The sequence below is a fragment of the Cannabis sativa genome, chromosome 2, assembly GCF_029168945.1.
Source record: "Cannabis sativa cultivar Pink pepper isolate KNU-18-1 chromosome 2, ASM2916894v1, whole genome shotgun sequence".
NCBI classification, from domain to species: domain Eukaryota; kingdom Viridiplantae; phylum Streptophyta; class Magnoliopsida; order Rosales; family Cannabaceae; genus Cannabis; species Cannabis sativa.
The window spans coordinates 70,186,084-70,258,172 of record NC_083602.1 but is presented as its reverse complement, the minus strand read 5'-3'; the positions used below and the strand labels follow the sequence as shown (position 1 = coordinate 70,258,172).

The window sequence follows — 72,089 nt, the reverse complement described above, 5'->3', positions numbered from 1 at the left end:
GCTTGCGGAAGCGTGAACCGGAGCTAGCTGGCGATGATGATTGTACATGTCGTGACGATCTTCGGAAGACAATGCGCGGCTACGATGCCAAATTGTAACACCCTAACTATCTTAGGCGTATTACGTGATTTTTAAACGTATTGTGCAGCTCGTTGCTAATCAACGAGGTTTATGGAAAAACGTGATTTATTAAAATTTTGCTTTTTCATTAAACTTATAAACCATTTTACAAAAAGTCTCGGGATCCCGATTTATAAAAATATTTACAAACGTTCTAACTGTTCAACTTTTACATCAAAATGAAAGTCGTCTAACGACGATTCTGAAAATCTCAGCCCCGTCGTCCCGAGGATCGTACGCTCGGCCTAACCGCCCCGACATGTACAATCTCATAAGCTCGCTCACGGTCCATCGGCAAGAATCGCCTTGCCTTTACCTACACATGAATGTAAGCCGTGAGCTCGACGGACTCGGTAAGAAAAGCATACTAATAACATACATAAAATCGATGCCGTGTCCAACACGATGCGAGTCCCGTGCGCCATGTCCAACATGGTGCGAGCCTTCTACCGCCATGTCCAACATGGTGCCGAGTTTTGAACGTTCGGGGGACGCGTACTATTGACAAGTATCCTCTGATCGGTCGAGCCGGTCATACTCCGCACATTCTTGGTCATACTCCCGGCACCGTACCAGACGGGATAGGTCAATAGCCACGAACCACCAACCAAGTGTCGGCCGATCGGTCGAGCCGGTCATACTCCATTCTTGGTCATACTCCGGCTGTCTGCAGAGCGTGACGAGGTTGGATGGTTCGAAGCCTAAATACATATCTAATGTAATCTAGCGGGCTTCTACATGCACGCTAAACATGTAATCTACATATGCATGTTTGTTATACTAATCTTACGGATTCCGATTTCGAGGTGTCTTGTCAACCCGACCGGAACTGAAGGCCGAACGGATTGCGGCTCTAAACCATAAAAATCACAACGCTATAAGTGACACGCTAAATCACTTCCGGGGGACTAAAACTCGAAACTAAAAGTTTCCTATCGATAAAAAGCATGGCCAATACCCCTAAAAACCCAAAAGCAGGAAAACTAGGGTTAGAAAAATCCCCCAACCTGTGTGACGGCTGAACCCAAGTCGGTTACAGGAGAATACGAACCCCCATCCGAGATTCGGATGCTCAACCGAATTAGGTTCCTCGCAGGCAGCCAACTAAAAATCTCCTAACTTGACCAATTCAAACCCAATTGGTCCCAAACTTTCCAGACCTGTTCTATATGCCCCAAATAACAATTCCAAGGCATCAAACCTACCCAGAAACCACATACACAAAATTCACCATGTGAGCTCCAAGCTTTGAGTTAGAACTCAAACTTGGCTAAAGCTCACTCACAAGCCTCTAAGCTGGCTTAAAATCATCTAATCAAGCATAGGAACATAGCAGAAAACAAAACCTAGATCATGCAACAACTACAGCCACAAATTCACAATAATTCATGTAGAAAATCCAACTTTTGCAATATTAAACCTCTAGCATGCTCAACCTAGTAATCAAGCATCAAAACAACCTCAAAGAACCCTAATCAAACAAGCTTAAACCTTTGAAACTAACCTCAAATCACAGCAGCAAGAATCACATAAAATCCAACATGCATTTCATCCAATTTCATAAAAAAAAACTCAAGAAAACTAAATAGAAGAGCAAGACAAGAATTACCTTGATTAAAGACACACAACAAGCTGAAATCTACAAGAATTTGAAGAGGAAAAATCCCCCTAGGAGCTGCCTCAAATGGCCGAATAGAGAGAGAGAGAGAGTTGAGAGAGTTTCTTTGAGAAAAATGATTTTATTTTCTAAGTTTGGAAAAATGAGTAAAAGCTATAACATTTCATTATATTCAGCCAAATAAACACTTAAGTAATTATTTATTTTCCATTCATAAAGTCATAAAAGACAAAACACTAATGGGGCAAAAAGACCATTTTGCCCCTCCACCATAAAATCACATAAATCATACTAAAGGGGGTATTTTTGGGACATTCTAAATTCCCGGCCATTCCCGACATTCCCAATGTCTAAAACCCGTCCCCAAAATACTAACATACTAAGTTGTGATTTCTACTGAGCCAAACGCCGCGTTCCAAAATACCGGACACCGGAAATGCGAAATATAAAAGCTACTGATAACATACTCATGCATATCTGAATTCCATAAATATCAATACTAAATTATTTAAATAGCTATAAATAATTTCATGATTAAACATAAACAACTGCTAATTTCCAAATTAACTAGGCGGGCTTTACAATTTAGCTACTTGTAATAGATGTTTTAGTGATCTAATATATAGTCACTAAAACAAGAGCTGATCCATTTACTTCTATTTAACTAAGATCGAAGGGAATCATCACTTGACTTCTATACACCAGTAAAAGCTATAGATTCCATATTTATGTTCAGCGCTCCCACTCAGTCATGCTATCATGTTCCCAAAATATACGTATCACCCTGACCCAAAAGTAGGCTTAACTAATAAATCAAAGAACATGAATAACAGTCCTGAGATTGAGCCTAAGCATATTAGGATTTAGATTCTTTTAATCTAAGATCAACTACTGATATTGACTTGGAAAGATATAACGGTAAGTTTATAATATCTTGACCAAGTTCAATATCGGTCCAGTCCAATGCATACTCCATACATTCGAAACTAGTATACTTTACTAATGTCCTGGAAAGAACATAACACTTACTCCAAGTGTAAGTATACTTCATCGCTGATTACCACATCAGTGTAAGTCCAAAACACTGATGAAACATGGACTTAGTCTTTTGAATCATATAATCACAATCACATTCCACTGTGTTGACAATACTGTAATTGTGAATAAATATATGTTCTGGACTTAACTAATTTTGTGCATATATTAAATTCGTATATTAAACCATAAGCATGTAAAATACATGTTAACATAATCACTTCAAAACTCTTAAATTGATAACTATCAGATTGTAATTGGTTTTATTTAGGGCACAAAACCCAACAAACTCCCACTTGCACTAACATAAAACAAGTTGTGCATTACAATCAATCTTTTATCTTGATCTACAGATCAAGTGTAGTATATTTGAAGCCACCCAAACTTCTGGAACCAGGTTCATAAAACATTATGAAACATCCTTAACTATATGCTTTACTCATCAAGGGATACTGAAATCCTTACTGCTTAATAAGTACATCTGAACAAACAGAAGACATATCTCTCAAATTTTAAAATTTGGAACTGAGATAATGCAGTATAGTATTTTCTTCAGTAGAATAACTTTCTGGTAATTTTGAATTTACAAAGTTATGTATATCTTCTCTGATTTGAGCTTGAATTATTATAGATGGGTTTTAACACTCTTCTATAATAACTCCTCCAACCCCAGAGTAACCAATATCTCAAATTCTTAAAGAGTTGGTGTGGATATTAGGATTACTAATGTATAGTTCCTTAATATCTAACATATAGGTCACTTTCATAAATCTTTCTTGATTGTCCCCTAATGTTCCTTATTTGATTACATCTCAGATGGCTCCCACTCAATAGCAGATGTCTGGTTAAAAAAAAACTTTTAACCTCTTATTATTGTTTTGAGGGATATCTCGTTGTGACTTATTGTCTTAGTCTGAAATTATAAGTTTCTTTAAGACTAGGTCAACAACATAGCAGTGAAGTGTAAAATACTTGCTAGAGATTAAGCAATCAAATTAAGATACCATAAAATTGTTATGAGGATTAGAAATCTTGATTCAAGTTATTCGAATAGACTATGCAAGAATTCTTCTATCTTATTCTCATAATTCTAATAAGTTATTTCTATCCACGTGATGGTTAGATTTGTTTTATCAGTGGTGTTCTTAAGTTCCTATCACAAGTGCCAACCAAATGAGAATGGGTAAAGAATTTTAATATTCTCCCACTCTATTAAGGTAGTGTGATACATTATCAAAGAACTTTATTGGTATCATTATCTATTACAATAGATCTAAATTGGAACATATAAACAAGATTAAGGATTTATTCTGATAATAGCTAATTTATTATATTACTTCCATGTTTAAAATTATGTGTCATAAAGAGTGCTGTGGAATAAAGTCCACCCCTAAGTATATAGAGATTATGATCCACCCCTAAAGGTTGTAGAGATCATGATTCTCTAAGTGTTATAGAGATTATGTGGAGTTGAATATAACCCAAAGTTCATTAGATATAAAAGATCGTTGAACTGCATATTATTCTTAACTTTTTCTCCACCCCTATCAGATCAAAAGATCTTTTTATTAAACAAATTCTTAATAATTGTTTTAGAATTAACAATTATTCATAAACATAGAAATAATTTCTAGTGTTTATGTAGTAATAACTCTGTAAAGAGTTTAAATAACTATAGAATTTGTATCAATAATAAAAACACATACACATACAAACATAATGAATATAATAATTGGTAATTGATTTATAAGATAAAGTAATGAAGCTCAACTCATAAATTGCAATTTATTTGTTAAAAAAAACTTTATTATGAATTAAAAAAAAGTTTGCAACATTATTTGAAAAAAAACAGGGAATAAAATCCCAAACTTGAAATCCAAATTGTTTCAAAATTGAAACAATTCATTAAAAATTAAACAAATGAGCTTCTTCTTTATCTTTGACGAACTCCATCCCATTATCCAGCTTCCAAATTCAACTCGCTAAGGCAGTACCTGAGTTTAAGAAGCTTGAGCTGTAAGAAGAAAAATAAACAAGGTTAGTAGTCCAGAATTAATAATCCAAATGGATAATAATTCACTAAAACTCATCAGTTTATACATAGAAATACCTTGTTTCTTTGCAAGAAGCTTAGGACATTGGGGTTTCCAATGGTCTTTTTAATTGCAGTAGAAACACTTTCCTTTTGGTGTATCACCAGAAGTTGCAGGCTTTTTGTTCTTAGCTGTTTTCATATCTTGAGCTCGCTTCTTGGCATTTTTCTACTTCTTCTTATTCTTGGGTTTGGAAGTAGAGGCAACGTGTGCCTCAGGATTATTTGTCCTATTACCATTTCCAGAATTTTGAGGTTTACTCCCTTACTTCTTGGGTCCTCCAATCAAATTTTCATATGTCTGAAGGTCATTGACTAACATGTGAAAGTCTTGTTCCTTCTTGTTCATGACATAATTTGATGTATAGGGCAGAAAATCTGGAGTCAGACTATTCAAGATGAGACTCACTTGAGTAGTCTGATCCATTTCAGCACCATGATTCTGGGCTTCCTGGAAATAACCTGCCATTTGGAGAAGGTGATCACGCACATTCTGATGGGGTTCCATCCGTGCGTTGATGAATTTCTTAGTCGCGTCAAAGCGAGACTAGATAGATGCCATACCGAATAGCTCAGTGCACTGCATCATGATTTCTGCAGCCGTGATAGCGTTAGCAAACCTTATTTTCAAGGTGTCAACCATGCTGGAAAGCATGAAGTATCGAGCTTTGTTGTTAGCATTCTGCCAACGCTCGAACTTCTCTTTAACAGCTTTGGTTGCATTGTCAATTGGCTGTTCAGGAGACGACTCAGTCAACACAAACAGGGCACTTTCACCTATGAGAGCAATATTAATGTTCTCTCTCCATTTAGGGAAGTTAGATCCATTTAGCTTATTTTCAGTCAACAGTGACAACATAGGATTTGACATTGCAATTTAGGATACTACAAAATAATAAATAGGAATCAATTATGGTTTAACACAAAATCTTATTCAGAAATAATTAGCACATAGCAAGTAGGAATGACTAGAGAAAATACTAAAAAAATACAATCCTAAATAATTTCCAAGGTTTTCAACAAACTGATATCAGTGTCCTGTTTAGGCGAGAGTCAAAGCTATCATCCACTGAATAGAGTTGTCAGCTCATCTAAAATAATAAATATTCTAGCAACCTTTTATTCGATCGAAAAGAGAATCTGACGTTGTCCCGTTTAGGCGAGAGTCAAGGTCATTCCTATTTCATGAGCTTCCACCATTGTTTCATACGTTTATAAGTCTTATACAGTCACCACCATTAGGGTGATCAATATTAATATAAAAAACTTACAAATATACTTATCTTTCGAGATTAAACTTGCTAATGAACGTTCCTCCATTAGGGAGGATTACTCACTAAAACAATAGCTATGTAAAACCAACAATGGAGATCGAATATCTTAACAATAATAAAGCTCATTATTTAAAATGTATTTTCTTCTATTATTTATTTATGTTAAATATATATATTTATTTAATTAAATCTTGAATTTAGAATAAAAATCTAATAAAATTTAATTTAATATTTAAAAAATTAAACTTACAAGGTTAAGAAAATAAAATGAATTATTTCTATCTTAGTATTAATTTTCCAACAAATATTAAGAAAATTACTTAATTTAAGTTGTGTTAATTTAAATTAATTTGTAACTCAAATTTAAATTTTCTACAAATATATATATATATATTGTATTTTGAAAAAATTAAAGTATAAAATTATACAATTTTCGAAATACATTAAAAAATAAATTAATCTTTACTAGAAAAAATACTTCAAGCAAGAATACTATCTATCTAGATTTTCTTTAACTAATTAATTCAATTTTTAATAATAATATATTTTAGTTCCTTTATTAATCATTAAATGAAAAAAAATCATTAATTTAAGTTGATTCAAAAATTAATTAAATAAATACTTAATTTACAACTTTAATATATTTTTCAAGATAAATTCAAAATCATCTTGCATAATCAAATGTTATTTCAAAAATAATTATTAATAAAATAAAATATATTTTGATAATTATTCAAATTTAAGTTGTTATAAAAATAACCAACTTAAAATAATTTCTATTTAATTAAATAGCATGAAAATAACAATATTTAAGTATCATTATGAAAATCAACTTAGATATTTAATTTTCAATTTAATTAAATGTATTAAATTCAAGAAATAAATAACTAAGTATAGAGAAGACTTAATTATTAATTTCTAGTTTAATACTAGGAAAAATATCCTTAACTTGAATTGTACCAAAATTAATTATTAAACAATTAATTTCACAATCAATAATATTTTCCTATTTTAATATTAGAAATAATAATTAGTATAGAAATAACTATCTAGAAAATATCTCAAATATTTAACTAAGTATCTTTTCAAGATTTGGAAAATATCTGATTTAAGTTGTTATAGAAAGAATCTAAAATAAGCAACTTAAAATTTTCCAAATAAAATTTAATTAAATATCAAAATTAAGTGGTAACTACCTAACTTAAGAATATTCCATTTTAAGTTTAAAAAACAACTTAAAAAAATATCTTAAGAATCTTCAATAACCAATTCCTAGAATTCCTCAACTTAGTATTAAATTCAAAAGATATTTAAATTTAAGTTGATATAAAAAATCAATTAAAATAACTAATTTATAACTTAAATAGGAATATTTAATGAAATAATTAAAGTAAGTTTCAGAAAGAATCTAGTTAGTTAAAATTCTTTATTTAATTAAATACAAGAAAAATACAAATAATTACCCAGAAATAATATCTTAAACTAAGAGTGTTTTTCTTAAAATTAACATTAAAATATTAAAATGAAAATAAATTTCATATATTTTAAAAGTTAATTATGTTGATAATCAATTTTATTAGGTTAAACTAATTTAATTAACCTAGTACAGTTATTCAAATTAGGCAAATGGGCCTTCACAATTGGGGTAGTTCATGTGAAGGGGAGCTTGGTTCAGTATGTCGTACCCACTTCTATTGGCCCCCATCTCTCACACAAGGCCCAGAAAGAGAAGAATTTAACCTTAAAATAAATAACTGTTATTAATTGAATAGGTCCAAAAAGTAAATGAACCTAAATAAAATCTATCAGGGTGTGATATTTTATTTAGCAACAGCCTATATGCATCTATAATAAAATAAACATATAGGCTCACACAGGCACACAGATTTGGATGGATCCTATCATGTTACTAGGCCATACACAGATGAAAGAAGAATGTAAAATTTACCTGTTACAAATTATTTACTTGACCTATTGACAATTGAACCATGGGTCAACAAGTTAACCATGGCAATTTAGATCAAGTAATAATAGGTTTTAGAAAAACTTACAAACAATCTAAAACACATACTCCTGCAACAAGTTAGATTTGGATAGTTGGATGTAGGATTTATTTAATTTTAAATGATTAATTATATTTCGAAATAAAATTAAATAAAATAATATTAAAAATTAACCTACAATTTTGAAAAATTAGGTTTCAAGTAACCTAAATATCATTTAAAAAATTTGCTAACTTACCTTTTAAACTTCATGTTATTTAATAAATTAAATATTCAATAAAATAGAAAATGATAAATACATATCCTTTTCTGATTTTATAATTTAATTATAAAATAAATAACAAAATTATCTTATTTCCCTTTTTAAAATGCCATGATTATAGTAATCTTATTTTAAATAAGGTCAAATTACTTAAAAAAAATATTTTATAAAAGGAATTTAATATCTGACCTTAGAAAAAAAATAAGATAAAATAATCAAATTTTAAAGAAAATAAGAAAAGAGGTAAGCAAAATTGATTTCTACCTATTTTCAAATTCAAATTACACTAATATCTAAAATTAATTTTGAAAAATCAAATTAATTTATTTCTGATAATTAGATTTGAAATATGAAAATTAAAAATCAAAATACAAAACTACACCAAAAATCGGAAGTTAATTCCATGAAATAGCATGAAAAATCGAAAAAAAAACTAAAAAAAATTGCACGCTTTACGGATGGTATGCACAACATACCACCCGCGCGCGCATGAGGGGTGATCTGCCGAGTTTCCTCGGCGCTGGGAGGCTGCAACCAGCCCTTCCGCGTGCGTGGGAAGGGTGATCACCACCCAGATTTTTCCCGATTTTCAAAAATTCATAACTAATTCAAATAAAATCGAAATCGAGTTCTGTAAAAAGGTAAATTGCTTAATTTTTTCCAAACTATCCAATAAAAATAATTCCAGAAACAGAAAATCAATTATTTTGCCCCAGAATTTCACAAACATCAATCAATCATCACAAAAACAACATGATACCATCCAAATCACAAACAAATCGTTTTAAGTCCAAATTTCTTGCAAGCAAATCAATTACCATGGCTGTGATACCAGTTGTTGGAATTTATTTTACCAGGATCTTAGATCTACTCACAAGTATGTTGATTAACAACCTAAATATGAACTTCTAAAACGATAAAAGGAAAACATATATAAAGTTAAGAAAACCTTACATTGATGGCAGCGGAATAATATGTCGCCTTCCACTAAGATCTCTAACCCTTGATTCCTTTCTATTGCAAAGTATAATCAAGATCTGAGCCCGAATGTCTATCATTTGGATGTGATCCTTCACAGTCTACCAATCTATGATTGAGGTACTGTTTGCTGTGTGTGGGCACTACTCTCTCACTAGGGGATTTGAAATTCTCTCTCTCTTGTGTATTGTGTTGATCGTGTGGTACAAGAGGAAGAGAAGAGGGCAGCTATATATAGAGAAAAGGGAAGCTCAACTTTCCAAAATAAACAGTTTCCTCAATTACTGAGTAATTGATTAACTGCCTTATTTCGTGTGATCCACCACTTTCCTTTAATAGATAGCTGCTAGGTTTATGTTAGTAATTACTTGGCAATTAAAAATGGAAAATAATAATTGGGAAACACAAGCAAGTGGCCGACCAAAGGTGTGATGGGCCTCACTTGAATTTTGCAGTTTCTACAATTTTATTTCTATTTTTTCAAAAATGCCAATTTTCTAATTCTGACCATTTAAATGGCAAAACTAATTATTTAATAACTAAAATAGATTATTAAATAATATTGTCATTTAATATAATTATTAATTAGACATATAGAGTCTCTTAATTAATAAATAAAACCTAAAATCTTTTTTCTTTTCAATTTCATCCCTGCTTAGTGAAAATTCACAAATTAGACATAGTCTAACTTTTAGAATTATAATTGATTAATCGTAAATCAATTATTGAGTCTTCCAAACAGTATGGTCTCAACTAGAATGGGGACCATGGATCTATATTGCTGAGCTTCCAATAAGTTGAACTAAATTTCGAAATTTAAGAGGGAAGAAAGAGAGAGGGAGTGGTCGGCTAGATAGGGAGAGAGAAGGCTCAGGTTTTTCTCTGAATCAGAAGTGTAATTTTCTTGAAGCCTTCACTATCTATTTATAGCATTCCACTAGGATTAGGTTTGAATAATTTGGCATTAAAATAATGAAAATATCAGTTTAAATTCCCTACAAAAGTGGCCGGCCATGCATAGTGGATTTGGGCCTCACTTTTTGCAATTTTGTAGTTTTATCTTTTCTGCATTTGATTTTCTCAAAAACACCAATTTTCTAATTCAACCATTTAAATTCCAGTTCTAACTATTTAATAACTATAAATAATTATTAAATAATATTGTCATTTATCATATTTATTAATTGAACCATACAAAGTATCATAATTAACAAATATGCCCCTAAAACTCTTTCTTTACAATTTCGCCCTTACATAGTGAAAAATTCACAAATAGACATAGTCTAATTTGAGAATTATAATTGATTAATCAAAACCAATTATATGAGTCTTACAAGCAATATTATCTCAACTAGTGCGGGGACCATGGGTCTATATAACCGAGCTTCCAATAAGTAGATCAAGAATTTATTACTAAAATTCACTGACTTATTAATTCTTCGTTGAATCCACGCATAGAACTTAGAATTGCAATCTCAGTATATAGAATGCTCTATATGTTCCACCATATAGACACATCATTAGTTATCCATTGTTATAATCCTAATTTGATCAATGATCCTCTATATGAATGATCTACACTGTAAAGGGATTAGATTACGGTTACACCCTACAATGTATTTAATCCTTAAAACACTTAACCCCGTATAAATGATATTTCAGCTTACATGAAATGAGATCTCCACCATTTATTTTCGTTTGGTCAAGCTCGAAGGAGATCATCTTTTACTTACTATTCGCCAGATAGAAGCTATAGATTCCATGTTTATGTTAGCGACCCCACTCAATTGCACTACCGTGTTCCCAAAATGTACGTATCACCCTGACCTAAAAGTAGGCTTAACTAACAAATCAAAGAACACAAATAACCTCTTGAGATTGAACCTAATCATAACAGGATTAAGATCATTTGATCTAGGATCAACTAGGCGATATTGACTCGAATAGATATTACGGTAAGTTTAATAAATCTAAGTCAAAGTTCAATATCGGTCCCTTCCGATGCATACTCCATGCATCCAACCTGAGCTTTACTTTAACCAATGCTCTGGAAAGAACATAGCATTTCTCCAAATGCAAGTAAACTCTTGTTGTAGATTTTTATATCAGTAAAACCCTATGTCTGATAAATCTAGGAATCTTTATTCACATAGTCATGTTTACTTTCCAATGTGTTGGCAGCACAATAAACAGGATCAAGTATGTGAAAAGGATTTCAGATGAATTTATACATTATGTACATATAATCATGAAAATCATGTGAACCATGCAACATTAAATGTTATTTCTGATCTATATTAATAAGTAAATCTGATTATATTGAAATGAGTTTTATTTAGGGCATAAAACCCAACACAGACTTATATAGAGCATTCTATATGTTCCACGATATAGATATGCTATCTCATTTAACCATTGTTATAATCTGAATGTGATCAAAGATCCTCTACATAGATGATTTACATCGAGATGGGATAAATTTACCGTTTTCACCCCTTAATGTATTTGGCCCCTTAAAACACTTAGCTACCTGTAAATGATATTTTAGTGATCTAATATATAGTCACTGAAACAAGAGCTCATCCTTTTACTTCTATTTAACTAAGCTCGAAGGGAATCATCACTTGACTTCTATACACCAGTAGAAGCCATAGATTCCATATTTATGTTTAGCGCTCCCACACAGTCATGCTATTATGTTCCCAAAATATACGTATCACCCTGACCCAAAAGTAGGCTTAACTAATAAATCAAAGAACATGAATAACAGTCCTGAGATTGAGCCTAAGCATATCAGGATTTAGATTCTTTTAATCTAAGATCAACTACTGATATTGACTTGGAAAGATATAACGGTAAGTTTCTAATATCTTGACCAAGTTCAATATCGGTCCAGTCCAATGAAACTCCATATATTCGAAACTAGTATACTTTACTAATGTCCTGGAAAGAACATAACACTTACTCCAAGTGTAAGTATACTTCATCGCTGATTACCACATCAGTGTAAATCCAAAACACTGATGAAACAGGGACTTAGTCTTTTGAATCATATAATCACAATCACATTCCACTGTGTTGACAATACTGTAATTGTGAATAAATATATGTTCCGGACTTAACTGATTTTGTGCATATATTAAATATGTATATTAAACCATAAGCATGTAAAATACATGTTAACATAATCACTTCAAAACTCTTCAATTGATAACTATCAGATTGTAATGGGTTTTATTTAGGGCACAAAACCCCACATCAAGGTGATGAAAAATTTAAGCCACATTTTAAACTTAAGACAAAACAACTTATTCCCTAGGTACGCTTGAAATTGAAGGTTACGAATACAAGTCCATGCACAGAAGCATGAAGATGACTAGAGGTTTGGTAGTTGATAGTGATTAAAGGTGAAAGGATCAATGGTTTATATTTTTCCAAGGAGAAACTTTTCCATCCGGACAAGAAAGTATGGTGAAAGGGCTGGAATCAGATGTGCAATTGTGGCATCACAAGCTTGGGAAAATCAATGAACAAGGCCTCAAAGAACTGCACAAACAAGGTATAATTGAAAATTTAATTCATGTGCCTTACAATTTTGTGAAGCTTGTGTTTCAGGAAAATAACATAAACTGAAGTTCACTCCTGCTAGGCACACAACAAAGAAGATACTTGAATATGTGTATGATGATCTTTGGGGGGCATACAAAGTGCCCACTCACTCCGCTAAGCAATATTTTCTTTCCATAGTTGGATGATTATAGTGGGTAATGAGTTCCTCGAATAGTATAGATTTCAGAAAACTCAGGTGGAAAACCAAACCGATCTAAAAGTTATGAACCTGAGGATGGACAATGGGTTAGATTTTATTAACTCTTAATTTGAAATGTTGTGTTAAGAGTATGGGATCACTAGGCATAGAACCATAGTGAAGACCCCAAAGCAAAATGGTATTGCTGAAAGGATGAACCGAACCCTGTTGAACAAAGTTAGATGCCTACTATTTAGTTTTAGATTAGAGAAACCATTTTGGGGGGAAGCTTTAGCAACGACAATCTACCTTATTAATAGAATCCCAAACCGAGTTATAGGCTTGAAAACACCTTATGAAATGTGGTACAACAGAACCCCAAACCTAACACATTTAAGAACTTTTGGGTGTACAACATATGTACACCAATCTATTGACAACCTAGAACCTAGACCAGTTAAGGGAACTTTCCTAGGTTATGCCTTACGTACTAAGGGGTATAGAATTTATATTTCTAAGAAGGGTAGACCAAAGGTTTTGATTGCTAAAAATGTTGTTTTTAATGAGATGGAATATCCTCACTTGACATTCGGGAAAGGTAGAGTGTCTCTGTATGATGTAGGAAAAACTAGAAATAAGAACACTACACACATAGAAATGGAATAATACGGAACGAAACATTCAGAAGAAGGTTCACAGCTAGAAGCTAATCTAGAACCAGAAGATAGTGCGTAGACAGAGGCTGATGCTGAGTTGAAAGATAACAAAGACCAAATAGAGGTTCCAAATGTACTCAGACAGACATGTCTAGAAGGTTATCAATTGGCATGCAATAGAACTAGAAGAGACCCTACAAGGTGTGTAGAAACAGCCTATTTTAATAGCATTTGAACTAGCAACAGTACAACAAACTAAAATTGAAGAGCCTAGAAGCTACGAAGAGGCAATTTCAGGTGAAAACAAGTCAAAATGGCTCCAAGAGATGGATGAGGAGATGAATTCGCTTCGAAATAATAAGACTTGGACAGTTGTACCGAAGCCTAAGAGCAAAAAGATTGTGGAGTGCAAATGGATTCTCAAGGTGAAGGAGGGAATCAATGAGAAAGAACCAGTGTGGTTCAAAGCTAGGTTAGTGGCTAAGAGTTTTACTCAAGTGCAAGGAAGAAACTACACTAAAATCTTCTCACTTGTGGTAAAATACATGACGATAAGATTGATGTTGTCCTTGGCAGCTCAAATGGAGTTTGAAGTTGAACAACTTGATGTTAAAACTACTTTTCTGAATGGATTCTTGGATGAAGAAATCTACATGAAGCAACCACTTGCATTTCAGGTGGAAGGGAAATGAGATAAGTTAGTTTGCAAGTTGAACATGTCCTTACATTATTTGATACAGTCCCCAAGACAATGGAACAAAAGATTTGATAGTTATATGTAACAAATTAAGTTCAAACAATGAGCATATGATCACTTTTTATAATTCAAGAATTTGGAACAATCTACAATTGTGTTCTTTTTGCTCTATGTAGATGACATGCTCAAAATGAGAAAAGACCAATCATTGATCAAAAGTATCAAAACCAAGCTCAAGAGAGAGTTTGAGATGAAGGAGCTTGGACCAGTTCAAAATATACTTGGTATTGAAGTTTCAAGGAACATGAAGGAAGGGACAATGAACTTAAAGTAGTTTGGGTACATCAAGAAGTTCAACATGGAAGATGCAAAGAGTACATCCATTCCATTAGGTGGACAGTTTGTCTTGCCAAAGGAACAATGTCCGAACAGTGTGAAAGAGAAAGAGGAAATGAAGGATGTACCCTATGCAATGGTTTTAGGATGCTTAATGTATGTAATGGTGAGCACCAGGACAGACATGGCTCATGCTATAAGCATCCTGAACCAGTTCATGTCAAATCTAGTTCTTGAAAATTGGAAGGCCCTCAAATTGTTATTAAGGTTCTTGAAGGGCACTTGGGATTATGGTCTGACCTATGAGAAAGCAAAAGGATAACTAGAGTTGAAAGGATTCGTGGATGTTGACTATGCTTTGAATAAAGAAATGAGAAAATCAACCACTTCCTACGTTTTCCTGAAAAATTGGAACTGTATATGCTAAAAAGGCCCAGTTAAAGTCTGTGGTTGCCTTTTCCACTACGAAAGCAGAATTTTGGGCCACCACGAAAGCATTGAAGGAAGCTTTATGGCTTTGGGGAATTTTATTTGTATTGAAACAAATAAAAGGTTGAGTGATTGTGTACTTAGATAGCTAGTCTTCCATCAACCTTTTCAAGAATCGATTTTATCATGAAAAGAGAAAACATATAGACATAAGACTCTACTGGATTATAGAGAAGATTAAAGAAGGGCTGTGTAAAGCCCGCTTAGTTAATTTGGAAATTAGCAGTTATTTATGTTAATCAGGAAATTATTTATAGATATTTAAATAATTTATTGTTGATATTTATGGAATTCAGATATGCATAATTATGTCATCAGCAGTTTTTATATTTCGCATTTCCGGTGTCCGGTATTTTGGAACTCGGCGTTTGGCTCAGTAGAAATCACAACTTAGTATGTTAGTATTTTGGGGACGGGTTTTAGACATTGGGAATGTCGGGAATGGCCGGGAATTTAGAATGTCCCAAAAATACCCCTTTAGTATGATTTATGTGATTTTATGGTGGAGGGGCAAAATGGTCTTTTTGCCCCATTTGTGTTTTGTCTTCTAGTGAGTTTATTAATTGAAAATAAATGTTAAATGTTTATTTAAATTATTAATTGTTGGCTGAAATGGTTTTGGGTTAAGTGGCATTACCCTTTTTATTTCTTTCACTTTTCAAACACTTAGTCAAAAAAATAGAAATTTTCAAGAAGCTCTCTCTCTTTTCCTCTCATTTCGGCTGGTGCATGGGATTCAAAGGGCTGGATTTTTGTTCAATTTTCAAGTGGATTCTCACCCTAATCTAAGTATTTTTCCAAGCTAGGTTAGCTCTCTTGTTTTCTTTCTTTAAATTTTGAGAAAAATGATGAAAAAGTTGAGTGAAATGCATGATGATTTTAGTAAGTGTTGCTGCTGTGATTTTGTTGTTTTTCTAAAGTTCAAAGCATGATTATTTGATGATTAATTGAGTTGTTTGAAGCATGAGTAGCTAGGTGGTTCAAGCTTTTAGTTTTTATGTGAAAAAGTATGAATTTTGGAAAGAAAATGTTGTGAATTTATTCTGTGTTGTTGCTGTTGTTCTTGTTAGTTTGCAGAGGTGATTTTGTGCTTAGTTATGCAGAATTAAGTTGGTTTGCATGCTTGTTTAGGTGGTTTGCTCAAGCTTGAGTTTGGAACTCAAAGCTTGAGCTCCAATGGCAAAATTTGTGTATGTGGTTTCTGGGTAGGTTTGATGCCTTGGAATTGTTATTTGGGGCATATAGAACAGGTCTGGAAAGTTTGGGATCAATTGGGGTTAAATTGGTCGAGTTATGAGATTTTATGGTTGCTGCCTGCGAGGAACCGGAATTCCGGTTGAGCATCCGGAATTCCGGATGGGGGTTCAGAATTTCCCAGAACCGGAATTCCGGTTGGGCAACCGGTCTGCCGGTTGGGGATTTTTCAGAACCCTAGTTTTCCTCGTTTTTGGGTTTTTAGGGGTATTGCCATGCTTTTTATCGATAGGGAAACTTTTAGTTTCAAGTTTTAGTCCCCGGGAAGTGATTTAGCGTGTCACTTATAGCGTTGTGATTTTTATGGTTTAGGAGCCAGTAATCCGCCGTTCAGCTTCAGTTCCAGTCAGGTTGACCGGCACACCTGAAATCGGAATCCAGGTAAGATTAGTATAACAGTATGCATATGTAGATTACATGTTTAGCGTGCATGTAGGAAGCCTGTTAGATTACATTAGATATGTATTTAGGCTTCGAACCACCCAACCCTGTCACGTCGGTACAGGCTGGAGTATGACCAGCAGCCGGAGTATGACCGGTTCGACCGATCAGGCTGACACTGGTTGGTGGTTCAGTGCTATTGACCTATCCCGTCGGTACAGGCTGGAGTATGACCAGCAGCCGGAGTATGACCGGTTCGACCGATCAGGAGGATACTTGTCAATAGTACCGTCCCCTGAACGTTCAAAACTCAGTACCATGTTGGACATGGCAGTAGTGCTCAGTACCATGTTGGACATGGCAGTAGCGGGACTCAGTATCGTGTTGGACACGGCAGTCAGTTTTATGTATGTTATTATTATGCTTTTCTTACTGAGTCTGTCGACTCACAGTTTATGTTCATGTGTAGGTAAAGGCAAGGCAGTTGCTGATGGACCGTGAGCGAGCCTATGAGATTGTACATGTCGGGGCGGTTAGGCCTGGAGCGTACGATCCTCGGGACAGCAGGGCTGAGATTTTGTAACTGTCGTTAGACGACTTTCATTTTGATGTAAAAGTTAAACAGTTAAAACGTTTGTAAATATTTTTATAAATCGGGATCCCGAGACTTTTGTAAAATGGTTTATAAGTTAATGAAAAAGCAAAATTTTAATTAATCACGTTTTTCCATAAACCTCGTTGATTAGCAACGAGCTGCACAGTACGTTTAAAAATCACGTAATACGCCTAAGATAGTTAGGGTGTTACAATTTGGTATCAGAGCCGCCAGGTTGTCTTCCGAAGATCGTCACGACATGTACAATCATCATCAGCAGTTAGCTCGGTTCACGGTTCAGTAAGCCTTTATTGCTTTAGTAGTTTATTTTATTCAGTTATGAAAAAGAAAAGCCTGTTAGGAAGCATGTTAGTAGCCTGATAGTAGAATAGGCGCATGTTTCATTTCTAATTTCCAAATTAAGCGGCATTAGTAAGCTCGCCCTGAATACGACCTGATATGCCAACTCTTGGTTTCGCAGGCGGTTCTAACTAGATGGACGCCAGGCGGACTACCAGGAGTCAGGGCAACTCCGTAGGGTCGAATCAGGGACAGGGAGCTCAGTTTCCCCCACCTGCTAGGGGCCGAGGTAGAGGTCCCCGAGGCAGGGCTCGTGGCCGGGGTGATGAGAACCCGCCACAGGCTGCCCAGGCTCCCCCAGCCGATCAGGGAGCCCCGAACTGGGAGTTGCGGTTTGCGGAGATGCAAGCCCGGATCGAAGAACAAGACCTCGAGATTCAGAGGCCGAGACGGCGGGGTGCTCCTGCAGTTCCGGTGCGGTAGTTCCAGTGGCACCGCCCCTCGCCGCCTGTGCCGAGATAGTGGTGGCGGCCCATAGATTGGAACCATTGTATGAGCGGTTCCGGAAGCAAGCACCTCCGGTATTCCTGGGAGGTCCAGATGTATCGAAAGCCGAGCAGTGGCTTACGGTGATCACCAGAATTCTGAACTTTATGGGTGTCACCGGTAACGACAGAGTGGTGTGCGCCACATTTCAGTTCCAGGAGGACGCCCTGGTATGGTGGGACATGGTGTCTCAGATTCACGATGTCACCACCATGACCTGGGAAAGGTTTCAGGAACTCTTCAACGCGAAATACTATAATGAGGCGGTCAGAAGCGCCAAGAGGAAAGAGTTCGTTCACCTGACCCAGCGGGAGAACATGAGCGTCACTGAGTATACTACTCAGTTTGACCGGTTGGCGAGGTTAGCCTCGGGAATTGTGCCGACCGACTTCAGCAGGAAGGAGAAGTATCTGGACGGGTTGAATCCCAAGATCAGGCATGACCTGATGATTACCACTGACGACAGCACCACCTATGCTCAGATGGTGGAGAAGGCACTGCGAGCTGAGGGCGCAGTGGGGTGTATGTCAGAATCAGCCAGTACTCCGGTTAGTGGCGGAGCTCCTACCCCTCCTGCATCAGGCTTTAGCAGGGGGAGTAGTGGTTCGGCCATTGATCAGAGGAAGAGGGCACCCACTGCTTCCGGCGGCTCGAGTCAGAACAAGAGGTCCCGGGGGAACCAGAACAGAGGAAGTCGTCCTGGTGGTAATGAGACCCGATTCTCCTATCCCGAGTGCCCTAGTTGCAAGAGGCATCATCGGGGCGAGTGCAAGGGGCAGGGATGCTTCCATTGTGGCATGCCCGGGCACTTCAAGAGGGAATGTCCCCAGCTCCGGCCAGAGGCACCGAGAGCTCCAGCGATACCCACTCCAGCCAGGGTATTCGCGATCACGCAGGCTGATGCAGATGCCAGCCCATCAGTTGTTACAGGTCAGCTCTTTATTAACAACTCGTTTTATTCAGTGCTGTTTGATTCTGGGGCTACACATTCTTATGTGGCGGCCAGAGTCTTTAGTAAGTTGGGTAGACCCTTTGATAGATATGAATCAGGGTTTGGAACCCTGTTACCTGGCGGAGAATTGGTTATCTCCAATAGGTGGATTAGGTCTATGCCGATCAGGATAGATGGTAGAGAGTTAAGCGCTGATCTGATAGAGATGAGCTTAGTCGAATTTGATATTATTTTAGGAATGGATTTCCTATCTAAATATTCGGCGAGCATTGATTGTAAGAGGAAGATGGTGGTCTTCCAACCGGAAAGTGAAGAACCGTTCGTATTTGTGGGTTCGGTTCAGGGATCTCGGATCCCGGTGATCTCGGCTATGTCAGCGAGAGAATTATTGCACGGTGGGTGCTTAGGGTTTCTGGCCGTGGTGGTGGACACCACTCGGCCAGACACCATTCGGCCAGAGGACATCAGAGTGGTTCGGGAATTTTTGGACGTTTTTCCCGAAGAACTTCCAGGGTTACCACCTCAGCGGGAGATTGACTTCGTGATTGACTTGGCACCAGGGGTGGATCCGGTTTCCAAAGCCCCGTATAGGATGGCTCCAGCTGAACTTAAGGAATTAAAGATTCAGCTCCAAGGGTTGCTTGACATAGGGTTCATTCGGCCCAGTGTGTCACCTTGGGGAGCCCCGGTTTTGTTCGTGAAGAAGAAGGATGGATCTATGAGGATGTGCATCGACTACAGAGAGTTGAACAAGCTGACGGTGAAGAATAAATATCCATTACCTAGGATCGATGACTTGTTCGATCAGCTTCAGGGGAAGACGGTCTTTTCTAAGATTGATCTCCGTTCGGGTTATCATCAGTTGAGAATCCGAGAGGAGGACATTCCGAAGACGGCTTTCCGCACTAGGTATGGACACTACGAGTTCCTGGTTATGTCATTCGGACTAACCAATGCTCCTGCAGCATTCATGGACCTGATGAATAGAGTATTCAAGGATTTCCTCGATATCTGTGTGATTGTGTTTATCGACGACATCCTCGTGTACTCTCAGTCAGAAGAGGAGCATGAGTTACATCTTCAGATGGTACTGCAACGACTTCGAGAACATAGACTCTACGCCAAGTTCAAGAAATGTGAGTTCTGGTTGTCTCAGGTGTCCTTCCTAGGGCACATAGTGAGTAAAGATGGGATCAAGGTGGATCCCGGGAAGATCGAATCCGTCAGGGATTGGCCGAGACCGAAGACAGTGACAGAGATCAGAAGCTTCTTGGGATTAGCTGGGTACTACCGTAGGTTCGTGGAGGGGTTCTCCAAAATTTCAATGCCCCTAACCGAGCTTACAAAGAAGAATCAGCGATTTATCTGGTCAGATAAATGCGAAGCTAGTTTTCAGGAGCTGAAACAGAGATTGATTACTGCTCCGGTACTAGCTTTGCCTTCGGACAAGGAGAAGTTCGTAGTCTACTGTGACGCATCCAAACAGGGTTTGGGGTGCGTATTGATGCAAGCCGATCGGGTTATCGCTTATGCCTCCCGTCAGTTAAAGGATTATGAACAGCGATACCCGACTCATGATTTAGAATTGGCCGCAGTGGTTTTTGCACTGAAGATTTGGCGGCATTACCTTTATGGGGAGAAGTGCGAGATCTATACCGACCATAAAAGTCTCAAGTATTTCTTTACTCAGAAAGATTTGAACATGAGACAAAGGCGTTGGTTGGAATTAGTGAAGGATTATGATTGTGAGATCCTTTACCATCCCGGAAAAGCCAATGTAGTGGCCGATGCCCTGAGCAGAAAGGGTCCCGGGCAGGTAGCTAGCATGGTTCAGATCTCACCTCAGCTAGCAGAGGATATGGTTAGATCCAGCATTGAGTTTGTGGTAGGTCAGCTTCACAACTTAACGCTGCAATCTGATCTGTTAGAAAGAATAAAGGTTGCTCAGACGACAGATCCGGAGTTAGTGAAGATCCGAGATGAGGTATTGGCTGGTCAAGCCAAAGACTTTTCAGTGTCAGATAGTGGGATGCTTTTGTATAAAGCCAGGGTTTGTGTTCCGAACAGTGTGGAACTGAGAAACGAGATCTTTGAGGAGGCTCATTCTACTCCATATTCTCTACATCCCGGCACCACCAAGATGTACCAAGATTTGAAACCGTACTTCTGGTGGAGCGGTATGAAGAAGAATTTGGTAGAATTCGTATCGAGATGCCTCACGTGTCAGCAGATCAAGGCTGAACATCAGAGACCAGCAGGGTTGTTGCAGCCTCTAACCCTACCAGAATGGAAATGGGAGGATATTACGATGGATTTTGTGGTCGGGTTACCTAGGACCACGGGTATGTATGACTCCATCTGGGTAGTGGTGGATCGATTTACGAAATCTGCTCATTTTCTGCCGGTTAGAACGACATTTTCAGTGGATCAGTTGGCAGAGTTATATGTCAGGGAGATAGTGAGACTTCACGGGGTACCGAAATCTATAGTTTCGGACAGGGATCCGAAATTCACCTCCAAATTTTGGCAGAGTTTGCAACGGGCAATGGGTACGAAGCTAAAATTCAGTACAGCATTTCATCCTCAGACAGATGGTCAGTCCGAAAGGACAATTCAGATATTGGAGGATATGCTGAGAGCCTGTGTTATGGACTTTGAGGGTTCATGGAGTAAATATCTACCGTTGATAGAGTTCTCTTACAACAACAGTTACCAGAGTACGATAGGGATGGCACCCTACGAACTGTTGTACGGTAGAAAATGCAGATCCCCTATCCACTGGGATGAGACAGGGGAGAGGAAATACCTAGGTCCAGAGTCAGTTCAACGGACCAATGAGGCAATAGAGAAGATTAAAGCTAGAATGCTTGCCTCCCAGAGCAGACAGAAGAGTTACGCAGATCCGAAACGTAGGGATGTTGAGTTCCGAGTAGGGGACCATGTGTTTTTGCGAGTATCTCCGATGAAGGGGATTAAACGTTTCGGGAAAAGAGGCAAGTTATGCCCTAGATTTACAGGACCTTTCGAGATTCTCGAGAAGATAGGTCAAGTGGCATATCGGTTAGCATTGCCTCCAGCTTTATCAGCAGTGCACAACGTATTTCATGTCTCAATGTTGAGAAAATACGTTTCAGACCCCTCTCATATACTCAGTTATGAGGGCCTTCAGCTTCAGTCAGATATGTCTTATGAGGAACAGCCAGTGCAGATCCTGGATAGAAAGGATAAAGTCCTTCGGAATAAGACCATAGCGTTGGTCAAGGTTCTCTGGAGAAACAGTAAGGTGGAAGAAGCCACTTGGGAGCTAGAATCAGATATGCGAGCTCAATATCCAGAGTTATTCAGGTTAGATTTCGGGGACGAAATCCTTTTAAGGGGGGGATAGTTGTAAAGCCCGCTTAGTTAATTTGGAAATTAGAAGTTATTTATGTTAATCAGGAAATTATTTATAGATATTTAAATAATTTATTGTTGATATTTATGGAATTCAGATATGCATAATTATGTCATCAGCAGTTTTTATATTTCGCATTTCCGGTGTCCGGTATTTTGGAACTCGGCGTTTGGCTCAGTAGAAATCACAACTTAGTATGTTAGTATTTTGGGGACGGGTTTTAGACATTGGGAATGTCGGGAATGGCCGGGAATTTAGAATGTCCCAAAAATACCCCTTTAGTATGATTTATGTGATTTTATGGTGGAGGGGCAAAATGGTCTTTTTGCCCCATTTGTGTTTTGTCTTCTAGTGAGTTTATTAATTGAAAATAAATGTTAAATGTTTATTTAAATTATTAATTGTTGGCTGAAATGGTTTTGGGTTAAGTGGCATTACCCTTTTTATTTCTTTCACTTTTCAAACACTTAGTCAAAAAAATAGAAATTTTCAAGAAGCTCTCTCTCTCTTTTCCTCTCATTTCGGCTGGTGCATGGGATTCAAAGGGCTGCATTTTTGTTCAATTTTCAAGTGGATTCTCACCCTAATCTAAGTATTTTTCCAAGCTAGGTTAGCTCTCTTGTTTTCTTTCTTTAAATTTTGAGAAAAATGATGAAAAAGTTGAGTGAAATGCATGATGATTTTAGTAAGTGTTGCTGCTGTGATTTTGTTGTTTTTCTAAAGTTCAAAGCATGATTATTTGATGATTAATTGAGTTGTTTGAAGCATGAGTAGCTAGGTGGTTCAAGCTTTTAGTTTTTATGTGAAAAAGTATGAATTTTGGAAAGAAAATGTTGTGAATATATTCTGTGTTGTTGTTGTTGTTCTTGTTAGTTTGCAGAGGTGATTTTATGCTTAGTTATGCAGAATTAAGTTGGTTTGCATGCTTGTTTAGGTGGTTTGCTCAAGCTTGAGTTTGGAACTCAAAGCTTGAGCTCCAATGGCAAAATTTGTGTATGTGGTTTCTGGGTAGGTTTGATGCCTTGGAATTGTTATTTGGGGCATATAGAACAGGTCTGGAAAGTTTGGGATCAATTGGGGTTAAATTGGTCGAGTTATGAGATTTTATGGTTGCTGCCTGCGAGGAACCGGAATTCCGGTTGAGCATCCGGAATTCCGGATGGGGGTTCAGAATTTCCCAGAACCGGAATTCCGGTTGGGCAACCGGTCTGCCGGTTGGGGATTTTTCAGAACCCTAGTTTTCCTCGTTTTTGGGTTTTTAGGGGTATTGCCATGCTTTTTATTGATAGGGAAACTTTTAGTTTCAAGTTTTAGTCCCCGGGAAGTGATTTAGCGTGTCACTTATAGCGTTGTGATTTTTATGGTTTAGGAGCGATGTCCGCCGTTCGGCTTCGGTTCCGGTCGGAGTTGACGGCACACTGAAATCGGAATACGGTAAGATTAGTATAACAGTATGCATATGTAGATTACATGTTTAGCGTGCATGTAGGAAGCCTGTTAGATTACATTAGATATGTATTTAGGCTTCGAACCACCCAACCCTGTCACGTCGGTACAGGCTGGAGTATGACCGCCAGCCGGAGTATGACCGGTTCGACCGATCAGTGACCCGGTTGGTGGTTCGGGGCTATTGACCTATCCGTCGGTACAGGCTGGAGTATGACCGCGGCGGAGTATGACCGGTTCGACCGATCAGGAGGATACTTGTCAATAGTACCGTCCCCTGAACGTTCAAAACTCAGTACCATGTTGGACATGGCAGTAGTGCTCAGTACCATGTTGGACATGGCAGTAGCGGGACTCAGTATCGTGTTGGACACGGCAGTCAGTTTTATGTATGTTATTATTATGCTTTTCTTACTGAGTCTGTCGACTCACAGTTTATGTTCATGTGTAGGTAAAGGCAAGGCAGTTGCTGATGGACCGTGAGCGAGCCTATGAGATTGTACATGTCGGGGCGGTTAGGCCTGGAGCGTACGATCCTCGGGACAGCAGGGCTGAGATTTTGTAACTGTCGTTAGACGACTTTCATTTTGATGTAAAAGTTAAACAATTAAAACGTTTGTAAATATTTTTATAAATCGGGATCCCGAGACTTTTGTAAAATGGTTTATAAGTTAATGAAAAAGCAAAATTTTAATTAATCACGTTTTTCCATAAACCTCGTTGATTAGCAACGAGCTGCACAGTACGTTTAAAAATCACGTAATACGCCTAAGATAGTTAGGGTGTTACAGGCTGGTTGATTTGGAGAAGGTCAGAAGAGAAGATAATCCTACTAACGTTGGGACTAAGGTCTTGCAAGTAAACAAATTTAAGCACTACTTGGACTTGATCAATCTCAAAAGTTAGTAAATTAAGATTTATGGAAACACCAACCATGATGGCTGAATTCTTTCTTCATTGCTTTCAATATTTTTTAATTTGAAGAAACTAGGTGGAATTTATTGTATAGTTCCTCCAAATAAAAATATCTCTAAAAGTTATTCTGGTTATGGAAAGTTATGTGTCTTCTAGAAGGGAGTTCTCAGAAGTTTAACTCTTCCTTCTAGAGGAAGTCTCGTGGAATGACATGTGTCTTTCAGAAGGGTATTCCCAGATGCCTATTATGTCCACCTAGAGGGAGTCTTCAGGAAAGCTAGTCTTCCTCTGAAAAGAAATTTCGGATGGCTAGCTATTCCTTCTTAGAAGAGAGTTATGAATAGTCGACTCCAGTTGTGCTTGTCCTATCTGGGAAGTCTCTTCAGTATATGCTTTAGTCTGTCTTCTAGAAGGTGTACATCTCATCCAGAAGCAATTCATCTTAAGCTAGCATGGAGATATTGTTACGTACAAAGAATTTTTTAAGTTTGTTAAATCGTAGCTAACTTAACAACTTATAAAGCACTTGCAACCACACACTTTAGGAACTATATCTTGAACCTATAAATACCATCGACACTTAGCATTTCAGAAGATAGAAGAAGATCAGACGAGTTTTGAGAGGTGATCTTGAGAGAGTCATTAAGAGGTAGAGAGAGAGGTATAGAGAAAAGAGAGAGATTGGATTTTGATTTTGTATGAAGAATCTTCTATAGATGAAGAAGATTCCTTGGTAAGAGTGTGATAGAAAAACATATTTTGAGAGAATCCAACAAAGAATCTATATTGTGCCTTGTTCTTGCTCAATCAATAAAGAGAATTTCGGTGGTACTATAGAATTAGAGTAGAGCCATATATCATATCAATCTATAGGACTTGAACAAGTACATATCTTGGTGTTGATTTTATTATTTTACTGCTTTAATTGTTTTTAGGTTTAATACTCTCTTCATTCCTGTTTTATTTCTAAGTGTTTAGTGTTATTTGTTAATCTTGTCATTACTTATTGTTTATTGATTATGTTTAATTTGATTTATACACTAAATGTAAATTTCTCACATAAACCATCAAATAACAGTATTGGAATATAATTTCCCCAAACATCGAAAGTGGAAACTCGATCTCTTACCGCTATGGAAAAAGTACTAGTAACCTAATGTAATAATTTTATAAGAAATTTTTTAAGTGGTACTACCGAAAGGAGAGCATCAATTAGTGTCCCTTCCTATCTTCAATATATATGTAGATATTCAGTTATTTCTGTAATATTTTTATGTGACGATGTGGACATATAAAAGAAACACCAGTGAAAATGGGAGGACTAAAGAACTACCAATTTTGTATATCACGAGTGATGACCAAACTTTTTGGGTTAATAATGAATGAATGTACACAAGTATATAGTCTCGTACGTGAGGTCTTTCTCCTTCTACTATTGCTACTGCTATGCTCACTGTGATTTGTAAATCTATTAGCTGGACTATCTTGAGAACAAATAGGGTTTTAATTATTTTACCAATTTTTTAATTCTTTCTAGAAAGACTAAAACCATCAAACTCATCATATGGTCCCCCCACATTCTTCATCTTATTACAAATAATTTTAATTTTGGTTTATAATTTTTGTGATGATGATGATCATAATAAAAATGATATCTATCTATGATCTATCTCTAGCTGTGTAATTTGTTTAATTAATTAAAATATTCCTATCAATTGTACTACATATTCAGAATGAGTGGAGGACATTTGTGCACGTTTCATGTTTGGGATTTGATCAAACCAAAACAGTACCTAAAAAGAATAGATAATTAACTTCATTTAATTAGTGTTTGATTAGCTCACGCATTAGGTTTAATTATGATTGTCGCTCTATTTCACGGCAATTAATAAGCTATATACTAGTGCTATGCTACTACTGCTACGCTTTGCCTCCTTCAGATTAATTTTAATTGGACTTATGGATACTTCTTTCTTATTAACAATATATTTTAGGTTCGGTCATATAATAATTCTATCTTACAACTTCTAACAGTACCCCAATAACCTATATATATTCTAATTTGTAATTGACTAGATCGACCTAATTTGTCTAAGTAAACACCAACCCTCTCCAATAGGGTTGTAATATATGTGTATCAATTATATAATGAGAAATGTTAAAAGTATGGTATTTCTAGCACTTATGCTATATTATTATTAGTGTAATTAAGTATTAAATTTCATATAATTTAAAATATTAACTTTTAATAAATATTTTCAATTATTGGTAGGGTGTCACTTTTTTTTTCTTTTTGAAATAGGTATGATGTCACTTCTAGGTGAAGTTAAAAATAATATCCAATAACAATATTTTTGTATAATTTTATGAGCTAGAACATTGGAGTTTAACGAACAGAACAACATTAAACATTAAGGAAAACCCTATAAGAATGTTAGGTCATATAATTAAATATATGGGTTTACATAAAAGTAAAGGACGTGGGATGCTAATTTAATTTTTTTGTGGTTATTATTTGTACATAAATAAATCATCATGAAAAGAATAAGCTATTCTACGTATATTTTTTTTATTCTTAGCTATACATTATGCTTGGATATTTTTATATCATTTAACAAATCTTATACATACTAATAATTTTAGCTGTGCACTACGTACTGGCTTCGTTCTGCGAAAACTGAAAACATATACTTTTTCATTGCAATAATATATATAAAATAAAAATGAAATTTAATTGTAAGCAGGGTCGTTTAAAAAGCAATAATTATTGCTTAAATATAATTATGTGTAGTTGCAAATTTTAAATTGAATAGTGGACCATAAATATCAAGAATCATTAACAATTTTATATGTATAAATGAAACTAAAAGAAGATGGTCAAGTTGTTGGACAGAGGCTCTGGCAGTACTACTTGTGGAATACTTTTTCCCAGTATATTTAACAATAATCATGAAATGTTCATTTTAGGTACTAATGTGTAAGTTTAATTAGTTAACAACACTTTTATTAATTTTCAAATACTTATTGGTACGGTCGATGACTGACAACCATCCATACAAATTTATCCTCACTTTAAATTAATATAATTTCATTTCGTTTCTTGTTTTATATTCAATTCAACTTTCTAATGTTATAAGCTGAAAAAAAAAAACAAAAAATCTAGATAATATTATATATCTATATATATATATTAATTTTAAATATTTATATATATGTGGAACACTTGTTAATGGGTATTACCGATGAATGATTATTAAATAAATTTAACTATAAATATTAATTTTAAAAATATCATGACCATCGAAATTTTGATCTAATAACGAATAATAAAATCACAAATTTAAATTTGTATGCTTAATTTAACTACGTAATTAAAAAAAATATCAAATAATATTATATGTATACCTAACCAAAATTAGTTTAGAGACATCAAAAGATACTCTTTTTATTTCACTATTTCATTCTTGGTGATAAACACAGATGAGGTAGTAATAGTAACCGCATGAGTTTTAAAAAATTGTGTATTTTAATGTCTTTACATTTAAATAATAATCAACTCCACTATACTTATTTTCTTCCAGAGAGAGATCCTCCTCACCAAGCTGCTTATAAAATGCTTAAGTAAATGTACCTTTATTTATTTATTTTGGAACGTTTTGTTGTACCGATCATGTATATATTTTAGTTTTATTTAATTATAAATGATGTAAATTCTTTTTTTTTTATTTAAGCGTTTATATATTACATCAGCATAACTTGGGATTCGAACCCAGGACCTCCAATACACACGCACTCTCTATGGCCACTTGAGCTAGCCGGTAATGATGTAAATTCTTTGAAGATTAGCATTTATACTCCTAAATTTATGATACTATCATATCGTGTCTCTTAAAATATACGACTTATTGATATTTACAAAAATTTAGTTTTTCTGGTTTGTTCCCTCCCACTGTGTAGTTTAAATACTGATGTGTTTATATAAATTAGTAATTTTGTCCCCAAACTTTGATAATCAAATCCTACCCTTCCCCCTCTAAATAAAAATGAGAAAGATTGAACATATTTATTTGATAATTCTTAAAAATTAATTTAGATGTTAAAAAGAAAGAAAAAAATTAATGTTGAATGATTAAATAAATTAAAAAAGAAAGTAAAATTTAAAAGTAATTAAGTAATTTAAAAAATAAATAAATATTATTTTTATTAATAAATCAGTTTAGATATAAAAAATTCAATTTGTATAATAATTCAATTTTATTGTGGTTGAATGGCATTTTATTCAACACATGATGCTTGCTTTGGGTTTTCATCCAACTGTGGTTGACCTTGTTCAACGATGTATTCAGAGTGTCTCTTACTCGTTTCTTATAAATGGCTCAGTTCAAGGGACTGTTCATCCAAGCTGGGGTATTAGACAAGGAGATCCCTTATCCCCTTATCTTTTCATTATATGTGCGGAAGGCCTATCAAGACTTTTCCAACATGAGGAGGCTATTGGTAATTTACAAGGTTTACGGGTTTCACGTTCTGTTCCAAGTGTTTCTCACTTGTTCTTCGCGGACGATAATTTGGTTCTATGCCGTGCTAATCAACGTTTTGCAACTGCCATTAAATTATCCATTGATTTATATTGACGAGCTTCGGGTCAAAAGCTGAATGTGGATAAGTCTGTATTAACTTTCTCCCCAAACACTCTCCCTTCAATCCAAACGAGTCTACAGCAGATTTTGTTAATGCCAATACAACCGTGTCATGAGCGCTATTTGGGTCTACCATCATATTCAGGAAGGGACAAAAAAATCTTGTTTGCTGAGATTAAGGAAAAGCTATGGAAAAATCTTTCGGCTTGGCAAGAACAATTATTTTCTATTAGTGGTAAGGAAGTTCTCTTAAAAGCCGTTGCTCAATCTATTCCGACATATGCAATGAGTTGCTTCCGCCTTTCTAAGTCACTAATTAACCAAATTGAAGTGATGATGAATAAATTCTGGTGGGGTTCAAATTCATCTGGTTCGGGCATTAATTGGAAGACTTGGTCTTTGCTTTGTGCTCCAAAGGTGGAAGGAGGTTTAGGTTTTAAGAGCTTCATTCATTTTAATCAAGCTTTACTAGCGAAGCAGGCTTGGCCCATCTTATCCAATCTTTCTTCTCTCCTAAGTCGCATACTCAAAGCTCGATATTACACCCATTCCTCTTTTTTAGATGCTGGTCATGGCTCATATCCCTCCCTTACTTGGCAAGGGATTCATTGGGGAAAAGATTTGCTTTCAAAAGGTCTAAGATGGAAAGTGGGAGATGGTCACAGCCTCTTGTGTAAAAGTGATCCTTGGCTGCCTGGTGTCACCAATTTTCGTCCATTGGTTGTGGCCAGAATCGATGAACATATTCAGGTTTCTTCTCTAATTATAGCAGAGAGGTATTGGAATATAAACGTGCTGAATTCGTATTTTATTCCTTCTGATGTTGAGCGAATCCTTAGTATCCCATTGACCCTCACACCATTTTCGGACAAACTTATCTGGCACCATGAAAATAATGGCTGCTACACGGTGAAATCGGGATATTTTATGGCTACTAATTTGGAGGAGCAACAACCTAGTATATCCGGTGCACAATCACAGCAATGGTGGAAGAAATTCTGGCGGTTATCTTTACCTTCGAAGGTTCGTATTTTCTTATGGCGTGCGATAAATGATTGTCTTCCGGCTACTGCTGTTCTGCATCACAGGCATATAACTCAGTCCCCAATTTGTCCGCTATGTCAAAGAGATAGTGAATCGATTCTACATGCTTTGTTCTATTGCCACAGGCCTAGGAAAATTTGGAAAGACTCCCCTTTCTCACTTGACAGTATACTCCTTAGCAGTATGTCTTTAAAGGAATGCTTTCTTCATTTTTCTACTCTCTGGTCTAACTCTACTTAAACAATTTATCACAATCTTGTGGTATATTTATGGAATGAAAGGAATAGAGAAAAGCATGGAAATAAAACCAAGCCATACCATATGGTTCTCTATTTTGCTCTGTCATATATTGAGGAGTATCAAATTGCCCAGAAATCGAAGGCTCCTCCTTCCTTGACTTCTCCCTCACGGTCGACTACAACTTCTGATGCCCCGTGGCTCAATCCTCCTTCGGGCAAGCTCAAGTTAAATACAGACGCGGCAGTAGACAAGTCCAACCAACGTACTAGTTGTGGAGCTGTGTTAAGGAACTCTAATGGAGATATTGTGGCTGCTTTTTCAAAGTCAATTCCGGGTGTTTTTCGGCCTGAAATAATGGAAGCTTTGGCTCTAGTAAATGCATTAAAATGGCTGATAGATAATCAATGGACTGCTCACATCTTAGAAACAGACTCTTTTTTAGTGGTTAAAGATTTACACGCATCTATTGCTACTGTTTCTGATTTCCATTGTCTGCTATCAGACATTACACATCTAGTGTCCAATTTTCCAAGAGTGCAGATTTCTCATGTATATAGATCTGCGAATACGGCTGCTCATTTGTTAGCGAAGTATGCTCTTTCGGTGGACTCTGTTTGTTTTTGGTTGGAGGAAATCCCTCCCCCGTTAAATGCTTATTGTATTAATATGGATGATTAATTTAATATAATTGGCATTTTCATCTCAAAAAAAAAAAAAAAATTAAATTTTACTGGAATAAGTTTTAAACTATTTTTTTCTCCAGATATCAAGGTTTGATTAAGTAAATTTATTATTTTTTTATGTTTTAATTTTCTTTTTCATTTTAAAAAATAATTTTATATTTTTATTTATTTTTTATTTTTAAGATATAATTTTGTAAATATAAATAAACTTGATTTTTTTTTCTTCACAAAATCTTAATTTATTTAAAAAAATTTATTGGATTTTAATAACTTTTGTTTAATTATTTAATATATGTGTTTATGAATAAGATAAAATTTGAATATGTTTTTTAAGGTATAATTTATGTTTCTTTAAGTAAATTTATTTTTAATAATTAAAAAAAATCGTTAGTTTTTTTAATAATTTTATTTTTACTTTTTAATTTTTAATTTTTTTTATTTTCGTGGAAAAAAATTATAATTTTGATTTTAATAATTAAAATAGTAAAAAGGTTAATTATTACTGGTAAAATAAGAAAAACATTTTTAACAAATAGTATAATTTATCGGGAGTGATTTGATGGTATCAAAAGTTTAGAGGACAAAAATATTAATTATTCTAATTATTTTAGAACAAAAACTTTTTTAACCCCTAAACTATAATACTTGTAAATTCTTGCTCCCTAAATTATTTTGTTTGGCAAAAGTACCCCCGAATAATAGCACTTGTAAACAATTTAGCCTGTTTCGTCTAAAAAACTAACAACTATAGATGCAAATGTGAAACAAAATTATAATATTCTTTATTAATTAATTAATTTTAATTTTAAAATTAAAAAATAATTTTAATAATAAATAAGCAATAACTAAACAAATTACTTCTACTACCCATTTTAGCAAAAGTACAAAATTTATTATTCTATGTCATCTCGTTGATTCGTTCTTCTTCTTCATCCTTGTACCCATCCATTCTGAGAGGCTCCTTCTTCTTTTCCAAACTAGCAAATTACAATAATAATAACAATAATAATAATAATAACAATAATAATAATAATAATATTATGTTAGAATTATTATTGTGGACTAACATAATCATGAGCTTAATATCATAAACACAATCATTAACTATGTGCCCAATATTTATTTTCTACCATAATGGGATGGTTAATAATTATATGTTATGTTAGAGACACATGAGAGCACCCTTAAAACTATAATTGGCCCATTAAATTATAGTATACCATTATTGAACCACTTAGGCCCAATTAGTGAATAACTCTTTAGGGTTATAAGGGTATGGGATATATATATATATATATATAAATATATGTCTTATGTGAAGAAGTGGTTTTGTGAGTGTGGTTAATGGTAATGAGTGAAAGAGGGGATAGCTCCACATAGTGTTCTCTCTAATATCACTTTAAGTTTGTCCTCACATTGAAGATTCTTGGATGCTCAACATAGCTCACATGGATGGCTTAATGGGAGGTATGTGTGTATTTGTTTGGATGTTCTAAATAAAATATTGATCTTGGTTTTATGATTATGAGCAATGATGATTAATGTTGAATGTCTGTTTGGATAGCTCATAATCTATGTGATAATTTAACAATTGGTATCAAGAGCTAGTATATTTGATTTTAGAACTCCATTTTTTTGAACTAACCCATTTTATTTTCAAATCTGAAATTTTATTATATTTTTGCTTTTTTCGGATTTATATGTTTGATGAAATGTAAATATGAGATTTACAATTTTAAATGGGTTTATATACTTTTTTGGATGGATATTTTGTTTATTTTCCATTGTTGTGGAGGTAAAACCCATTTTTAGATCTATGTTTTATGGGCAATATTTATTTTGTAAAAAATAGATGAAATGGATATTGAAAAATGATAGAGGATCAAAAATGGGACAAAACGCCTCAAACGACGTCGAATTTGGTGGCCGGATGTGGGAGATATGGCCGGGTCACGAACCGGGTCGCGCCGATCCGAGTTTCAGACCCACGGACCCGTGTGTGCGTTTTCGGGTGACAGGGACGACTGAAAAATGACATGTCGTTTTGCCTCTGTCAGGCAAAATGACATGTCGTTCGCCCTATTGGTTCAGCCCAGCCGAGAAAAAAAAATGGCAGGTTGTTTTGACCTTGTGTTGGATGTCGTTTGGGGAAAAGGACATGTCGTTTTATTAAAACGACATGTCGTACGCACAACGACCTAGCCCCTTTTCAGCGCGAATGACTGGTTGTTTTTTGGACCCTCTGGCTTGTCGTTCTTCCACCAAATGACATGTCGTACGATCATTTTTAAAAAAAAATGAAGAAAATGGGCGCGTGGGGGCTCGTGCAGCGGTGGTTTTGGGCCATTTTTCCACTATTTTCATGTTTTTTAATTCTCTATTATTTTTTGGTATACACAATACTGATTGCATGAATTTAATTCATATTTGGTTGATGATTTTAGTATCGTGGCGTAAATTTGATGATTTATTTCAACAATTAGTGCTTATTTTCTTGCCTATCGTAAGATTAAGCATGAAAAATTGTTTTGTAATGAGTGTTAGGCTATTTTTAGCCTATGTTTTGGATCTAATTTATGTGCGTTTTTCGCTGTGTTGGGACGGAATTACGCTTGTTTTCTATGTTTTCAGGTTCTTTGGAATAAAAGAGGTCTCGGGTGCAGAAATTCGATAAAAGACGTGCTGAGCCGAAGAAAACACAATTTCTGAGTAATTGTGCATTTCTGGCCGCGGCTAAACACAACTTGGCCGCGGCTAGATCTCGAAGTGTTTCAAGGTCACAGTCGCTGCGGCGATGAGGAGTCTCGCCGCGGCCATTTAAGAGATACAGAGAGACCTCGAATTTGCTATTATCTCGCCGCGGCGAGAGGAAGTTTAGCCGCGGCGAGATCCCGTACGGACCAGGGGCATTTTCGTCCATCGAACCCTAAATTTTAGCTATAAATAGAAAACTGCGATTGGAAGTCTGGGAGAGCGATCAGAAACCCTAAAATACAGCTGAGAGCGGCAGGAAGAGCACAGAGATTGAAGTGAAGATCCAGAATTCATCCACCAACAGTTCTTTTCTCTATTCCTCGTTAATTTCTTTATGTTGAATATTGCTTTAGGAATGGTTATGGATTTGTTTCTGAACTAAATTTCCCATTTAGGGAGGATGATGATTGTTGTTTAATGTTTTGCCTAGTTAATGTTTAATTACCATTCCTGAATTCTTGTGTGTGAAATTATCTTAATTTGTTCTTAATTTCATGTTTAAGATTGATCACCTTGTGCATGCTCTATGATCTCAATTCAAAATCTGAAAAGTGAGAATTGAGAATGCTAAAATTAAGATAATCGATGTTCTATGTGAAACGAAAGTATTTGCATGACTTATGTGACGAGTATATTATTACTTAATGCTGATTTCATGTTAGTTTAATTAAGGAATTAATTAGATAACATGTGATCAAGAATCTAGAAGATCTGAAAGGAGCTAGGTTATTTCATAATCTGTCATTCACTTCAAGAATAGGATAGTAATTAAGCATTAATGATTTGGGTAAACAACAACAGGATTCTCCTCCCTATTATCTCATCTTGCTCAACTTTCAATTGTGTTATTAAGTTTTCTGAATTACTTGCATATTTTACTGTTTTTAAATCATAATTGCTTTCGATTTGCCGAATAGAATCATAAGTATAATTTAGTGGTATTTAATCCAATTCCCTGTGGGATCGACCTCACCTGTGTGAGATTTACTACTTGATTGCATATACTTGCGTAGCGTTTATAAATTTAAGCAACAAGTTTTTGGCGCCGTTGCCGGGGAATTGTTAAAGATTAATATTACATAAAATTATACTAACTTCTACTTTGGTATATTTTCTCTTGCTGATTTTTCTAACCTTTTTCATGCAATATTTTCTTGATCTATTTCAGGAATCCTAAGTGCATGCGCCGTCAAGGACAAACAGTCATATTACCAGTTGATCCTGAAATCGAGAAAACTTCCAGGAGGAATCGAAAGAACAAGAGGCAAGAAAGAGTTTCAGCAACTGCTGAAACATCAGAAATCATGGCTGCCAATGTGAACAATAATGCTGGAAACAATGGGGTAATAATGGTAATAATGGAGGTGCCGTGGAAGATCAAGCTAATGGCCGTAGCTTGAGAGATTACATTCTCCCTACTCTGACGGGAGTGCAGTCATGTATCAGGCCACCGGCAGTGGATGCAAACAACTTCGAGATTAAACCTGCCATCCTTCAAATGGTGCAGTCTTCAGTTCAGTTTGGTGGCCTCCCTTCTGAAGATCCTAATCTGCATCTCTCTAACTTCATGGAACTTTGTGAAACTTTTAAGGTTAATAGAGTTAGCGATGATGCTATTCGACTGAGATTGTTTCCATTCTCGCTCAGAGAACGAGCCAAGAGTTGGTTGAATTCCTTGCCACCTAATTCTACTGCCACCTGGAATGATCTGGCAACAAAATTCTTGTCAAAGTTCTTTCCTCCAGCCAAGTCTGCAAAGCTGAGAGGAGAAATCAATAATTTCTGCCAACAAGATAATGAATCTCTCCATGAGGCTTGGGAGAGGTTTAAAGATCTGATCAGGAGGTGTCCTCATCATGGTATAGAGAAGTGGATGCTGGTTCACAACTTCTACAACGGGCTGGTTGGTAATACTAGAACTCTAATAGATGCAGCAGCGGGCGGAGCTTTTATGAGAAAGAGTGCTAATGAGGCGTATGATCTATTGGAGGAGATGGCTCTAAACAATCAGCAGTGGCCAACTGAAAGGAGTCAATCTAAGAAGGTAGCTGGTGTGTTAGAAGTTGATGCCATCACAAAGTTAACAGCTCAGGTTGAGGCATTGACAAAAATAATTGCAGGGCAAGCTAAACAAGCCCAAATTGTTTGTGAGTTATGTGGAGGAAGTCATCACTTTTCGGAGTGTCAGTCAGATGTGGATGATTTGCCAATGGATGAAGCTAAAGCCATTGGGAATTTTTCACAGAACAACAACAACAACAATTATGGGTTCAACCAGGGTAACAACCGAAGAAATAGTGGGTTCTATCAGCAAAGAAATCAGAACCAACAGTTTAATCAGCAACAAGCCTCTGGTGGAAGTTCTGGTTTGCAAACAGATTTACTGCTTCAATTTATGACTGAAACTAGATCTTCAATTAAAGACCTGCAGACTCAGATGGGCCAGCTAGCAACTCAGGTAGCAACCTGCCCTCAAGGAAATTTTCCTAGCACAACTGAAGTTAATCCTAAAGAAAACTGCAAAGCAATTACCCTGAGGAGCGGTAAGAAGTATGATGGGCCCGAGTTACCACAACCAGTTGAGGTAGATGAAGAAATAAATGCTCAACCAGTGCAAACACCAACACCAACAGCAGAGAAGGCTACTGACAGCCCAGCACCACCACCACAGTCTCCACCTATTAGTATTGATCATCATGTGAAAATACCCTATCCTCATAGGCTCAGAAAGTCAAGCTTAGACAAGCAGTTCACCAAGTTTCTAGAAGTCTTCAAAAGACTTCACATTAACATTCCTTTTGCTGAAGCTCTAGAGCAGATGCCAAGTTATGTGAAGTTTATGAAGGAAATTTTGTCAAAGAAGAGGAAGATGGAGGATTATGAGACAGTGGCTCTAACTGAAGAGTGTAGCGCTATTCTACAGAAGAAACTCCCTCCAAAACTCAGAGATCCAGGGAGCTTCACTATTCCTTGTACTATTGGAAAAATTGAAGGAATAAATGCACTATGTGATTTGGGAGCCAGCATAAACTTAATGCCTTTGTCAGTGTTTAAAAGACTGCAGCTGGGTGAAGCAAAGCCAACCACGGTAACTCTTCAATTGGCGGATCGATCACTAGCTCATCCCAGAGGAGTCATTGAGGATGTGTTAGTAAAAGTTGACAAGTTCATCTTTCCAGCTGACTTCATTGTTCTGGATATGGAAGAAGACAGCAATGTTCCTATCATCCTGGGGAGACCTTTCTTGGCAACAGGGAAAGCACTAATTGATGTTCAGAAAGGAGAGTTAAAGCTGAGGGTACAAGGAGATGAAGTTGTATTTAATGTGCTCAAAGCAATGACCTACCCTATGGCTAGTGACAACTGTTTTGCAATTGATGTGGTGGACCAGTTGGTGGAGACAAAGACGCATGCTGAAGACCCTCTTAATCTGACTTTGGTACAAGAGGAGGTGGTGGAACAAGACGGTAAGGAAGCTTATGAGTATGCTTTGTGGCTCGAATCTTATGGACCGCTGAATAGAAAATACTATGAAGAGTTAGGAGTCATACCAACAAAGCCTACCCCATCTACTGAAAAACCTCCTCAACTAGAGTTAAAAGTCCTACCAGAGCATCTCAGGTATGAATATTTGGGAGAAAATAAGACACTTCCTGTTATTGTGGCATCTTCCCTATCTTCTGTAGAGACAGACAAGCTACTACGGGTGCTAAGGAAGCATACAAAAGCCATTGGATGGACTTTAGCAGATATTAAAGGGATCAGCCCTTCAACTGTAATGCACAGAATTTTAATGGAGGAAGGAGTGAAGCCAACCATTGATGCACAACGAAGATTAAATCCACCAATGAAGTAGGTTGTCAGAAAAGAAGTCTTAAAGTGGTTAGATGCCGGGATAGCATATCCTATTTCAGATAGTAAATGGGTGAGTCCAGTCCAAGTTGTTCCAAAGAAAGGAGGGATGACGGTGGTGAAGAATGAAAAGAATGAACTCATCCCAACCAGAACTGTCACGGGATGGAGAATTTGCATTGACTACCGGAAACTCAACAAGGCCACAAGAAAAGATCATTTTCCACTCCCATTCATTGATCAGATGTTAGACAAGTTGGCAGGTCAAGAGTACTATTGTTTCCTTGATGGGTACTCAGGGTATCACCAAATAGCTATAGCACCGGAGGATCAAGAGAAAACAACATTCACATGTCCATATGGTACTTTTGCTTTTCGACGAATGCCATTTGGGCTGTGTAATGCTCCAGCAACATTTCAGAGGTGTATGATGGCCATATTTTCAGATTTAATAGAAAAGTACATCGAGGTGTTCATGGATGATTTTTCAGTGTTTGGTTCATCGTTTGACCAATGTTTAAGCAACTTGGAATTGGTTTTAAGAAGGTGTGAAGACTCTAATTTGGTGTTGAACTGGGAAAAGTGCCATTTCATGGTTACAGAAGGAATAGTGCTGGGACACAAAATCTCGAAAGAAGGTATTGAGGTTGACAGAGCCAAAGTATCTACAATTGAGAACTTGCCTCCTCCAGTTTCAGTTAAGGGAGTTCGAAGCTTCTTGGGTCATGCCGGGTTCTATAGAAGATTTATCAAAGACTTCTCCAAAGTTGCCAAACCGCTATCCAATCTTCTCGCTAGTGGAGTACCTTTTGAATTTGGGAAAGATTGTCTTGAAGCATTCCAGATTCTCAAGGATAAGTTAATCTCAGCACCGATCGTGACTACACCAAACTGGGAATTACCTTTTGAAATCATGTGCGATGCAAGTGATTATGCCATTGGAGCAGTTTTGGGACAACGGGTTGACAAGGTATTCAGAACCATTTACTATGCAAGCAAAACCTTGAATGATGCTCAACTGAACTACGCTACTACAGAAAAAGAGATGCTAGCTATAGTGTTTGCATGTGACAAATTTCGACCCTACTTGATTGGCAATAAAGTGATAGTGTATACAAATCATTCAGCAATCAAATACTTGATGACTAAGAAGGATGCTAAACCACGACTGATTCGATGGGTTCTTCTTTTGCAAGAATTTGATCTAGACATAAAAGACAAGAAGGGTACTGAAAACTTGGTGGCAGATCACTCGTCAAGACTAGAGCTGGAAGAAAGTCAGAATACGAAAGAGGTACAAATAAATGAACAATTTCCCGATGAACAACTCTTTAGTGTGAGGGAAAGTCTTATGGTACCATGGTATGCTGATTATGTTAACTACTTAGCTGCCAATATCACTCCTCCTGAGCTATCTCGCCAACAATTAAAGAAATTCTTTTCCGAGGTGAAACATTACTACTGGGAAGAGCCAATCCTCTACAAGCACTATGCAGATCAGATAATAAGAAGGTGTGTGCCTGAAGAGGAGATGTACTCTATTCTTAATCACTGTCATGCTCTACCATGTGGGGGACACTTCAGTGGAACTAGAACAGCTGCCAAGGTGTTGCAAAGCGGATTCTTTTGGCCAACACTTTTCAAAGATGCTAGTACTTTTGTGAAGGCATGTGATCGTTGTCAGCGTACAGGAAACATCTCAAGGAGAAACGAAATGCCTTTGACAGGAATCTTGGAAGTAGAGTTGTTTGATGTATGGGGGATAGACTTTATGGGTCCTTTTCCTTCATCATTTAGTAATCTATACATTTTACTAGCTGTGGATTACGTATCAAAATGGGTAGAAGCTGCAGCAACACCAGGTAATGATGGAAAAACAGTTCTTCGGTTCCTTCAGAAGAATATATTCACACGGTTTGGTACTCCCCGAGCGATCATAAGCGATGAAGGGAGTCATTTCTGCAACAAACAGTTCGAAGCACTTCTTTCAAAATATGGTGTTCGTCATAGAACTGCCCTCCCCTATCATCCGCAAAGTAATGGCCAAGCCGAGATTTCTAACCGGGAAATAAAGATGATTCTGGAGAAAACGGTGCAGAGATCAAGGAAAGATTGGTCAAGAAAGTTGGATGACGCATTGTGGGCCTACAGAACAGCGTTCAAAACGCCAATCGGGATGTCACCATATCGGTTGGTGTTTGGAAAGGCGTGTCATTTACCGGTGGAGTTAGAACACAAAGCTTATTGGGCAATGAAAACTCTGAACATGGACTTAAAAGCTGCTGGGCAGAAAAGACTACTACAGTTGGATGAGTTGGAAGAATTTCGAAACGAAGCTTATGAGAACGCTAAGATTTACAAGGAAAGAACTAAGAGGTGGCATGACCGAAATCTAGTCAGAAAGGAGTTTCAACCTGGTCAACAAGTTCTACTCTTCAACTCAAGACTAAAGTTGTTTCCTGGTAAATTAAAGTCAAGGTGGTCAGGGCCATTTACGGTGATCAAAGTGTTTCCCTATGGAGCAGTGGAACTAAAAGGTGAAGGTCCTAATACTTTCAAAGTGAATGGGCAGCGATTAAAGCTCTACTTGGGAGGTCAATTTGATCAAACCAAGTCCGCCATGATTCTGGCGCCACTGTGAAGATCTCGATCAACGTCTAGCTAAGCGACGATAAAGTTAGCGCTAATTGGGAGGCAACCCAAGTGTTCTTTTGATTTAGTTGAACTCTTTTTAAGTTTACTGTTATTTTTCTTTTTGTCCATTTTTGTTAGTGAAAAAAAAAAAAATTATCAGTGGCCGCGGCCAGATAAGCCTTACAGAGAGAGGCTTAATTTCACGATTTCTAGCCGCGGCGAGGGAACATACCGCCGCGGCCAGATAAGCCTTACAGAGAGGGGTGTATTTTCACGAATTCTCGCCGCGGCGAGGCTACATGTCGCCGCGGCGAGAGTGGTCAGTTTTAGTTTAAAAATCCCAAATCCCTAACATTTCAAAAATCACACCCCATTCAAACCCTCTTCTCTCCACGCCGAAAACACCTTATTTCACCAATTTTTCTTCATCAAATCCCATTCAAAACTCCTTTTCACCAAATCTAACCATAAACTTTCATCATCAATCATCCTAAACCCTTATTTCTCTCATCAAACACTAATTCCCACTCAAAAATCAACCCCAAATCCCTAAAACCTCACTCAAATATTTCAAAATCTTTGTTCATCCTTTTCTTTCTCAAAAGCTTCAAGATTTCAACAATGGAGGATGATTAAAGGAGGAATTGTCATTGAGGTATTGATTCTAAGACTTCCAATCCAATTTTTTATTGAAGAATTTGTGAATTTGTTGGATAGTTTTGGATTATTTGTTGGATATTTGGGATTTTTGCGATATACATTGTTGAAATTGTTAGTGTGAATAGAATTGGGTTAGATTGAAAGGGATTTAAGTCCCGGGAAGTCGATTTTTAAGGGGAAGTGCTGTCGAAATTTTGAAAAATCTTGAGAGTTAGGAAAGAATTTTGGTGAGATGGGTCCAAAGAGGTCAAGAGTCAATGAGGAAGGGGGAGCTTCATCATCCAACCCACCTAGGGGTCGCTCTAATCTTGATAGAGTTAGGTTTACCAACATGGATGCTCAAGAGCGGTTTTTGAAATTGAAAGATAGGGCATTCATTGAAGATAGAGGGATAGACATTGTGAACCTAAGCCAAACTGCCAACATTCCCCCTGCATTTGCATCTATTAGGGATCAAATCCTACATAGGCAGTGGACTAAGTTTGTGGATGTCACTGAGCGTGGTAACCAAACTCTAGCTTTGGAATTTTTAGCCAACTGGCCTGAAAGAGAGGATGGCAAGGTAAGAGTTAGGGGGGTTAGAGTGCCTGCTACTACAGCCGATATTCATGCTCTTTACGACCTCCCCACTTTCACTATAGAGGAGCAACCCTTGAAACGGCAATTTCGAGAAAGAAGTTTGAATTATGTGGATATTGCTGAGACTCTAGGGTATCCTGGCCTGAGGTTCCATGAGCTTGCTGGAGAACCATACCAATTGTACCGATGTGAACTTAACCCAGTGGCCAAGGCTTGGCTTTACTTTGTTAGTGCAAGGATGCTCCCCAACAAGCATTTTTCTGATGCTCAAATAGACAGGATTAAATGGGTTTATGGCATTATGAAAGGGTATAATTTGAATGTGGGGGATATTATTCGAGTGACCTTTGACATAATGGTTGAGGGATCTTCCGGTGGAGGACTTGGGCTGGCTGGAATTATCACTGATCTGTGTGAGAAACATGGGGTACCGCAGTACTCATATGATACCAAAGCACCGCCACAGCGCCCTATTAACTTGGCCACTGTTCTTCGCTTCAAACCTCCTCATCCTCATGGTCAACCGCCAGATCAAAGAGGTCCTCCGGTAAGAGAAGAAGAGGAACGTGAGGACATCGAACCACCACGTCTTGTCGGGCCTCTTGACCCCGCCATGCAGTACACTCACGATCAGCTGAATTATCTGATTCAGCAGAACATGCATATGCAAAATTACATGGCCCAGCGGAGTATCTTTGATGAGCAGCAGGTGGCTCAATTGAACACACTTGTCACAAGGATGAATATCGGTGTGGATGATCCAAATTATTTTCCCATGCCACCCCGCTTCAACCCTTATGACCAGCCACCGCCGCCGAACCCCTTTTAAGGGGCTCAGGTAAGTTTCTCTCACCCTGGTTTATTTTCATACATTGGGGACAATGTGCATTTTAGTTTGGGGGGGGGGGAGACTTAAATTTTTCAGTTTATTTGTTTTAGTTTAGTTTGTTTTAGTTTTTTTTTTTTTTTTAGTCTTGTGTGATAGCTAAATTGAAAGATTGATTGAATTTTTGTTATTCACTTGTGCAATGGATTAAAACATAACTGTGTGCTTGACTTGCAACTGTTTGAATTAAGATGGATGTGTGCTAGGAAGTGATTCATGTAGATTTAAAACATTTGTTATTCTCACATATCACCTCTGTTCTATTTGGTTTGTGGAATGATTGATTGTACATGAAATAGAATTTGTTTGACATACTCTCTTGAAGCGAAATCCTTGATTTTTTCTGTTTGGAAAGTGATTTGGGCAAGTTTTCTTTGGAACGATTGAGCCTTTCAAGCCTACCTAGGAATTTTCACCATAGTATACCCAAAGTTGAGCCTTAGCCTGTTTTTAAAAAAAATTTCACCACTTAACTGAGCTGAATTCGTTATCTTTAACTCTTTACACCCTGAACATACCTTATTATGCCATGAGCCTTGAAGCAAGTTTGGGGGGGGGGGGGAAATAAGTGTTGTAAGTGGAGAAATAAAGTGTAGGGGTGAGAGATTGAGAAAAAAAAGAATAATATTGTGTGTTGTGCTTCCGAAAAAAAAAGAAGAAAAAATGCAAAAATGTCTTCTTGAAGAAAAAAAAAGCTAAGAAAATTATGAGGTACACACATAAGAAAAATTGCAATCTCTTATTTCTGTTCTTGGGATATATGGAAAGAAAGCAAAATAAATGTCTAGGCTTGCTTGGTTAATAGCGCTTATGGTATAATGTAGCCGAAATGACTTCTCACCTACCCATGTACCTAAGCCATGCAATGCTAACTGAAAAAGACCTATTGATTCCGAATAGAAATTTGTCAACATTAGTGGAGAGAGGTATGTCATTCAAACTTATTGATCATGTGTTAGTGGGATGTTGGAAAGTTTAGAACAGTTGTGATATTGATGGCAATTGCGATGTTTTATGTTTGTATGAATTACTTACTTGTACATTGCACATTCAACTTAGTTCTTAGAGTTGGGAAGTTGAAATTCTGGTTATTGATGGGTTGAAGTTGTGCAGGTGGTGGTAACAGTTAAATTGTCGGAAAGTTTAGCTATCATTGTCAGTTTGTTTATAGTTTAGTCTTAGTTTACTCGGGGACGAGTAAAGAGTTAGTTTGGGGGAGTTTGTTAGGCTATTTTTAGCCTATGTTTTGGATCTAATTTATGTGCGTTTTTCGCTGTGTCGGGACGGAATTACACTTGTTTTCTATGTTTTCAGGTTCTTTGGAATAAAAGAGGTCTCGGGTGCAGAAATTCGATAAAAGACGTGTTGAGCCGAAGAAAACACAATTTCTGAGTAATTGTGCATTTCTGGCCACGGCTAAACACAACTTGGCCGCGGCTAGATCTCGAAGTGTTTCAAGGTCACAGTCGCCGCGGCGATGAGGAGTCTCGCCGCGGCCATTTAAGAGATACAGAGAGACCTCTAATTTGCTATTATCTCGCCGCGACGAGAGGAAGTGTAGCCGCGGCAAGATCCTGTACGGAACAGGGGCATTTTCGTCCATCGAACCCTAAATTTTAGTTATAAATAGAAAACTGCGATTGGAAGTCTGGGAGAGCGATCAGAAACCCTAAAATACAGCTGAGAGCGGAAGGAAGAGCACAGAGATTGAAGTGAAGATCCAGAATTCATCCACCAACAGTTCTTTTCTCTATTCCTCGTTAATTTCTTTATGTTGAATATTGCTTTAGGAATGGTTATGGATTTGTTTCTGAACTAAATTTCCCATTTAGGGAGGATGATGATTGTTGTTTAATGTTTTGCCTAGTTAATGTTTAATTACCATTCCTGAATTCTTGTGTGTGAAATTATCTTAATTTGTTCTTAATTTCATGTTTAAGATTGATCACCTTGTGCATGCTCTATGATCTCAATTCAAAATCTGAAAAGTGAGAATTGAGAATGCTAAAATTAAGATAATCGATGTTCTATGTGAAACGAAAGTATTTGCATGACTTATGTGACGAGTAGATTATTACTTAATGCTGATTTCATGTTAGTTTAATTAAGGAATTAATTAGATAACATGTGATCAAGAATCTAGAAGATCTGAAAGGAGCTAGGTTATTTCATAATCTGTCATTCAGTTCAAGAATAGGATAGTAATTAAGCATTAATGATTTGGGTAAACAACAACAGGATTCTCCTCCCTATTATCTCATCTTGCTCAACTTTCAATTGTGTTATTAAGTTTTCTGAATTACTTGCATATTTTACTGTTTTTAAATCATAATTGCTTTCGATTTGCCGAATAGAATCATAAGTATAATTTAGTTGTATTTAATCCAATTCCCTGTGGGATCGACCTCACCTGTGTGAGATTTACTACTTGATTGCGTATACTTGCGTAGCGTTTATAAATTTAAGCAACAATGAGGAACACTTAAATATTAATTTATTGAAGTATTGTATTTTCCTCCAAATAACATTAAGATTTTTATAAGTAATTAATTATCCTATCGATGATGGTTGCTTACTAAAGATGCTTAATATGGTGAAGAAAATTATTAAATATTACAAATCACAATTTATCTATCCTTTCGATAGTGAATTAATGTATTGATTATAATATTTAATAGATTGTTCTTACCTATGTAAGAGTTCCATCTTGTTAATTTGTCTGAAAACTCTAGCATGCATAATGATCATTTGTTATTTTGCGATCATTTATTTATGAGAAGAGAGCACAAATGGCATGATTAAGTTATAACATGCATTTAATGGTTATTGCTCTTGTTTCTCATTAGCTTTAAGCAATCCAAGAACCTCTGCCATGTTGACGCTGAACGGAACTAACAACAAGCAGTGGGTAGAGTCTCTCATGATGAATTTGACTCTTATGAAAGTGGATTTGGCCTTGAGAACTGATGCACCTCCGAAACCTACTGATGATACCACTGAAAAGGATAGAAAGTCCTATGAGGATGGAGAACATTCCAATCGTTGTTGTCTGATGCTTATGAGGTATAACATGGATGAGTCCATTCGTGATAGTATTCCCCAAACTGAGATTGCAAAAGATTATCTCAATGCAATCAAGGAGAAGTACAAGAAATTCTCAAAGAATGAGAAAAATGAATGTCTGACTTTGTTCCATCGGACTAATTGTGCTGATTCAGGTGACATTAGATCGTACATTAACAAACTGATGGATTGTTACCAAAAGCTCAAGGGCATGGGATTGGATCTTGGTGAGAATTACATGGTCTGGTTTGTGATGGAAACCATTCCCTCTCAGTTTGATTCGATCATATCAATCTATAATGCTCAAAAGGAGCAATGGACCGTTGAGGAGATGACTGCATTCTTGCTAAGGATGAGGAGCACTTGAAAAAGGGAAAAGCAAGAAGCATCTCCATGGTAACGAACCCAAGCAATTCTTAGAAGAGAGAGTCCACTTCCAACAACTCTAGTGACCAAAAGTCCACTTAGAGAAGAAAGGCAGTGACAAATCGAAGAAGGCCGAATAGTTGGGAAGGGTACGTATATATGGAAGACGATACTAAAGTTAGAATAGAGTTTTTTTTTTGGGAATGTTAGACTACAGTTAAATACAAAATATTTTTGGAGTTGCAAGATGTTGCTTACTTGCCCTCTATTCGGAGGAACTTGTTTTCAGTATCTATTTTGGATAGACTAGGTTATAGTCTTCTTTTGGAAGTGGAAATATGATTTTGTATCGTGACTCTATATTGGTTGGTAATGGAAGTTTATGTGGAAACTTATATAAGCTTGATTTATATGATGTTGTTTCTGTTACTTCTCCCTCTTGCCTTTCCCTTCTTCTCTTAATGTTGTTGTTGGTTCCAAACGTGTAAGATTAGAATTGATATCTTCCATGCTTTGGCATAAATGTTTGGGCCATATTTCTAGAGATAGAATGGAGAGATTGGTGAAAGATGGTATACTTCAAGATCTCGATTTCTCTGAATTCACTGCCCGTGTTATTGTATAAAAGGAAAATAACTGCTAAGGTTAGAAAAGGGTAAGACTAATAAGTGCACAGATGTATTGGAAGTTATTCACAATGACATTTGTGGGTCCTTTGTTCCACCTGCTATGGGCGGCTATAAATACTTCATTACCTTCATTGATGACTTTTCCCGATATGGTCATATTGAGATCATTAGTGAAAAATCTGAATCTTTAGATGGCTTTAAGATTTTCAAGACGAATGTTGAGCTTCAAAAGGGAAAGAAGATTAAAGTTGTCAATTCTGATAGAGGTGGAGAGTATTATGGGCATTATGATGAAACTGGAAGGAAACCCCGGTCGTTTTCCAGATACTTGCAGAAACGTGTCATTGATGCAAGATATATATAATGCCACGTACACCCCAGTAGAATGGAATTGCTGAAAGAAGAAATCACACACTTCTTGATATGGTACATTGTACGTTAATTCATTCTAGCTTACCAAAGTTTTTATGGGGTGAGACATTAAGGGCCGCTGCTTATATCTTGAATCAAGTGCCTAGCAAGTCGGTTCCAAAGACGCCATACGAGCTGTGGTCAGGCAAGAAATCAAGTTTGCATTATTTTCACGTTTGGGGATGCAAGGCTGAGGTAAGGCCTTATAACCCTAAATCTAAGAAGTTTGATCTGAAGACTATTAGTGGGAGTTTTGTGGGGTACACTATTGGTTCAAGAGGTTCTAGGTTTTATTGTCCCTCTAACACCACCAGGGTGATGGAATCAGACCGAGCTGTCTATTTTGAGGATGAATTTGGTTCAAGTCAAGGGTCAAGTGAAATTGTATTCAGGGAAGAGCGTGTCTATGTCCCTATACCTGTTGCTTCCGCTTCCGCTTCTAATCCTACTAATGATCCTGTGATTGAACAAGTTCCAATAGAAGCTCATGTGGAACCTTAAGTTCCAGTACGAGATGAAATTCTTGATTTGGGGGACGATGAGGTTGTGGTGAGAAGATCACAAAGAGCCTGTAGGCCTGCTATTCCTGATGACTATCTTGTCTATATGCAGGAACATGAGTTTAATGTGCGAGATGATTCTGAGCCAGGCAGTTACCAAGAAGCTGTGAATAGTCCTAAATCTGCATTGTGGGTGGATGCAATGAAAGAAGAATTGAGTTCTATGTCACAAAAAGAAATTAGGGATTTGGTTGAACTACCCAAAGGTTGTAGAACCATCGGGTGCAAATGGGTGTATAAGATCAAACGTGACTCAAATGGGCAAGTAGAGAGGTGCAAGGATCGACTTGTGGCTAAAGGGTATAGCCAGAGAGAGGGCATTGATTTCAAAGTAACTTTTTTGCCTGTTTCCACCAATGATTCGTTGCAAATCATTGTGGCTATAGTTTCCCATTTTGATCTAGAACTCAAACAAATAAATGTAATGAGTGCCTTCTATAATGGTGACCTATATGAGGATGTGTACATGACTCAACCTATAGGTTTTGAGAAGTCTGGCATAGAACACATGGTTTGCAAACTCAAGAAGTAGATATATGGGCTTAAGCAAGCATCAAGGTAGTGGTATCTCAAGTTTGATATGATTGTCAGTGGATCAATGTATATACTGTTTGGTTTTATGCCCTAAATAAAACTCCATTTCAATGTAATCCATTTTATTGAACATCAATAAAGAAACAGAAGTATTTTTCATTCATTTGTGTATGTTTTGATTCATCTTATCAATTACTTGTCTATTTGATTTATAAATTCATCTGAAACCCTTTTCACATACTTGATCCTGTTAATTGTGTTGTCAACACTTTGGAAAGTAAACATGACTATGTGAATAAAGTTTCCTAGATTTATCAGACACAGGGTTTTACTGATATGATAATCTACAACAGAGTTTACTTGCATTTGGAGAAATGCTATGTTCTTTCCAAAGCATTGGTTAAAGTAAAGCTCAGGTTGGATGCATGGACTATGCATCGGAAGGGACCCATATTGAACTTTGACTTAGATTTATTAAACTTACCGTAATATCTATTCAAGTCAATATCGCCTAGTTGATCCTAGATCAAATGATCTTAATCCTGTTATGATTAGGCTCAATCTCAAGAGGCTATTCGTGTTCTTTGATTTGTTAGTTAAGCCTACTTTTAGGTCAGGGTAATACGTACATTTTGGGAACATGGTAGTGCAATTGAGTGGGAGCGCTAACATAAACATGGAATCTATAGCTTCTATCTGGCGAATAGTAAGTAAAGGATGATCTCATTCGAGCTTGACCAAACGAAAATAAATGGTGGAGTACTCATTTCACATAAGCTGAAATATCATTTATACGGGGTTAAGTGTTTTAAGGATAAAATACATTGTAGGGTGTAACGGTAATCTAATCCCTTTACAGTGTAGATCATTCATATGGAGGATCATTGATCAAATTAGGATTATAACAATGGATAACTAATGATGTGTCTATATGGTGGAACATATAGAGCCTTCTATATACTGAGATTGCAATTCTAAGTTCTATGCGTGGATTCAACGAAGAATTAATAAGTCAGTGAATTTAGGTTATAAATTCTTGATCTGCTTATTGGAAGCTCAGTTATATAGACCCATTTTCCCCCCACTAGTTGAGATAATATTGCTTGTAAGACTCATATAATTGGTTTTGATTATTCAATTATAATTCTCAAATTAGACTATGTCTATTTGTGAATTTTTCACTAAGTAAGGGCGAAATTATAAAGAAAGAGTTTTTAGGGCATATTTATTAATTATGATACTTTGTATGGTTCAATTAATAAATATGATAAATGACAATATTATTTAATAATTATTTATAGTTATTAAATAGTTAGAATTGGCATTTAAATGGTTGAATTTGAAAATTGGTGTTTTTGAGAAAATGAGATGCAGAAATGATAAAACTGCAAAATTGCAAAAAGTGAGGCCCAAATCCATATAGCCATGGCCGACCACTTTAATAGGCTTTTTCATCTGATATTTTCATTATTTTAATGCCAAATAATTCAAACCTAACCCTAGTGGAATGCTATAAATAGATAGTGAAGGCTTCAGGAAATTTACACTTAACTTTCACACTTTCCTTCAGAGAAAAACCTGAGCCTTCTCTCTCTATACCTAGCCGCCACCTTCTTCTCTTTCTTATTCCTTGGAATTTCAAACCACTTAGTGATTAGAGTAGTGCCCACACACAGCAAGTGATACATCAATCATAGTGAGGAAGATCGTGAAGAAAGACATTCAACAAGAAGGAGTTTCAGCACTAAAGAAGGAGAGAAAGAGATCCAGGTTCAGATCTTGATAACAGTCTGCGATAGAAAGGATACAAGGGTTAGAGATCTGAATGGAAGGAGACATTTAATTCCGCTGCATCCAATGTAAGGTTTCTAATACTTTATATGTGTTTATTTCATAATCGTTTTAGAAGTTCATATTTAGGGTGTTAATCAACATACTTGTGAGTAGATCTAAGATCCTGGTAAAATAATTTCAAACAACTGGCCTCAGAGCCATGGTAATTGATTTGCTTGCAATAAATTTGGACTTAAAATGATTTGTTTGATGTTTTGGATGGTATCATGTTGTTTTGAGTGTTGTTTGATGATTGATTGATGTTTGTGAATATTTGTAAAAAATAATTGAATATCTATTTCTGGAATTATTTTTATTGGGTAGTATGGAAAAAATTAAGCAATTTATTTTTTTTACAGAACTCAATTTCGATTTAATTTGAATTAGTTATGATTTTTTGAAGTTTCGAAAAATATCAGGGTGACATCAGAAGACACGCGCGCGCGGATGGCCTATTTCCTTGGCCAGACGCGTGTTAGGACAAGTTTTGTCCGAAGAACACGCGCATGGGGTGTCTGAAACCCCATTCTGCGCGCGGAAATCCTGCTGGACTCCTCCAGCGCTGAGCTTGCTCGGCCATGCACCCTCACTAGCACGCGCGGACAATATGCAATGCATACTATCCGTACAGCTCGCAATTTTTTCGCTTTTTCTTTGATTTTTCATGCTATTTCATGGATTTAACTTCCAATTTTTTGTGTAGTTTTGTATTTTGATTTTTACTTTTCAATTTTCAAATCTAATATCAGAAATAAGTTAATTTGAATTTTTTAAATTTAATTTTAGATATTAGTGTAATTTGAATTTGAAAATAGTAAATATCTATCTTTTTTGCTTAATTATCTATCTTATTTTTAAATTTTATTATATCTTATCTTATTTTTAAATTTAAGGTCGGATTTTAAATTTTAAATTAAATATTTTTTTTTTAAAATAATTTGACCTTATTTAAATTTAAAATAAGATAACTATAATCATGTAATTTTAAATAGAAGTAAGATATTTTGCTAATTTTTAAATTTTCTTATTTTATTTATTTAAATTAAATCATAAAATTTGAAAAAGATATTTATTTATTTTTTTTATTTTTATTGAATATTTAATTTATAAAATAACATTAAATTTTTTAAAGTAGTTAGCAAATTTTGAAATGATATTTAGGTTAGTTGAAACCTAATTTTTCAAAATTTTAGGTCTAATTTTAAATATTATTTTATTAATTTCGAAAATATATATATTTTATTATTTTTTTTCGAAAATAAATATTTCTTTTTTAATTTTTTTTCGAATTTTAATTATTTAAAATTAAATAAATCCTACATCCAACTATCCAGCTAACCTTGTTGCAGGAGTATGTGTTTTAGCTTGTTTGTAAGTTTTATAAAACCTATTATTGCTTGATTGCAAATAGCCATGGTTAACTTGTTGACAGATCCAATGATCTGATTTTAACTCATGGTTCCATTGGTCAAGTAAATAATTTGTAAACAGGTAATTTTTACAATCTTCTTTCATCTATGTATGACCTAGCAACATGATAGGATCCATCCAAATTGTGTGCATGTGTGAGCCTATATGTTTAATTTTGTTATAGATACATATAGGTTGTTGTTGCTAAATAAAATGTCATAGTTTTTGATAGATTTTATTTAGGCCCATTTAGTTTTTGGGCCTATTCAATTAATAACGGTTGTTCATTTTAAGGGGGTAAGTTGAAAAATGCCTCTTTTATTAATTAATTAACCAAATTTGCCTCTAATTTTATATTTATTTGAAACATACCTCTTTTTATATGTATTGTACCCAAAATACCCTGACATAAGAGAGTCACATGGAGAGTATCTTGAAGTGACAGGGGCAAAATTGGTACAATGTTTAAAAAAAGAGGTAAAAATGATAGACTTTAAAAAAGAGGGTAAAAATAAAAGAGGATAATATAAAAAGGGTATAGAGTGTAATTTCCTCCATTTTAAGGTTAAATTCTTCTCTTTTGGGCCTTATGTGAGAGTTGGGAGCCATAGTAGTGGGTACGACTGTCGGAAATTATTTTACCAGGATCTTAGATCTACTCACAAGTATGTTGATTAACACCCTAAATATGAACTTTCTAAAACGATGAAATAAACACATATAAAGTTTAGGAAACCTTACATTGGGTGCAGCGGAATATAATGACTCCTTCCGTTCAGATATCTAGCCCTTGACTCCTTTCTGTAGCAGAGCATTATCAATATCTGAACCTGGATCTCTTTCTCTGAATCTTTGATGCTGAAACCTCCTTCTTGCTGAAAGTCTTTCTTCACGATCTTCCTCACTATGATTGAGGTATCAATTGCTGTGTGTGGGCACTACTCATACACTAAAGATTTTCGAAATATTGAAGAAGAAAAGAAGAGGGAAGTGGCAGCTAAAGATAGGGAGAGAGAAGGCTCAGGTTTTTCTGATTCAGAAAGTGTCAGAAGAAAAGTGTTATTTTCCTGAAGCCTTCACTATCTATTTATAGCATTCCACTAGGGTTAGGTTTGAATTATTTGGCGTTAAAATAATGAAAATATCAGAGGGAAAAACCCTACAAAAGTGGCCGGCCATGCAAGGTGGACTTGGGCCTCACTTTTTGCAATTTTGCAGTTTTATCTTTTCTCCATCTGATTTTCTCAAAAATGCCAATTTTCTAATTCAACCATTTAAATGCCAATTCTAACTATTTAATAACTATAAATAATTATTAAATAATATTGACATTTATTATATTTATTAATTGAACCATACAAAGTATCATAATTAACAAATATGCCCTTATAAACTCTTTCTTTACAATTTCGCCCTTACTTAGTGAAAAATTCACAAATAGACATAGTCTAATTTTAGAATTATAATTGATTAATCAAAACTAATTATATGAGTCTTACAAGCAATATTATCTCAACTAGTGCGGGGACCATGGGTCTATATAACCGAGCTTCCAACAAGTAGATCAAGAATTTATTACTAAAATTCACTAACTTATTAATTCTTCGTTGAATCCACGCATAGAACTTAGAATTGCACTCTCAGTATATAGAATGCTCTATATGTTCCACCATATAGACACATCATTAGTTATCCATTGTTATAATCCTAATTTGATCACTGATCCTCTATATGAATGATCTACAATGTAAAGGGATTAAATTACCGTTACACCCTACAATGTATTTATTCCTTAAAACACTTGACCCCGTATAAATGATATTTCAGCTTATGTGAAATGAGTACTCCACCATTTATGTTCGATTGGTCATGCTCGAAGGAGATCATCCTTTGCTTACTATTCGCCAGATAGAAGCTATAGATTCCATGTTTATGTTAGCGCTCCCACTCAATTGCACTACCGTGTTCCCAAAATTTACGTATCACCCTGACCTAAAAGTAGGCTTAACTAACAAATCAAAGAACACGAATAGCCTCTCGAGATTGAGCTTAATCATATCAGGATTAAGATCATTTGATCTAGGATCAACTACGCGATATTGACTTGAATAGATATTACGGTAAGTTTAATAAATCTAAGTCAAAGTTCAATATCGGTCCCTTCCGATGCGTACTCCATGCATCCAACCTGAGCTTTACTTTAACCAATGCTCTGGAAAGAACATAGCATTTCTCCAAATGCAAGTAAACTCTTGTTGTAGATTATCATATCAGTAAAACCCTATGTCTGATAAATCTAGGAAACTTTATTCACATAGTCATGTTTACTTTCCAATGTGTTGACGGCACAATAAACAGGATCCAGTATGTGAAAAGGGTTTCAGATGAATTCATACATTATGTACATATAATCATGAAATAAATCATGTGAACCATGCAACATTCAATGTTATTTCTGATCTATATTAATAAGTGAATCTGATTATATTGAAATGAGTTTTATTTAGGGCATAAAACCCAACAACGACATACTGAACCCAGCACCCCCTCACATGAACTACCCCAATTGTGAAGGCCCATTTGCCTGATTTGGATAACTGTACTAGGTTAATTAAATTAGTTTAACCTAATAAAATTGATTAGCAACATAATTAATTTCATTTATTAAGAAAACCATAGTTTAAAGAATTTTATTCTAAGTTAGGTAAACTATATGTATTTTCTTGTATTTAATTAAATATAGAATTATAACCAACTAGATTCTTTCTGAAGCTTAATTTGAATTTTTCATTAAATATTCCTATTTAAGTTGAAAATCAGCTTAAATCTGAATATCTTTTGAATTTCAAATTTCAAAATTAAGTTGAGGAGTTTTAGGAATTGGTTATTAAGATTCTTTAGATATTTTTTAAGTTGATATTTTTTCAAATATTAACTTAAAATGGAATATTTTCAAATTAAGTGGTTACAACTTAATTTTTGATATTTAGTTAAATTTAAATTTTAAAATATTTAAGTTCTAGATTTTTTCTAATACAACTTAAACTAGATATTTTTTGAAATTTTGTGGAAAAGATACTTAGTCAAATAAGATATGTTGACCGAGGTTTTCGGCAACTAAAAAATATGATTATACTATTGAGGGTAAATACCATTTTAGACCCCGTGTTTTGCAAAAGTTACAGATTGGACCTTGTGTTTTGTTAAATGACAAAATGGACCATATATTTTCTAAAATAGTAAAAATAGGACCCTGAGCTTAATTTTTAACAACTTTTTTTTAATACAACCAACTTGAAGACAATGCTTAATACGAACAGATACAAAAAAATGTAATCAGTTTTGTCATAATACTTTTAGATCGGATTATAATTAAACTTTATTTTGACAAAAAATCAATTCAGGGTCCTATTTGTACTATTTTAAAAAATACAGGGTCCATTTTGTCATTTAACAAAACACAGGGTCCAATTAGTAACTTTTATAAAACAGAGGGGCCAAAATGGTATTTACCCTACTATTGAACTGTAAGAAAGTGAGAGAAGGATTTTTACGTGGTTGGGGCGTTAATGAGCCTTAGTCCACGAGTCTTTGTTATTTATGGATGTATTTAATACAGAATTTATACTTGGGAGGATGTCACCCTTATAAATACAGAGAATGTTCTTGGTGAGTATTTACTCTTCTTGCTCATATGCAGCCCAAGATTCTCGATCCCATTTAATGAGCTTTGAGGGGGTATTTATAGTGTTTTGGTGGGGTAATCCCTAGAATTGTTCTTACAAGTGTATCTGTAAGTATCCATAAAGTTGGGTATTCCCAATGAATATACCATGAGTAATGCATGGTCAAATCCCTAGGTTTTATGAGGAATGTCCTTTTTGCCTTGTGATTGATGTGACTCTTCACAGTGTAGCCGTCGCTAGACTTAAATGATCATTACTATGGCGCTGCTGGTTGGAGGTTGTGCCGTCAGACTTTATTGCGTGTTGCAGTCCCAACACGCTTCCTCCCACGCAGCATTTAATGCGACTTGATTGCTCAGGAGAAGCCTGACACCTCATGGAGATGCTTTAGTGCCACGTGAGCCTCCGGGAGCACCTTGAACTCCGGGTGCCTCCTCCGGGACCTATGTCCAGGATGTTTCCTTGTGGCATACAAAGACTTAGCAAATATTTATGAATTATCTGATCCACGTGTCCCTGTCCGGTTGGTCCACGTATATTGGGCGAAATTAGGGGCAACATTTACCCCCAAGCCTTGCTTAATTTGAAAAATGAAACAAGGCTTGCTCAGGTTCCTCCGGTTGACTCCTCGGTTTCTTGGCACAAGCCTAGAGCGCGTGAGGGTGTGTTTAATGATGGCATTTAATGCAGCGATTCACTTTTTGCAGAGGTGTCTCCGGTCGACTCCTCGGTTTCCTGGCACGAGCTTAGGGCGCGTGAAGGGGCATTTAATGATGGCACTTAATGCAGCGATTCGCTTTTTGCAAAGGTCGATTCGTTTCATGCCCATTGATTGATGCGGCGCATTAATGGTGTCAGACGGATACTCAAACGTTTCCACCGCCTTTATCGTAAATCAATCTGGCCCGTTGATCTTTGGGTATTTGAATCGTGCTTTTCCCCCACCGTTCGATTGGTAGGTGGTGATGCCTGTTCCATATGAATTTTTTCCTATAAAAGCCACCATCTTTCCTTCATTTCGGTTACTTCCCATTTCTTGCCAACTTTGCTCGAATTTCTTAGAGAGAAAATTCTCAGACCCAGCACGAAACCTTTGAACACTTTGCAATTTTCCCAGTTCTTCCTTACTTGCTGCTACCAGTCCTTCTCGTCTTTACTCGACTCGCATCTGGACCCCCAGTTCAACACTTCATTGTAAGTTTTTTGCATCCTTTGGAAATGACATGCTTTTACTCGTTCTGTTTGTTCTTTTCTGGGTTCGCATTCGAGATTTCTGGGCATGCAAGTGTTTAAGTCCTTCATGTATTCTGTTTTGCATTTACTACTTTAGTTGTAGGATCGCCATTGTCATGCCTCCGTTGTTATTGTGCACTTTCATTGTAGAAGACCATACGCTCTTCGTTCAATGGTTGTTTAGGGCATATAGTAGGATCTTTTCTTTCTGTTTCCTTTATCGTGTAAAACCACCTTCTGCGATTTTCTTGCACCCGACACTTGTTCAGGGAATCTTTCGAGGGTTTCCCGTGTGACACGTGTCCGGAGGGGGCCTCTTTCCAGCGGTTAGGGGACCCCCATTCCCTTCTTCTTGACTTAGGGTTTGGTATGGGGCCTAACTGCTGGAATTTTCTCTTCTTTTTTTTTTTCACAGAATAGAAAATGTCTGCCTCTGGCTCGAAGTCCTCAAAGAAAAGCGGGAAACGCATGGCTACTCTAGAGGAGGTCTCTTTGGGACCCGTTGCGCAGGAGGGGTATAAGTCCCGGGCAACCGGATGGGAAGCGGCCGAGCTTCATTCCACCTTAACCTGTCCCCATCAACTGGAGAATATTGTGGAAGTTGCTGGGATCAAGCCTTCCACATCAGGAACCTACCATCGGCCACCTCGCGATGCGGAGACGCCCAACCATAATTATGGCGGTTTCGGAGCCTGGAGCTAGACGCACCTGATGGCCGGTGCCATGCTTCCTCTTCAGGACTACTTTGTTAATTTTCTTGTTTTTTTCGGCCTTGCACCATACCAACTCATTCCCCAAGCTTATCGCCTGCTCTCAGGCTTATTTATTTTTTATGCCGCCCGCGGATGGGGATCTCCCCGCCCCGCGGAAATTTTGTATTTTTATGAACTTGTATCCGTCCCCAAGAAGGGGGACAAACTTAAGGACGGTTTTTATGGATTCCGAATCCATCCTGCTAATGAAGGGGTGGTTCCGTATAATAGGCAGACTCACGTGAAGGAGTATCGCCATCGCTTTTTCTTTTCCTTCGGGTTCAGGGCAATGGACCACCCGGAGCTCCTTACTGAGTGGGTGAGGATCCCTCCATATCAGCGGACTGCCCCTACCCAGACCTTCCTCCGGAGGGCCCAGGCCTTTGCTTCCTATGACCGAGCCGATCTTGACGTCGGGGGTTTGGTCACTACGGAAAACTGCAGGAAGGCCAAACTTATCCTTCCGCATCAATCCGTGGAGGACTCTAACCTCTCCCGGGTCATCTGTCCCAATGCGAGGGCGCCGGTCGCGGAGAAGACCTTCCGGGACGAGATTATTGCCACGACAGAGAAGAAATACGAGGATTATCTCTACCGGAAGGCCCAGGAAAAGGCATACTCAAAGGCCCAGGTGGCCTCCGGGAGGGGACTTCGTGTGGGGAGTCCGGTGGTAAGAAGAAGCCAGGCGATTGCCGGGAAGTCCGAGGCTAAATTTTTTGACAAGACTCTTCAAGAAGAGATTGGAGATCGTCCCGCCGGGAGGCCCCTTCGCATTGAGGATTCTTCGGAGAGAAGGGCTCCCAGGCCACAGCCTTCGGTTCCAGAGCCAAAATCTGGGGCTCCTGGTGCCAGCACTTCCGGTGCCGGCGGTAAGTCTCTTTTGATAATTGATTATGTTCCTTCCGTCGGCGAATATGCCAGTCGTAGGCCCGTAGGGTTCGACGAGCGTCTATATAGGTTTAGGATGCCCTCGACCCGGTGGGGGGATCGTTTGAAGGAATTTTATTTTTCAAACTTAGGAGATTTCCTAGGTCGGTCCCGGATGGGTTCTGGTCCTCCGGAACCTGTTCCCTTAGGTCCTTCAGCTTACATTACATCCAGCTGGTTCCGGCCTTCGGACAGCTATCTCGGAGATGATGCTGCCAGCATTAAAGTTCAGGACTTTGCTAGGGCCGAATTAGGAAGTCCGGGTAGGAGTAGCTTATTTGCCATATCTTGTGCGAGTGGTTTCCCACGGATGTCTAACACTTGCCTATTTTTGTTAAACAGGTATCTCCATGGACGCCATCTTGGACCAGCTTGCCGGAGTTCACACTCCCGAGGCTCCTCCGGCCTTTACTTCTTCCCGAATAGCCCCTGCCCTAAAGATCTCTTCCAGCGCTCCCCCCGACACTATTGATTTAGTGGATGACGAGGAAGTGCTACCAGGAGAAGGTCAAGAAAAGCAATGGGGCTTTTCTGAGGAAGTTGCAGAGGGTGCGGGAGAGCTCCGGGCTCTTCCTGAGGAAGCTGAACAAGGTGAAGAAGAGCCTGAAATTGCTGTGATTCGCAAGCGCAAGGGCAAGATGGTTGCCCAGGACGAGCCCAAGCGGCCTCGGAGAGCTGACACTCCTGCCCATGGTCTTGACGGTGGGGTCTCCCCCATGGAAGAACATCCTGCTCCTCCCAACATTGTGCTGACTCCAGTTCTTGGGGATGAGGTAAGGCAAGAGCTCCGGATAGCCAAGCATAACCATGCCATGGACGAATACTCCCAGGGGTATGCCGAGGTGGAAGCCCTTAGGAGGGTTTTGCGGGTTGAGGTACAGGAAAGCATCAACAACCCGGAGTACCAGAATCCGTGGGACCTTAACTTGGACCCCCTGTCGGACTGGTTCCGTCATTTCCTTGGGCCCACCTTGGCTCCCTTCGCCGCGGAGATGACTGGCGAGTTCGCTTCTCAGCTTACCCGGTGCGCACCTAAGCGGTTCGCAACTTGCGCCTCCCTGAACTCTATCTTCCAGGTCCAGGACCTCAGCCATTCCCTCACCGTGGTAAGTGCTTTACAGTTTTGCTTTTCCCTTCATTTTTCTTCTTGGGAATTCTTTCTTACACTTGTGTTATTGTTCAGCTTGCTGCTGAGGCTGGCCGCCTCTCCAAGAACATCATTAATCATGGCTTCGTTCTGTCTGACTTTGGGGACATGAACGAAGTCAGGAAGGTCCTTCAGGACCTCACTGTGGAGAGGTAGCTCTACCAGGAGGCTGCTGAGCGCCGGGAGGATGCTGCCAAGGCAAATGAGGAGGAGGCCAAATGGAGGGAGGCCCAAGCGGAAGCCATGATCCGGGACGAGGCCCAGCGGAGGGACAGGCTGGAGGCCCAGCATCAGGAGGAGCTGAGGGCGGAAAGCGAGGCTGCAGCCAAGGCCAAGCGGGAGCTCCGGGAGGCCAGGGAAGCCTTGGACGAAATGGTTGCCAAGGTGAGATCCTTAGAGGAAACTCACCAGGAGAACTTAGAGTCCAGGGCCGCTCTAGCCGCGGAGCTGAAGGAGCTCAGGGACTTCAAGGAACAAACCACGAAGAAGGCAAAAAGAGCCGAGCTCCTTTCTCCCGTTTCCTGCGGCCGGTGCCCAAAGCGCTTCGACGATGGAGTCTTCACGGCTTGGTCTACCAACGACCAAAATATCAAGCTTACCTTCTACCCCAATCCTGAGGAAAAGATTGCCAAATTTCGGGAGAAGAAGAAGAAGCTTGATGCCATGGTAGAGGCGCGTATTGGACCTCGCCTTCCTCCGCGTATCGACTGAGCTGCTTCGAGATTAACCCAGTACAACCAAGATTCCACCCACTTCTTTTATTATATTCTTTTTTTTTTGTACATATTTGCTGCTGCCTTGGAACAATATATTTAGGTAGCAGTTTTTATTCGAAGGGGAGACAATTTTTTTAAGGCCTATCCCCGGGCCGTTTGTATGTATATGACCTGCCCTTTGGGTCAGGATATTTATATGTGATCTTTCTTTTGCCACATATTTCTCTTTTTAACCTGTCCTTCGGATCAGGATTTTTACACTTATGCTTTTTATTTTTGTGCATACTTTTTGACCTGCCCTTTGGGTCAGGATATTTTACTTAGTTTGTTTCTCTGTCTGTCCGTGCGGTATACCCTAGTACCCCCCCTGAGTGGCATAGAAACTTTGTTTTTAAGGCACTTAGTTTTATTTAACATGTAGAGGAGGTATACATTTGGACGGTACAAACTCTTTGAACAAAGTCTAAGTTTTATTTCGCTATTGGTAATATCTTCTGAGGTGATCGGCATTCCAGGCTCTTGGCACAATGGTTCCATCCATTCTTTTTAATTTGTTAGTGCCGGAGCCGATTTCGTCCTCGATCTCATATGGTCCTTCCCAATTTGGCCCAAGTACCCCCACTTCGGGTTCCTGGGTGGCTGGGAAGACTCTTCTTAGGACCATATCCCCAATAGCAAATTTTCTGTTTTTAACCTTAGAGTTAAAATACTTGGTCACCTTCTTTTGATAAGCAGCCATCCGTATTTGAGACTCATCCCGGAGTTCTTCGACTTGATCCAAAGCCTCTTGAAGCAGAGCTTGATTCGTGGCAGGATCGTAAGTCGTCCTCCTGTGGGATGGGAATAATGTTTCTACCGGGACCATCGCTTCACAACCGTATGCCATTGAAAAAGGCGAGTGACCGGTCGTGGTTCTGGGGGTCGTCCGGTAGGCCCATAATACCCTTGGCAACTCTTCAGGCCAGTTGTTTTTGCAGGCCAGCAGCTTCTTCTTCAAGGTGACCTTTAGGATTTTATTGACTGCTTCCGCCTGGCCGTTTGTTTGAGGCCTGGCTACCGCGGAGAAGCTTTTCACTACTCCATGTTGGTTGCAGAAGTCAGTAAATTCCTCGCAATCAAATTGCTTTCCATTGTCAGAGACTATTTTGTGAGGCAAGCCATATCGACACACTATGTTTTTGATAACAAAGTCCAATGCTTTCTTGGCAGTTATTGTCTTCATAGGCTCAGCCTCTGTCCATTTGGTGAAGTAGTCTACTGCTACTATTGCATACTTTACCCCTCCTTTTCCTGTTGGCAGGGACCCAATAAGATCTATTCCCCAAACCGCGAAGGGCCAGGGACTAGTCATCAGGGTGATTTTATTTGGAGGAGCTCTCGGTATGTTCGCGTACCTTTGGCACGAGTCACATTTTTGGACATAGTCTATACAATCTTTTTTCATTGTTGGCCAGAAGTACCCTTGCCTCAATATTTTGTTTGAGAGGCTGGGTCCTCCCGTATTATCTCCACAGAACCCTTCGTGGACCTCTAGCATGATTTGTCTAGCTTCAGGGTCCGATACACACCTTAAATAAGGCATGCTGAGTCCTCTCCGGTAGAGAATTTGATCCATCATCACATAACGATGAGCCTGATACTGAATCTTCCGAGACAGTGCCCTTTCTTGGGGCAACTCACCTGTTGTTATGTATTTTACGATGGGGACCATCCAGCTAGGTTCTTGCCCAATCGTTAATGTGGTCTCTTTTATTTTGATGCTTGGCTCTGCCAAGCATTCCACTGGTACTACCCCCAGCTCTTCGATTTCGCTATCCGAGGCTAACTTAGCCAGACAGTCCGCGTGAGCGTTCTTTTCCCGCGGGATTCTTTCTATTTTGTAGTCCGTGAACTCATGGAGCAGCTCTCGGACTATTGTTACGTATGCGGCCATCCGCTCGCCGCGGGTTTGGTATTCTCCGGATACCTGGTTTACGACCAGTTGGGAGTTACTGTAGACTTCCACTCTTTTGGCTCCTACAGCTCTTGCCAATTTCAGCCCTGCTATCAGGGCTTCATATTCGGCCTCATTGTTTGAAGCTGCGAAGTCGAATCGGAGGGCCGCCTGGAGTCGCAGTCTAGTTGGTGATATCATAGCCACTCCGGCTCCAGAACCGTTCTCATTAGAAGCTCCGTCCACAAATACCCTCCATGTGGGGATTGGCGGTATCGGCGTATTCGCTGTTGCCTCGGCATCGTTGCATTCAGTAATGAAGTCTGCCAAGGCTTGGCCTTTTATAGAAATCTGGGGTACGTAGTGCAAGTCGAATTGACTTAGCTCCATTGCCCACTTGAGGAGCCTTACGGACGCTTCAGGTTTTTGGAGGACTTGCCGGAGCGGGTGATTGGTCAGAATTTTGATCGGATGGGCTTGGAAGTATGGCCTTAACTTCCTTGACGCCATCAGGAGGCAGAACACCAGTTTTTCAATGACCGGGTATCTCGTTTCGGTCCCTATCATGCGCTTACTGACATAGTATACGGGATGCTGAGTTTTTTCTTCTTCCCGGACCAGGGCAGCGCTGACCGTGTGTTCGGAGACGGCCAAATAAAGAAACAAATCTTCTCCGAGGACGGGTTTTGATAGGATAGGAGGCTTGGCCATGTGGTCTTTTAGCTTTCTGAATGCCTCCTCGCACTCGTCCGACCATTCGAACTTTTGGCACTTCTTTAGCACGTTGAAGAAGGGTATGCACTTGTCCGTGGACCGTGAGATAAAACGGCTCAATGCAGCTACCTTCCCGGTCAGGCTCTGCACATCTTTATGTTTCTTGGGGGATGGCATATTCAGGAGAGCCTGGATTTTTTCCGGATTTGCTTCAATCCCCCTTTGGCTGACTATGAAACCCAGGAACTTTCCTGATTTTACCCCGAAGGTGCATTTCTTTGGGTTGAGTTTCATGCCGTATCTCCGGACAACTTCGAAGCATTCTTCTAAGTCGCTTGCATGGCTGTTGCATGCTTTGGATTTGACGAGCATGTCGTCCACGTACACCTCCATGTTTCGCCCCAGGAGGCCTTTAAACATCCGGTTAACCATTCTTTGATAGGTTGCTCCGGCGTTTTTCAGTCCGAAAGGCATGACTAGGTAGCAGTATAACCCCTTATCGGTCCTGAAGCTAGTGCACTCCTGGTCTGCCGTATGCATTTTTATTTGATTGTACCCAGCATAGGCGTCCATGAAGGATAAAAGTTTAAATCCGGACGTGGCATCTACCATCTGGTCGATCCTGGGCAGCGGGAAGCAGTCCTTTAGACAAGCTTTGTTTAGATCGGTGAAGTCTATACAAACTCGCCAACTTCCGTTCGGCTTGGGCACCAGGACCGGATTGGCCAGCCACTCCGGATAGTACACGTCGCGGATCATGCCGTTAGTCAAAAGTTTGTCCACCTCTTTCTCTAGAGCTTCGGCTTTCACCGAGTCGAGCGTGCGTCTCTTTTGCTGGATGGGAGGCATGTCCGGATTGACGTTGAGTACATGTGTGATGACATGAGGGCTTATGCCAGTCATGTCTTCTTGGCGCCATGCAAAGATGTCGATGGCGCCTTTTAGTGTTTTTACTATTTTGTCCTTTTCCTCCGGGTCCAGGTTCTTCCCTAACCGGAGTACTTTGGTGGAGTCGACGTCGCACACTGATATTTCTTCGACGTCCTCCATTGGTTCCACGATTCTTTCGGACCCTACACGAGGGTCCAACTCATCCTCTTCAGCCATTTCCGGCTCAGCGGACTCCCGGACCATAAGTACGGGCAGGTGGGTTGCAACATTATAACATTGCCTTGCTTCCCCCTGATTTCCCCTTACAGTCCCGACTCCGGCCTCCTGGGTAGGGAACTTTAGGCACAGATGTCGGATTGAAGTGACTGCGCCAAAGTCTACTAGGGCCGGTCGGCTGAGGATCGCGTTGTAGGCTGTCGGACAGTCCACCACCACGAAGGTGCAGTATTTGAATGTGCTCTGGGGAGTGTCCGGGCACAGGGTGACCGGGAGCCTCACTTTTCCCATTGGGATAAGTGTCCTCCCGTTAAACCCTGTGAGCTGGGATCCACTAGGCGAGAGGTCACGATCTGTCAAGCCTATCGCGGTGAAGGCTTCTTTGAAGAGCAAGTTCACGGAACTCCCATTGTCAATTAAGACTCTGGCCACCACTTTATTTGCGATGGGGGTCTCTATGACCAACGGGTCGTGATGAGGGAAGCGCACCGTCTTGGCGTCTTCTTCCGTGAATGCGATGGGTTGGTCCATCAGCCGAGGCCTTTGAGCTGGGAGTTGAGTAACTTCCCATATCTCATTGTGTTTAGTGGCCCCTGCGTATCGCTTACGCTCCTTGCGAGTATTCCCTCCGATATGGGGACCTCCGGAGATCATGGCTACCCTTCCATTAGGCCGGGGCGGCAGTCCGGGTATATGCTGGGCGTCACCTGTGGGAGCAGCTGGAGCCAATACTCCTGCTGTACCCCCTAGTGTTCCCGGAGGCATACCCCCGGTCACCTGACCCGGGTTGAGGTGGGGCAACCTATTCTTGATCCACTCATAGAGGTGGCCCAATCGGATTAGATTTTCGATCTCGTCCTTGAGATTCTTACATTCATTGGTGCTATGACCAATGTCGTTGTGGTACTCGCATCTTTTGCTCGGATCTCTCCGGGAGCTGTCTTTGTACAACGGCTGTGGTCTCCGGCAGTGTGTATTTTTCCTAGTAGCGAAGTACACACGTTCTTGGGAGTCTGACAGCTCTGTGTATTGAGTATATTTGGGGGTGTATCCCTTTTTCTGGAGCTTCTCTCCCGTCCGGGTGCTGCTTTTGGAGGACCTTTTACTCTTTGATCCCTGGGAAGGGCCTGTTAAGCTAGCAGCCGGAGCAGAATGTGAAGGGGCTTGCCCATTCACTCCGGACGGGTTGCCAAAATGAGAAGATGCTGGTGCCAAAGCTTGGCCCTGGCTATACCCAGGGGTAGCAGAGAACTGTATACCACTTGTTTGTGGGGTCGCAGTCGGGGCAGTACCCGAGGGCGATACTCCGGGCATATATCCTGCCACTCCGGTGGAATAGTAGCCCCCATAACCCACGATTTGGGCTTCTTCGAGGTTGATATATTTTTGGACTCTCTTCTGGAAGTCCTGGAGGCTAGCAGCTCCTTCTTGCTGCAACTCATTCCAGAAAGGAGTCCCAGTACGGATGCCTGCTTGGAGAAGTGCAAGTTGTTGTCCGTCATCAACTTTCTTGGTTTTCGAGGCTTCCTCTCGGAACCTCTTGATGTAATTCTTCAAGGTCTCGGTGGGCAGTTGCTTGATATTAGTCAAGGCACTGACCTCCAGGTTGACCTTTCTTGCGGCGACAAACTGTCTCCGGAAGTTGGTCTGTAGCTTGTTCCAACAGCCCACGGATCCTGGTTCCAGTTTTTTGAACCATTCCTCCGCGGACCCACTTAGAGTGAGTGGGAAGCACAGACACTTGGCGTCATTGCTGACCCTCATGACCGTCATGACACGGTTGAACCGTGACAGGTGGTCGCTGGGATCGGAGTTCCCGGTATATGCTGCCATTTCGGGCATCTTGAAGTTTTTAGGGAGCTCAACCTCTAGGATGTGCTTAGCACATGGCTCTCGATCCTCGCTGTCCGAATCGGAGTCGTCTCCCTTCTGCCTCCGGGAGACTCGGGCAATGTCTTTTCGGAGTATGGCGAGTTCCGCCATAATTCCTTCATTCAACGTACCCGAGGAAACCACGGGTCCGTATCTTTTTTGGTCAAGGTGATCCCGAAGATCACCTTGGTTCCCATTGATTTGATTTCTCAGATCAATGGAAGGACATCTCTGTCCTCTTCTCCCCCTACCCCCGGGTTCCTGGTGTACAGAAACGCTTTTTCGGTCCCCTCGATCCTGAGGGCCAAGACTCCCTTTTTGGGGCTTGCCCCTCTGCGGACCTTTCCCTTTAGGGAAATCTGAGCGGACCTTTCGCGGATCCTGCACCTTTTTCTTTCGCCCAGGGGTAGAAGTAGGGTTTTTTGTTTGATTCCCTTCAGCAGGATACCTTATAGGGCTAGGCTCCCTAGATTTCTGCTGTTGGGAATTAGGTGAAGATGTCGCTGGCCCCTTGTCGGGCCCAGCGGTCATTGCCTTGGGGTGTATGTGAATGCCAGCTGCTTCCATGGCTTTTTGCATGGCCAGCATCACCTCCTGCATTTTCTGGTTTTATGCTTTCTGAGCTTCGATCTCGGCTTCGTGATCGATAGCTTTTTGTCTAAGAAGCACCAGTTCTGAGTAACTACCTTCGTCATAGGCATACTCGTCGCGGTTTCCCTCGTAGTCATCATCGGGGACTATTTCTTCTTCCTCGGACTCCTCTGCTGCTCTTGAGGCTACATCTTCCTCGTTTGGGTCTTGAGCGTCTTCCAGAGGGCGAGGCTGACGAGTACTTCTTGTCTCCACCATATTTGTGAAGTCAAATGCTTGTTTTGTAGCAGCTTTCTTCAGCTCTCAATGAAAGCACCAAAATGTTGACCGAGGTTTTCGGCAACTAATAAAATATGATTATACTATTGAACTGTAAGAAAGTGAGAGAAGGATTTTTACGTGGTTGGGGTGTTAATGAGCCTTAGTCCACGAGTCTTTGTTATTTATGGATGTATTTAATACAGAATTTATACTTGGGAGGATGTCACCCTGATAAATACAGAGAATGTTCTTGGTGAGTATTTACTCTTCTTGCTCATATGCAGCCCAAGATTCTCGATCCCATTTAATGAGCTTTGAGGGGGTATTTATAGTGTTTTGGTGGGGTAATCCCTAGAATTGTTCTTACAAGTGTATCTGTAAGTATCCATAAAGTTGGGTATTCCCAATGAATATACCATGAGTAATGCATGGTCAAATCCCTAGGTGTTGTAGGGTTTTTATGAGGAATGTCCTTTTTGCCTTGTGATTGACGTGACTCTTCACAGTGTAGCCGTCGCTAGACTTAAATGATCATTACTGTGGCGCTGCTGGTTGGAGGTTGTGCCGTCAGACTTTATTGCGTGTTGCAGTCCCAACACGCTTCCTCCCACGCAGCATTTAATGCGACTTGATTGCTCAGGAGAAGCCTGACACCTCATGGAGATGCTTTAGTGCCACGTGAGCCTCCGGGAGCACCTTGAACTCCGGGTGCCTCCTCCGGGACCTATGTCCAGGATGTTTCCTTGTGGCATACAAAGACTTAGCAAATATTTATGAATTATCTGATCCACGTGTCCCTGTTCGGTTGGTCCACGTATATTGGGCGAAATCAGGGGCAACAAGATATTTTCTAGATAGTTATTTCTAGACTACTTATTATTTCTAATATTAAATAGGAAAATATTATACATTGTGAAATTAATTATTTAAATAATTTATTTTGGTACAATTTATTTTAAGTATATTTTTTCCTAGTATTAAACTAGAGATTAATAATTAAGCCTTCTCTACACTTAATTATTTATTTCTTGAATTTAATACATTTAATTAAATTAAAAATGAAATATCTAAGTTGATTTTCATCATGATACTTAAATATTTCTTTTTCATGACACTTAATTAAATAGAAAATTATTTTTAGCTGAAATTTATTTTTTCAACTTAAATTTAAATAATTTTCAAAATATATTTATTTTCTTTATTTTAGTAATCAATTTTCGAAATTACATTTCATAATGCAAGATGATTTTGAATTTATCTTGAAAAATAGATTAAGTTGTAAATTAATTATTTATTTTAATTAATTTTTGGACCAACTTAAATCAATGATTTTTTCATTTATTGATTAATTTAAAATAAATGAATTAAAGTATATTATTAGAAATTGAATTAATTAGTCAAAGGAAAATCTAAATAGGTGATATTTTTGCTTGAAGTATTTTTCTAAGTAATTATTATTTAAGTATTTCGAAAATATAAAGTTTTTATACTTTCTTTTTGAAAATACAATAAATATATTCTCATGAAAATTTATTTTGAGTTGCAAATTAATTTTAATTAATACAACTTAAATAGTTTTCTTAATATTTATATATCAAAATTACTACTGAGATGGAAATAATTCAATTTATTTCAATCACCATCTAAGTATAATTTTATAAATATTAAATTAAATTATAATTTAGAATTTTAATTCTAAATTCGACATTTAATGAATATATTTTATTATAAATAATAATGAAAATACATTTTAAAGAATGAGCTTTATTATTAAGATATTCGATCTCCATTGTTGGTTTTACATAGCGTTTGTTTTAGTGAGTAATCCTCCCTAATGGAGGAACGTTCATTAGCAAGCTCGCACCGTTTAATCTCGAAAGATAAGTAGCTTTGTAAGTGTTTTATATGGTATGAATCACCCTAATGGTGGCGACTGTATTTGACTTGCAAAATATGAAACAATGGTAGAAGCTCATAAGATAGAATAGCCTTGACTCTCGCCTAAACGGGACAACGTTGGATTCCAATCTTGATTGAATAAAAGGTTGCTAGAATGTTTAACACTTTAGATGAGCTGACAACTCTATTCAATGGATGGTAGCTTTGACTCTCGCCTAAACGGGACACTGATATCAGTTTGTTGAAAACCTTGGAAATTATTTAGGATTGTATGTTTTAGTATTTTCACTTGTCATTCCTACTTGCTATATGTTTAATAATTTCTGAATTGTGCATGAATTTATATTGAACCATGTTATTTTCTGTTATCAAATTGTAGTTTAATTTTGAATCTTCATTGTTGGTCTAACTTGGTTTGTTTATCTACTGAGATAAATCCCTTATGGATTTTCACCATTAGACATACATAATAGTGTTAGATCTCGAAAGATAAATATTGTATATGCAACATCTAGCTGTTCATCAATTGATGACACCTTAGACTAGTATTTTTACAATATGAAACAAGAAGATTGTATAAATAAGATTACTTTGACTCTCGTTAATCGAAGCATCGTTGGATTCTTATTTATAAACAAAATTATCCTAATTCCTCTTAGCTTATTCATTTCGAATTAGCTAAATAACATATCATTGGATGAATGGTCTATATATCATTTCATGTCATTCTATTTTTTCTCTTAAGAAATTGAATGACATTTTTGATTATTTTCCCGAAATTCTATCCCAAAATGATATAAATCCTGAATATTAGATATCTCCTACTTCTATGGGAAATTCAGACTTAGAGTTATATTAGTAGTGGTGGTCCAAGAAGAATTACTCGATATATTTGGTATAAATTTAAGTCTTTGACTTTAATTTTAGAATTTTCTTATATTTCTAATTCCAGGATGCAATACAGTTACACTTTCACAAGTGTTTAATAACCATTTTCTATCATTGGTTTCAAACTGTATGGAATATGAGTTTAATATTCTGTGACCAGGATCCACTTGCACTATTCTATGAACTCATTGAAGTAACTAAACCTAAATCATCAAAAAGACACAACCACAATTTTATTAATCTATGGCATTTGTATCTTGTTCATAGTCGTTTTGACAAGATCAATCTCTGCAAAGAGTTAATATGACTATATCTACTAAAAGTTGTTCATCTCATTCGTAGATGGATGTACATTCAGGGGTGGATATGAGTTTTTCGTTGTATTCTTAAAACGATAACTCTAGATTATACCTTATGCAAAGAAATTTGAAATGTTTGAAAAATTTCATTAATTTCTAGCAATGGTGAAAAACCATTAAGGTAAGTGGTTAAAGATCTTGCGAACTGATAGGGGAGGAGAAATAGTTAGTAGATATGCAGTTCAAAGATCATTAATTTGATTTTTGAATTATATCCAAACTTACCTCCCCAGAAATTTCGATTTTCATATTGATGATTAGTTACTAGTCGTTGCCTAAATCCTTTTATGGTAATACAATTTCAGAATGATGCAATGGTTGTATACTTAAAGTAAATCATTACTAGATTCATGGATGACCTACTCAAAATCTTAAGAAAAGCTAGAACTGTTAACCATGGTTTGCATGTTTGTTACCTATTTTAAGTGATTAGGGGTGGACCATCCCATAGTCAATAGATAAGAAAGTGTTTGTTTAAACAAATTCTACTTTTCCAAGATAATGACTAAGTCTGAAAATAAAGTAGCAAATAAAGGAGATATTTATTTCTTGATTCCAAAAGTGTTCTATCATCTTATTTGACATATGATGATCCCACTGCCTCTGTTGTCTTGTCACAACCGAAGAGGTCAATACCATTTAGTTTTCTTAGACATAATTCACGGTACCTTGTCGTAGTGGGAGAGTTTCTAGGAACTCACCTTCTTATGACTTGAATAACACTAGTGATTAAAATCCATTGTGAGTTTAAACAAGTAATGGATTGTCAAGATAAGAAACTAACAAGAAAAGCCAAGAGAACTATGGTTTAATCCATTCACATGGAGTAACCTAAATTTTTCTATTATAAGGACATAAAAGGAAATTTTAGTTAATAAGTTTATTCAATGGACTTAACAAAACTTCCTGTTCCTAGTATTATAGTTTTGATTTTATCTAAACCTATGGCTTGTGGTATACCTGGTTAATTACTTACTCTAATGCAAGCAACTTACTTTAGTAAGATGGTGAAGCATTTTCTTTCTAATGGAAATCTATAGAAGCTTCTCGACTTCTAGGCATAGATTTTATTTATCTAAGGAAAAGTCTCAACTATTCCAGAAAAGATAAAGTCATGAAAGAATTTCTTATATGAACAGTGAGAGGTCTCAGATATGCTTTAGTATGCCTTAGACCAGACACCTGCTGTTGAGTGGGAGTAATGAGTAAGTATCAGATTAATCCAGGAGAGGAACATTGGAAGACAATGAAGTAAATCTTAAGATTAAGAAGAGGAACTATATGTTAGTCAATAAGGGTGTATTTAAAACTCTTAGACTACACCACATCAGATTTCGAGATTTGCCTTTGTGCTAGAAAATCTTTCTGATAAGATGGTGATTACTCTGGGGGTGGAATAGTGATTTTGGAGAAGTGTAAGAACCTATCTAAAGTCTCTAGGTCTACCAGAAAGGGACTGAATGTTAAAGTTGAAGGAAAGGTACTTATTTAGTCTAAGGAAAGTTAATACATTTTTGCACCATTTCAAATTGCCTTAACTACTAGTGTTATTTCCTGATTAACCAAAAGTAGTTGCCAAAGGTATAGAATCCAGTATCCCAAAAGAGTAGACATATAGAGAGGAATTGCACATTATCAATGATTTTGTGATTAAGGAAGAGCAATGGTGGAGAAAAGGTTGTGTTTAATTCAACCTTTCAGATCCTATTACGAGTTTACTACTACTACACTTGATTTGTATATCAAGGTGTTGAGATTATTTGAAATGCACTTTTTGTTTTATATTAGTGCAAGTGGGAGTTTGTTGGGTTTTATGCCCTAAATAAAACTCCATTTCAATGTAATCCATTTTATTCAATATCAATAAAGACACAGAAGTATTTTTCATTCATTTGTGTATGTTTTGGTTCATCTTATCAATTACTTGTTTATTTGATTTATAAATTCATCTGAAACCCTTTTCACATACTTGATCCTGTTTATTGTGTTGTCAACACTTTGGAAAGTAAACATGACTATGTGAATAAAATTTCCTACATTTATCAGACACAGGGTTTTACTGATATGATAATCTACAACAGAGTTTACTTGCATTTGGAGAAATGCTATGTTCTTTCCAGAGCATTGGTTATAGT

General features: G+C 37.8%; 2 protein-coding genes and 1 non-coding gene across 3 annotated transcripts; 2 read left to right on the top strand and 1 right to left on the bottom strand.

Annotated features, from left to right (window-relative positions):
• Positions 1–31,096: 31,096 nt before the first annotated feature.
• LOC133034481 (uncharacterized) lies at positions 31,097–31,693 on the top strand. Its single transcript, XM_061109572.1, has one exon. It carries the CDS (start codon positions 31,097–31,099, stop codon positions 31,691–31,693), a length of 597 nt encoding a protein of 198 aa, XP_060965555.1.
• A 4,515-nt stretch (positions 31,694–36,208) lies between these two features.
• On the bottom strand, positions 36,209–36,315 carry LOC115711795 (small nucleolar RNA R71). Its single transcript, XR_004010669.2, has one exon. It is a non-coding gene; the product is annotated as a small nucleolar RNA R71 (small nucleolar RNA).
• Positions 36,316–37,789: 1,474 nt separating this feature from the next.
• LOC133034480 (uncharacterized) lies at positions 37,790–41,008 on the top strand. Its single transcript, XM_061109571.1, has 5 exons — positions 37,790–38,227; positions 38,367–38,377; positions 38,590–38,919; positions 39,034–39,751; positions 40,049–41,008. The coding sequence occupies exons 1-5, from the start codon at positions 37,790–37,792 to the stop codon at positions 40,943–40,945; spliced, it is 2,394 nt and encodes a 797-aa protein (XP_060965554.1). The 3' UTR covers positions 40,946–41,008.
• The last annotated feature ends 31,081 nt before the right edge of the window (positions 41,009–72,089 follow it).

Coding starts and splice junctions, on each gene's coding strand:
- LOC133034481 (XM_061109572.1), top strand. CDS start 31,097: ATGGTTCTCTATTTTGCTCTGTCATATATTGAGGAGTATCAAATTGCC.
- LOC133034480 (XM_061109571.1), top strand. CDS start 37,790: ATGACCTACCCTATGGCTAGTGACAACTGTTTTGCAATTGATGTGGTG. Junction 38,920..39,033: donor GTTACAGAAGGAATAGTGCT/GGGACACAAAAT, acceptor CTTGGGTCATGC/CGGGTTCTATAGAAGATTTA. Junction 39,752..40,048: donor TAAAGAAATTCTTTTCCGAG/GTGAAACATTAC, acceptor TTGGAAGTAGAG/TTGTTTGATGTATGGGGGAT.